The 72,089-nt window shown below is 31.4% G+C and overlaps 1 protein-coding gene across 3 annotated transcripts; it reads left to right on the top strand.

Annotated features, from left to right (window-relative positions):
* Nucleotides 1–16,531: 16,531 nt before the first annotated feature.
* LOC119605111 (ichor) lies at nucleotides 16,532–49,289 on the top strand. 3 transcript variants are annotated; one of them, XM_037958074.1, is made up of 3 exons: nucleotides 16,532–17,698; nucleotides 18,096–18,261; nucleotides 43,959–49,289. In XM_037958074.1, exon 3 carries the CDS (start codon nucleotides 44,282–44,284, stop codon nucleotides 45,959–45,961), a length of 1,680 nt encoding a protein of 559 aa, XP_037814002.1. In that variant the 5' UTR covers nucleotides 16,532–17,698; nucleotides 18,096–18,261; nucleotides 43,959–44,281; the 3' UTR covers nucleotides 45,962–49,289. The 3 variants fall into 3 exon arrangements, with proteins under 3 accessions (XP_037814002.1, XP_037814011.1, XP_037813995.1); XM_037958083.1 differs by having other exon boundaries at nucleotides 16,532–18,261; nucleotides 43,959–44,044; nucleotides 44,200–49,289; XM_037958067.1 differs by having other exon boundaries at nucleotides 16,532–18,261.
* The last annotated feature ends 22,800 nt before the right edge of the window (nucleotides 49,290–72,089 follow it).

Raw genomic sequence — 72,089 nt, 5'->3', positions numbered from 1 at the left:
TAGCTAGTCTATAGTCTAGTCTTAGTCTAGTTATAGTCTAGTCTATAGTCTAGTCTATAGTCTAGTCTATAGTCTAGTCTATAGTCTAGTCTATAGTCTAGTCTATAGTCTAGTCTATAGTCTAGTCTATAGTCTAGTCTATAGTCTAGTCTATAGTCTAGTCTATAGTCTAGTCTATAGTCTAGTCTATAGTCTAGTCTATAGTCTAGTCTATAGTCTAGTCTATAGTCTAGTCTATAGTCTAGTCTATAGTCTAGTCTATAGTCTAGTCTATAGTCTAGTCTATAGTCTAGTCTAGTCTAGTCTATAGTCTAGTCTATAGTCTAGTCTATAGTCTAGTCTATAGTCTAGTCTATAGTCTAGTCTATAGTCTAGTCTATAGTCTAGTCTATAGTCTAGTCTATAGTCTAGTCTATAGTCTAGTCTATAGTCTAGTCTATAGTCTAGTCTATAGTCTAGTCTATAGTCTAGTCTATAGTCTAGTCTATAATCTAGTCTATAATCTAGTCTATAGTCTAGTCTATAATCTAGTCTATAGTCTACGTTGATTGAGTGCATCACATCGTTTCGATTTATCGCTCTCTCCCTCTTTGTAGACATAATGTACTCGATCACAGTTCAAGGCGGTTACTGAGGACTTGATCGTAACTGTGTCATCCTTTTTTATTTCGTGTTATAGCAGGATACCATCTAAATATATGAATTTTGATATTTAATTTATATGAGATGCCAATTCCACTATTGATAGTTTGCCCATTTTACTCCTGACTGTTCAAATTAATATTATTACACAAAATTTTGATTTGAGTACCTTCCAGACTATAGCAGAATACTGTGAAAATTTCAGGAAAATCGGTTTAGATTTTTATAGACTTTAAACAAAAATACAAGCAAACACACACACACATTGAAATGCAGTTGTATTTTTTTGGCTCCTGAGGTTTACTAAAGTTTACCTTCAAATGAGTTTTTTAGTTTTGCTGGGAAAACTAATTTTATTTCCTGTTCAATTTACCCACTCTCGACAATACAGCTTTTCTTCAAGCCCTACAACTCTGTATAGACAATTTTGAACGCACACAACAACAATAAGAAGCCAACTACGAAAGAAAAATTTACCGACTATAATGAAAAAAACGAAGTCACCCAAAAATTTTTTGGTGGCTGCACCGTTATAATGCGTTTGCTTCGTTGATTTTTGGATTTTTGTTGTAGTAACCTGGTAGACAATCAGTAAAAAAAACAACAACAAACTCAAATGAAGAAGAAGAGAAATAACCAACAACAACGAACAGTCGTATTTAATAGTTTCGAGAAGTCTTGTTTTTGGTCTTCACCGTGATATTAGTAGTGGGGATGGTTTTTGTTTATATTTTTGTTTAATATTTGTTAAATAGTATGTGTGTTGATATCACTTAAAGTCGGGGATTCAAAATTAATATCATAATCTACACTGTAGAACTCTTAGTATATGGTATTAGAGCCTTTTTCCAGTACTAAGACAAGTTTTGTTGTTTGAAATTTTTCCCAAAATAAAAGTAAATTTCCACCAACTTGTTCAACCCTAATACTAGTAGTTTGTAGTTGTTGTTTTATATTGAACCGAGCTTTAGTTTGTTTTGATGGGACACAGCATAAAATTGCGTTCACATACCGTTACTTCTTTGCCTTTAACTGACTGAGTGCCTTAGTGCCTGATGTGTCTGTCTATAAAATGTTTTACGCTGTAATAGCCTCAGTAAATCAGTGTGCGAGTCAGTATGTATCGTAAGTAAGTAATGTTTGTAAGTTACTACATGTCTGTATGTGTTACATATATTATTAAGTTTTTTTATTATTACTTTACATCCACCACACTTGGCTGAATTTTGAAGAAAAAAATTATAAAAACTAAAATTCTTCTTTTTTTCTGGCTTGCGGTTATGTTTACTTTAATTTAGTTTTTTGGTTTTTGAAATTTACAACGCACGCAGCTCGGCACTAGTCAGGAACAATTTTCGTTGGAACAGAAAAAAGTACCAAAAATTACAAGTCAAAAAAATTAAAGTTCATTGTAAAATTTTCAGTTAATTATAAATGTTGTTATTTTATTTTGTTGCTTGTTCTTTTTCTGTATATTTAATAACATAAAAACTATATAAAAATTGATTTCAATTAAAGTTTTTGGCAAAAATAATTCTGGCAGCCATTAATTTTAATGTTGCTCAAAATGAAGCAACGAAATTATTTCAATTTAAATCATAAATCAAAAGACTGAAGCAACAAACCCGCAAACAAAAATAATTGTTAGTTAGTTAGTTAGCTAGTTAGTTAGTTAGTTAGTTAGTTAGTTAGTTAGTTAGTTAGTTAGTTAGTAGTTAGTTAGTTAGTTAGTTAGCTAGTTAGTAGTTAGTTAGTTAGTTAGTTAGTAGTTAGTTAGTTAGTTAGTTAGTTAGTTAGTTAGTTAGTTAGTTAGTTAGTTAGTTAGTTAGTTAGTGGTAGTTAGTTAGTTAGTTAGTTAGTTAGTTAGGTTAGTTAGTTAGTTAGTTAGTTAGTAGTTAGTAGTTAGTTAGTTAGTTAGTTAGTTAGTTAGTTAGTAGTTAGTAGTTAGTTAGTTAGTTAGTTAGTTAGTTAGTTAGTTAGTTTAGTTAGTTAGTTAGTTAGTTAGTTAGTTAGTTAGTTAGTTAGTTAGTAGTTAGTTAGTTAGTTAGTAGTAGTTAGTTAGTAGTTAGTTAGTTAGTTAGTTAGTTAGTTAGTTAGTTAGTTAGTTTAGTTAGTAGTTAGTTAGTTAGTTAGTTAGTTAGTAGTAGTTAGTTAGTTAGTTAGTTAGTAGTTAGTTAGTAGTTAGTAGTTAGTTAGTTAGTTAGTTAGGTTAGTAGTTAGTTAGTTAGTTAGTTAGTTAGTAGTTAGTTAGTAGTAGTTAGTTAGTTAGTAGTTAGTTAGTGTTAGTTAGTTAGTTAGTTAGTTAGTTAGTTAGTTAGTTAGTTAGTTAGTTAGTTAGTTAGTTAGTAGTTAGTTAGTAGTTAGTTAGTTAGTTAGTTAGTTAGTTAGTTAGTTAGTTAGTTAGTTAGTTAGTTAGTTAGTTAGTTAGTTAGTTAGTTAGTTAGTTAGTTAGTTAGTAGTTAGTTAGTTAGTTAGTTAGTTAGTTAGTTAGTTAGTTAGTTAGTTAGTTAGTTAGTTAGTTAGTTAGTTAGTTAGTTAGTTAGTTAGTTAGTTAGTTAGTTAGTTAGTAGTTAGTTAGTTAGTAGTTAGTTAGTTAGTTAGTTAGTAGTTAGTTAGTTAGTTAGTTAGTTAGTTAGTTAGTTAGTTAGTTAGTAGTTAGTTAGTTAGTTAGTTAGTTAGTTAGTTAGTTAGTTAGTTAGTTAGTTAGTTAGTTAGTTAGTTAGTTAGTTAGTTAGTTAGTTAGTTAGTTAGTTAGTTAGTTAGTTAGTTAGTTAGTTAGTTAGTTAGTTAGTTAGTTAGTTAGTTAGTTAGTTAGTTAGTTAGTAGTTAGTTAGTTAGTTAGTTAGTTAGTTAGTTAGTTAGTTAGTTAGTTAGTTAGTTAGTTAGTTAGTTAGTTAGTAGTTAGTTAGTTAGTTAGTTAGTTAGTTAGTTAGTTAGTTAGTTAGTTAGTTAGTTAGTTAGTTCGTTGATACAGCGTCGCAGACTTGAAAATCTTGGGTCAAGTATGACTCGGGTCGTTCCGGAGGAATGGATGCTATTAACATCATATAATGAAGATATACAGCTGAGTAATTAAATAATTCTTTGTTTTTAATTGTATCCAACGGCTAAGATTAACTGCAAAAATTTCTAATAACAAACAAAAACACATTCACTTCTTTAAGTCACTTTAAATAAAAGTAGGTCTAGGTTTATGCTAATATAATTACTTAAGATTCAAGAAAATACAAAAACAAAGTTTTGCATATATTTAAAATATATTTATGCAAAAAGAAAAATTATATCTAAAATAATAATTAGACAACTACAAGTAGTTGTAGCACAGAAATAAGCAGAATAATGATGACTTCAATAAAATTTTATTGAGGATGAGAAAACAAAACATTGTCTGTCTGTCGTTAGCTAGTAAATAAGCCAGTGAGTAATTAAAGTAACAATAATGATGAGTATATCTTTTTAAATAATTTTCTATACTTAACCATAAATCATTATTAAAAGAAATGAAAAAAATTCAAAAAAAAAAAACACATAGCATCAGAAATGTATAAAAAATTTGCAAGGTTTGGCACGGCTGGCCTATAGTTGATGAATCTTTTTGCAAATGTTGTGTTTTTTTTCTACATTTTGCTTGAAAAAGAACAAATAATAAAAAATTGCAAAAAAAAAAACTAAAATTTTACACATAACTTTGATGTTAAGTGTGCGTGTGTATTTTACTATTCTGTGTTTTCGTATCTGTGAGTTTGTGTTAAATAAAATTAACAATTTACACACACATTTAGATTTAAAATTTGTTTGCTAACAATGAAATATTGTTTGGATTATAGACAAGCTTTCATTTTCGCAGCAATACCGTTATAAACAAATCAAATACAGTGGGTCAGTTGCTAGTAAAATGCGAAAAACTGATATTTTAATTCTAAGAATTGAAATAAAGAAATGAGTAATGTTTGTTTGATAGTGATCACATTAACATACATATACGTACTTAGTGACTAATTTAAAAAATGAAAGTGGATTAAAGTTATGAAGTTTGCTTACAATGAAATTAATGGATAGTGTGGATAGATGTAGTCTAGAAGACCGGTTGTAATGGGTTTGATGATGGCCTAGGAGCATTCCTTTATCTTTCTCAAGCTAACTAACTAACTAACTAACAAAATAACTAACTAACTACTAACTAACTAACTAACTAACTAACTAACTACTACTAACTAACTAACTAACTAACTAACTACTACTAACTAACTAACTAACTAACTAACTAACTAACTACTAACTAACTAACTAACTAACTAACTAACTAACTAACTAACTAACTAACTAACTAACTAACTACTAACTAACTAACTAACTAACTACTAACTAACTAACTAACTAACTAACTAACTAACTAACTAACTACTAACTAACTAACTAACTACTAACTAACTAACTACTAACTAACTAACTAACTAACTAACTAACTAACTAACTAACTAACTAATAACTAACTAACTAACTAACTAACTAACTAACTAACTAACTAACTAACTAACTAACTAACTAACTAACTAACTAACTAACTAACTAACTAACTAACTAACTAACTAACTAACTAACTAACTAACTAACTAACTAACTAACTAACTAACTAACTACTAACTAACTAACTAACTAACTAACTACTAACTAACTAACTAACTAACTAACTAACTAACTAACTAACTAACTAACTAACTAACTAACTAACTAACTAACTAACTACTAACTAACTACTAACTAACTAACTAACTAACTAACTAACTAACTAACTAACTAACTAACTAACTAACTACTAACTACTAACTAACTAACTAACTAACTAACTAACTAACTAACTAACTAACTAACTAACTAACTAACTAACTAACTACTAACTAACTACTAACTAACTAACTAACTAACTAACTAACTAACTACTAACTAACTAACTAACTACTAACTAACTAACTAACTAACTAACTAACTAACTAACTAACTAACTAACTACTAACTAACTAACTAACTAACTAACTAACTACTAACTACTAACTAACTAACTAACTACTAACTAACTAACTAACTAACTAACTAACTAACTAACTAACTAACTAACTAACTAACTAACTAACTAACTAACTAACTAACTAACTAACTAACTAACTAACTAACTAACTAACTAACTAACTACTAACTAACTAACTAACTAACTAACTAACTAACTAACTACTAACTAACTAACTAACTAACTAACTAACTAACTAACTAACTAACTACTAACTAACTAACTAACTAACTAACTAACTAACTAACTAACTAACTAACTAACTAACTAACTAACTAACTAACTAACTAACTAACTAACTAACTAACTAACTAACTAACTAACTAACTAACTAACTAACTAACTACTAACTAACTAACTAACTAACTAACTAACTAACTAACTAACTAACTAACTAACTAACTAACTAACTAACTAACTAACTAACTACTAACTAACTAACTAACTAAACTAACTAACTACTAACTAACTACTAACTAACTAACTAACTAACTAACTAACTAACTAACTACAACTAACTAACTAACTAACTAACTAACTACACTAACTAACTAACTAACTAACTAACTAAACTAACACTAACTACTAACTAACTAACTAACTAACTAACTACTAACTAACTAACTAACTAACTAACTAACTAACTAACTACTACAACTAACTAACTAACTAACTAACTACAACTAACTAACTAACTAACTAACTAACTAACTAACTAACTAACTAACTAACTAACTACTAACTAACTAACTAACTAACGAACTAACTAACTACTAACTAACTAACTAACTAACTAACTAACTAACTAACTAACTAACTACTAACTAACTAACTAACAACTAACTAACTACTAACTAACTAACTACTAACTAACTAACGAACGAACGAACGAACGAACGAACGAACGAAGAACTAACTAACTAACGAACTAACGAACTAACTAACTAACTAACAACTAACTAACTAACTAACTAACTAACTAACTAACTAACTAACAACTAACTAACTAACTAACTAACTAACTAACTAACACTAACTAACTAACTAACTAACTAACTAAACTAACTAACTACCTAACTAACTAACAACGAACTAACTAACTAACTAACTAACTAACTAACTAACTACTAACTAAACTAAAACTAACTAACAACTAACTAGCTAACTAACTAACTAACTAACTAACTAACCTAACTAACTAACTAACTAACTAAATAATCAAGTAATCCGTATTTATTACAATGTCGAACGGCGTCAACTGTGCGTTTTGTACTGTTTTACTAAAATCAAGTACGGATCCGTTAAATTCGAAAACCAAAATTTAGTCCTTTTTAGAGCCAAAGATATGTAATAATTTTGAGAACTGTTGAAAATAAGATTGATAAGATTTACTTAAGAATTCCTATTTTATCAAATTAACTTAACGAAAATTTTGCTTTTAAAATTATGACAAAATTGTGGTGTTTTAACTTTAACACTATATGTTGAAAACGTGTATATAATTCGGTCTCTGGCTTTCGACTTTTCTTAATTTGCAATTATAACCAGTGCGTCATTAACCACTGTGCATAACAAAGTTGAAGAATCTATACGAATAAAAGAAGATTAGAAAAAAACTCCATTTTATAGAAAACATCAACAACAAAAATATAAATTTAAAATTAAACGCAAATAAAAAAATAAGTTAAAAAAATAGCAACAACTATAATAATAACAATAGCAACGCTAACATCAACAGTAGAGTAACACTAACAACAGCAACAACAATGCAATTAATGTTTGAATATATTTATTTTATAAATAAATTTGTATTAAAATTCTTCTTTAATTTTATTATTTTTTTTTTTTTTTATTAAAATCGTATAAATAAAACTTTTTTCCAACATAAAGCATGCATCGCGTGTTTAAAATGCATACAAAACTTATCCACTTGCAACAAAAAACACCAAAATAAAAACCACAACAACAAGTGCAGTCAGTCATTTATAAAAAAAGAGGAGTATAAACAAAAATTTTTTTATAATAAAATCTAAATTTACAAAAACAAAATCCAATGCAATGCAACAGTAGACTTATTGAAATTTCAACAATTTATTCATCACATATTTTTACATTTTTCTTCTGATTTTCATTTATTTTTTTTTTTTTTTTTCAACACCATGAAAAAAACATTGATCATGATTAATGTCAGGCAACATTGTTTATGTTTTGAATACTATAATTATCAATTGTTGCTGTTGTTATACTCGAAATGTTGCTGCAACATAGCTACAACGGTAAATTTATGTTTACAAGGCGAAATAACAGGAAAAATGTTTTTTAGGTCAAGTTGCTAAGAAAAATAAATGAGCGAATCTATAAAAATTTATTCACTTACAGATACACACATACACAAACACACTTTTAAACATGTATCCAAATAACAACAACATAACCATGAATAAAAGAGTTAAAGCCAACAACGAAAAACAAGTCAAGTGATTTGATGTTGTTATTATTATTGTTGTTGGGGTTTGTATGCGTGTTTAAGTATTGAAAGAGTTTGTCAGAGTGAGTGCTTTAAGAGCAACATGTTGTTGCTGCATTAGTGGGTATCTCTGTATGTATGTGTTTGAGAACGTAAGTATTTGTGCTTTAAGGTGTGCGTGTTTTAACAATATTTGTATTGTATTATTCATGCTGTATTTTTATAAAAAAAATATATATAATTTTTGTTGTTGTTTTTTCTTTTATTTAATTATTTTAACATGATTTTTTTTCTTCTTCTTTTTCTTGTTTGATTTTCTTGCAAATTATTAGTTTTTTATGGAAAATATTGTAAAATTTATAAGCAAATTATTCAATTAGTTGTTTGAATATATTTTAACTAAATTAGACTCTGTGATTTATTTTTGAATGCCAAGATAGGAGATTTTAGTTTTTCAAAGTTAATAGTTTGCTGGAGGGCCTAGAGCCAGCAGATCTATTAGTTTAGTTTATCTAAATACTAAGATATTTGTAATTCATTACATATTTTTCTTAAAAAAAGCATATGATGGTTTAACCTCAAAATGCTTTAAAGAAAAATTTATAATTTAATTGATTAGAATTGAGAATAGCCCGGTCAGTGCAGGGCTAGCGGAATACTCTGTTCTATTTGGACCTCATTTCAGAATTGTTCTTTTATTTAACGGTACCAAAGTAACATTTCAACACTTATTTATCATTATACCTTACTGCACGAAAACAAACAAGTGGAGTCGAATAGTCACCGTTTTGGTGTCCAAGCTGAATTAAATTGTGAATAAGCATCCAATATAGACATTTCAGTACAACTAACATGCCGTCGCTCTTACGGATCCTTGGTTATCTTGGTAGTTTACTGCTCGAAAAGATACAGTACCTTTGACACGACATGCTGATCTAGCATCCGATGTCCAGTTATTACTGCAAGCAGCTTCAACATATCCCTTCTATTACGTATTTATAACGCCATCTATTGTCAGCCTTTCGGAGAAAAAATTCTAAATATATAATTATAATTATTTATATAGACTTGACTATAGCCTAGACTATAGACTAGACTATAGAGGTAGGGCCGTGGCTCTGGCTACTATCGGGGTCAGCAGGTGGCGGATAGCTGAACGACCTACAAATATGTAGGCCAGCTGCGATATATAAGCAGTCCCCGACCATGAGCGGCAGAATTCGAGGGCGTGCTAGAAAAAGGTTACATGAGCCTAATGACGATTCTGTGACATGGCGATTAGATGCCGCCAGTAAGTAAGCATCCCCCACAAGAGGTACCCTCTAGAGAGGTGTAATTAGAAGAGTGACGTCTTCGTGGTTCCTCTAGTCATATTTAAACCCAGAAGCGTCTGTTTCATATTGAACGGCTCTCTGGTCAGCGTCTGTTTCCCAAGAAAGGGGCGGCTGCGAATCAATATCCTGGCGGTTAGGTCAAAAACGCTACGGGTAGGATCCCGGAATAACAAAACAAACATGGAAAAGTTTAATAAGGAAAATTCAATTACGGTGCAGGGAGTAATGACCCCAGTACCGGCGGCTTTGGGTAGTGCGCGAGCAGGCTACCAGTCGTCGAAATCCAGCGCCTGCAATGTTACCCCGGTAAGCTTGGCTAAGGTAACAGATAATTCTACAAGCAACAATCACCAGAAGGAGTGCAATAAAGGGGGAGAAAATAGCGACCAACCTATTGGTGGACAGGAACACTATTTTACTCCAGTAAGCAGTTTTTCTCGCAGTGGTACTACAAATCCAGGTGGGAAAAATCAAATAAACCCTTTCCAAAGAAGTGCGGCTACAAAAAGAACGCCACCGCAAACTACTAGCAGCAAAGAACACACGACTCAAGAAAAAGCAATTAGTGATAATGCGCAGCCTTTAGAGTCATTCTGCCTTTTAGGGAACTTAATTGTTGATTTGATGGACTTTGTAAAACCCAAAAACAACGTACACAATGCCATTAAAAATCAATTGACCGCAATCCGAGCTATGTATAATAAAACAAGAGAAGAACTACGTAATGGTATAAATATGACATACCGACAAGAAGTAGAACAGTCCACGCAGACATCACCACGACAAGAAGTGGAACAGTCCATGCAGACATCACCAATAGCATGGCCGTCCAAAAGGGAATCGAAAAGAAATTTAGAAGACAAAACAGCTCCAAAAATGCCGACGCCGAAAAGACTGAAGCAAAGCCTTCCACAAAATAGGACAACACTAACTCCACTAGAAGAACTCCCTAGTAGAAAGCCAGAGTCGGATAACCTAGAAGCCGGATGGGCTATAGTTAAGAAGAAAAAGAATACGAGATCCCGCAAGCCTCGGCCAGATACTATGATAATATCTGCCAAAAACTATATCTCTTACGCTGATATTTTAAAGAAAATTAGGGCAGACCCTGAACTAAAAGAACTAGGTGATGAGGTAAACAAAATTCGAAGAACCCAGAAAGGCGACCTTCTTTTAGAACTTAAGTCTGGAAGCGAAAACCTAGCAGAAAGATTTAATGAAAAAATTAAAACATCTTTGGATGGATCAGTGGATGTAAAAACACGAATAGATGAGATTGTTATTGAATGTAAAGATATGGATGATATCACTACAAAGTTAGAAATATGTCAATCCTTTTCCAAAGCGCTAGGTATACCAGATCTAAGAGAAAATATTGTTAAGTCCCTCCGAAAGACCTATGGAGGAACTCAATCAGCTAAAATTAGCCTCCCAACAGAAGCTGCAATGAAAGCACTCAAGCTAAAAAAGATCAAAATTGGTTGGTCTTTGTGTCGCATAAGAGAAACCATTACACTCACTAAGTATTTTAGGTGTCTAGAATTTGGCCATATTTCAAGATTCTGTAAATCTGACGTAGATAGATCGAATCGGTGTCTAAGGTGTGGACTTGATGGGCATTTAGTGAGGGATTGTCAGACCGAGCCGAACTGCATGCTGTGTAAAGCTGGAGGGAATACGGATCTAAAGTACAATGCTGGTAGCTATAGATGTCCTATATTTAGAAAGGCGTTAAGTTCCAGACACAAATGAAGTTTATTCAGCTTAATATAAACCATTGTAGTGCAGCGCAGGAGTTATTTGCGAGCAGTACAAAAACCTTGAGAGAAATGTTTGGGAAAGTGATTCAACAGGTAAAGCAGCAGTGTGGGCCTGCGGCAACAAAGCAATAGAGAAAGGTATGCACCATTTACAAGAAGGCTTCGTAAGAATTAAGATCGGTGGAATATTCGTATATAGCTGCTATATATCACCTAATATACCACAACATGAATTCGAGCAAATAATAGACAACCTAGTGAACGACGCAACTAGGCATAATCCAATTGTCATAGGAGGTGATTTTAATGCATGGGCAATAGAACAAACAAAAGAGGCAAAATACTTCTGGACGCGTTTTCTAGACTTGACGTGATTCTAGCAAACAAAGGACAGGCACACACTTTTCGGAGAGCTGGTTATGGGTCAGTAGTCGACATGTGAGCTCTAGTTTATCAAAAGAAATGGATTGGTATATTAGTGAACACTATACTCACAGTGACCATCAGGCTGTAATTTTCACAATTAATCCCAATACATCATTGCGTATAGTATCAGACAAATTTAAATTTCAAGGATGGGCGAAAGATAAGATCGATGAAGAAGCCTTTACCGAAACCTTTTCATACCAGCAAATTGAAAATGGCCCGGTATCCGATATGGCAGAAAAAGTCTAAGCAGCACTAAAGATGGCTTGTGATGCGTCCATGCCAAGAAAGAGATCAAACCATAGGAGGAAAGAAAACTACTGGTGGAATGATAATATATCAGCCCTTAGAAGCGAATGCTTGAGAAGTAGAAGAAAATACCAAAGAAGCAGAGGCAGACCAGACTTCATAGCTAAAAGGGAAATATATCACGAAGCCAGGAAAGGCCTACAAGAAGCCATTAGACGTAGTCAGAGGTCAGCCCAAATAACATGCCCTAACCTTATTAGAGAAATAGTATCAGTTCTATTCCCGGAAGGAGAACCGTACTCAGAGCCGTATTCAATCGTGCAACAAGGCGAGATAGAAGTGACAGAGGAGGAAATAATAAACCTCTGTGCAAGGATTGGCGATAACAAAGCACCAGGCCTTGACTTCATTCCGAATAGGGCTTTAAAGATCGCTCTAAAATCAAGACCAGAGATTTTTACCAGACTGTTCAGCAGAAGTCTCAGAGAGGGGAAATTCCCCGAGATCTGGAAGAAACAAAAACTAATTCTGATACCAAAACCAGGAAAAACATTAGGTGAACCACAATCATATCGGATAGGCAATATGGATTTAGAAAGGCTAGATCAACAATTGATGCAGTGAATTTCGTAACTGAAACAGCTAAGAATGCAATCAATGGAAAAGGCAAGAATAGATATTACTGTGCCATAATTACACTAGACGTTAAAAATGCTTTTAACTCTGCGGGATGGAAACACATTATTTCCTCGTTAAGATCTCTTAATGTCCCCGAATACCTTATTGCAATAATAAAGGATTACTTCTCAAACAGAACACTGTGGTTCGAAACTGACAATGGTACGGAATCGTATAATATTACATCAGGTGTCCCACAAGGATCAGTCCTAGGACGACTCCTGTGGAATATTATGTACAATGGCATATTTGACTTAAGAATCCCAGAAGAAGCGACCGTTGTAGGATTCGCAGACGACGTCGCAATTCTTGTCAGAGCACGTCACCTGGATGAAGTCCAGTTATATGCGAACGAATCAATTGCAATTATTAGAAATTGGATGAAAGATATGAATCTGAAACTTGCAGAGCATAAAACGGAGGCAGTGCTTATAAGCGGAAAGAGGAAGAGAGAGACTCTTTCATTTACTGTGGGGACAACTGAAATCAAACCGTCTGAAACTATTAAATACTTAGGTATAATGGTTGACGATCGCCTAAACTTTAAGAAACACATAGAATATACATGTGAGAAAGCAACAGCTGTATCAAATGCCTTAGCAAGAATGATGCCAAACATCGGTGGCCCAAGACAGAGTAGAAGAATTTTAATTTCAAGGGTAACGAACTCAGTTATTCTTTATGGAGCACCAATTTGGGAATGCGCAATATATGAAGCATCTAGAAAAAACATTTCTGCAATACATAGAAGAAGCTGCCTAAGAGTATGTAGTGGTTACAGGACAATTTCTGCAGAAGCAGCAAATGTAGTAGCGGGCATAATACCTGTGGACTTAGCAGCCAAAGAACTATCGGCTGTCTACGAAGAGAAACTTACAAACCCACATATCCCAAAGGTGGAAATAAGCCGGATAGAAAGGGAGAAAACTATGAGGGAATGGCAGAGGAGATGGGAAAGTACAAGTAAGGGCCGATGGACCTTTCACCTAATCCCAGACATCAATATATGGATAAATAGACCCCATTGTGAGCTGAACTACCATTTGACGCAATTCCTTACAGGACATGGTATCTATAGGAGCTATTTATACCAGTTTGGCCATGACAACTCACCAAGATGCCCGAAATGCCCAGATCTAGATGAAACAGTAGAACATGTCGTTTTTAATTGCCCACAATTCTCTGGACTACGAAGCAGGTTGGAATCGTGCATTGGCGAACAAATAAGGACAGACAATATAATAGAAGCAATTCTAAAATCAGAACATAACTGGTCATTGGTGAACATGTACATAACTTCAATAAATATAGCTCTGCGAGATGCAGAGATTATTCGCAAGGCCCAGAACGTGGCCTAGGCGACGAACTCTGAGAGTTAAGGAAGTTCAGCGTCAAAGCTGACCACCCCGCGAAGTAGTACCTGGTGGCGATTCCGCGGAGTGTGGTGTTGACGATGGAGGTGGTTTTAGTCGGTAGGAATCCGACTAGACTATAGACTAGACTATAGACAAGACTATAGACTAGACTATAGACTAGACTATAGACTAGACTATAGACTAGACTATAAACTAGACTATAGACTAGACTATAAACTAGACTATAGACTAGACTATAGACTAGACTATAGACTAGACTATAGACTAGACTATAGACTAGACTATAGACTAGACTATAGACTAGACTATAGACTAGACTATAGACTAGACTATAGACTAGACTATAGACTAGACTATAGACTAGACTATAGACTAGACTATAGACTAGACTATAGACTAGACTATAGACTAGACTATAGACTAGACTATAGACTAGACTATAGACTAGACTATAGACTAGACTATAGACTAGACTATAGACTAGACTATAGACTAGACTATAGACTAGACTATAGACTAGACTATAGACTAGACTATAGACTAGACTATAGACTAGACTATAGACTAGACTAGACTATAGACTAGACTATAGACTAGACTATAGACTAGACTATAGACTAGACTATAGACTAGACTATAGACTAGACTAGACTATAGACTAGACTATAGACTAGACTAACTATAGACTAGACTTACTAGACTAGACTACTTAGACTAGACTATAGACTAGACTATAGACTAGACTATAGACTAGACTATAGACTAGACTATAGACTAGACTATAGACTAGACTATAGACTAGACTATAGACTAGACTATAGACTAGACTATAGACTAGACTATAGACTAGACTATAGACTAGACTATAGACTAGACTATAGACTAGACTATAGACTAGACTATAGACTAGACTATAGAAGACTATAGACTAATAGACTAGACTATAGACTAGACTATAGACTAGACTATAGACTATACTAAAAAAGACTAAGACTATAGGCTAAAGATTATACTATATGCTTGACAATAAACTAGACTGTAAAATAGACTATACACTAGACTACAAACTAAACTATAGATTTTATACCGTAAACTAGACTTTAGACTAGACTTAAAACTATACTATAAACTAGGCTATAGACTAGACTTGATTTTAGACTAAAGTGTAGACTATACTACAGATCAGACTATATAGTATTAGTCCATAAACTACACTTTAGAATTAACTATAGACTAGACTAGTTTATAGTCTAAACTAAACTATAGACTACTCTATAGATTAGACTATAAACTAAGCTGGTGTATTAAATGCTTGTGGACTACTTATCAGAAGTTTATAAGTTAGAAAAAGTTCCGAAAATGTCGTGGGGGTATCGCGGAATTTTTCGATATCAAAAAGTGATAAAGCACTAAATTTCCCATGCCTGCTTCAGTTCTCAATCCGGAGCGTTAAATGCTTCGGCCCTCTGCCGATTAACATCTGGTTTCGGCTACAGTGTTTATATGAAGTAAAAATGTCAGATTCGTAGTACGGATTTGAAATTAAAAACAGCATTTGCCGCCAAGCTTAAAAACTTGAAAGAAATATTTCTTAAATTTCAAAAATTCAGTTTCATTCCATATCCAAAACTTTTCCTTAAAAAAAATCTTTAAATATTCTTCTTATCCAATAACGATAATAAAATGTTTTTCTAAACAATTCCTACATGATTTAGTAAAAGCCATTAATTTATAGTCAATCATCTAGTAATACAGTTTATCTTCGAATAATAAAAACAAAAGACTTAAGAAACAAACGCCATCATTAATACAAACAAGTTTGTTTGTCGTTTCTCAAAAAAAATTTTCCTCAATATTTTTCAACAAAAAAATCTTCCCAACTATTCACACTCCGAAATGAAAAAAGAAACAGTAAAGGGGTTTGGGAGGAAAATCTACAATGTACAACAAAACAAAAAAAAATAAATCTATGCCACATTGATCACGTCTTAAAATACAATGCAACATATTGCAGACGTTGTAATAAACGGCCAAACGAATTCAGCGACAGACAACCTATAATTTTTTAATGAAATAAATACTTCTGCTCCTAAAACTAGTATGAGTGTGACTCTATTAAAAGAGCTAACTGAATGAAAGATCAGAGAGAGAGAGAGAGGGAGAGAAGAAAATAATAAGAAGAAGAAAATGCTAAGTGAGGTATTAAAAAAATCAAAACAAACTTGTCCCTGACTTTGACCAAATTGAAGGTAAAATTTCTGTGTATATTTTGTATAAAAACTTTAAGCAACTTGTTGCTGAAACATGTGGCTGAAACACAGAGAGCGTTAAACAGAGGCTTGTTATGATTTTTAACATTTAGCATATATGTATGTAAGTATGGGTGTGTGTTTGCCTGTGTTTAATGACTGGTTTTCAAATTCTTCATTTAACCATTCTTGAGCAGCAGAGAGCAGCATACAATATTACGGTCTTGCTAAAGTTGTATGGCTTTCCGTTATACAGTAAATAAGTTGTTGGTTTGAATGTATGAATATGATGTTGTTTTGTTTATTTGTTAGTGGGTACGTTCGTTCGTTTGTTCGTTAGTTGGTTGGTTGCTAGTGGCAGGCAACAGCAAGCAGCAGCATCGTTTGAATTTCTTTTTCATAACCGAGCGCCTGCGCACAGTTGGCTTTCTACCGTTGGCGTATACGGATTTGTTCAAATTTTCAAACGCGTCGCTAATGAACACAGAAACGAAATATAAAAAAAAACAAAAGAAAATTTACAATAACAACAACAACTACTACAAATATTATGCGTATATTATATCAAAACCCACAAAGAAAAATTTATATACTCGAAAAATTCACTCAATATAACGGTTTAATTTTCAAAATTAAGAAAAACAAAATATTAAAATAAAAGTGGAACACACAAATAAATAAAATTATGAAAATTTGAAATTGTTAAAAAGTACTTAAAATAATTTCAAAAATAAAATTGAAAATTAAATAAAAAATAATAAAAAGTGTAAACAAGTGCAATTTAAATTAACAACAAAACACACAAAAATTTGTTTAAAAAAATTATAGAAAAAAGGAAATACAAAAGTTGCAATATTATTTTGAAAAAAAAGGAATACTTTTTCAATATATAATCTACATATTTCTTAAAAAAATACAAAACAAAACCAAGACCTACAAAAAAATTTTTCAAATCATTTAAACAAAAACCAAAAAAAAACTGTTGTAAATATTTTCATTCAACAAAAAAACAAACCAAATTACCAAAACATTAATTAATAAATTTTTTTCAAATTTATTAACCGTCTACACCCTCAATCCAACATAAACAAACCAAACACTTACTTGGAACCCTTTAAGAAAAACAACAACAAAAATTACAAAAAATTTAAATTTATTTCTATTAAATAAAGTTTTGTAAATAAATAAAAATCTCATCTTTTTTACCCCCTCCAAAAACAAAAACAAACAATTTGGCTTAAAATCAAAATTTATAAACAATTCCCTAAACTCCATTACTGTTTATCCCTCTTACTCATATATAAACTGTCGTTCAAAACAACAACAACAACAAAAACAATCATTTATATTTTATTAATATTTTTATGATTTTGTTTTGTTTTTTTTAATAATAATTCTAAATAATTAACTCCCCAAATATAAACTATTTTTATGTGTGTGTGTGCTATTTTTGTGAGTACCTTCCCTGGCTTTAAAAATCCAAAAAAAAAATTTAAAAAGTTTCTTAGTGCTTTTTAGCCTGCATGCTTTTGTTTTATTTATTACTAACATTTTTCATTTGGTGTAAATATTGGTTTTGTAGTCTAATTAATTTGCTGGCTTTAAATTAGCTTTATACATATTTTCTTCTTTTCTTCTATGCCTTTAGTTTAGTTTTTCATCTATTTCCTTTTGTTTTAAGCTTAAACATTTATGGAAGTGTTTTTTTTCTATTTTTTCTCATTTCATTTTAATTAATATATGAACCAAATAAAAAAAAAACTAAAAAAATGCATATTTTGAAATTTAATGCAAAAATAACTATATAAACCCCAAACCCCTCCTACCAAATAATCGAACTGTGCTAAAGGATTAAATACACTCGCAAAAAAAAAACAAACAAACAAATTTAACCAAAATCATCTTTACAACGGATTACAAACTGTGGATTACTTTGAATTATCACTATAATTACACAGCTTTAAAAATGGATTACCTATATCAATGATGTTTAACATTGTTTTAACAAATAAAGTGTAAGTATTAACAAGAAAATATAAAAAATTTAAATCAAACTACACTACAAGAAAAAGTAAGGCTAGTTCTTTAAGCATATGTTAGCTTTCTTATAAACAAGGCAAAAAGCTTCGCAGCTTTTAAGAAAATAACTATAAATGTACTTAGAATTTCCTTAAATTATCAGAATTAAATGCCAATAAAAAGCTTAAATTTAGCTTGAAAGCTTTTTAGTAGTTCTAAAATAGTTCATAAAAAGCTTTTTTAAGTTTAAGTTATCACTTAACTAAATTTTTTAAATAATATTTGTTCCCACTTTTAAACAAAACAAAATAAATTGCAAAAAGCTTAAATTAAGCTACTTATAAAAGCTTGTATGCTTAAGCTTTTTTAAGCTTAAAGCTATCTTTTCACTTAAATTTGTTTCTTAATATTACATTTAATAATATTAAGAGCTTGTAAGCTTTGCATTATAAATTAAAGCTTTCTAGTTATTGCTCTTAATAAATATCCTAAAGTTGGCTAATTATAAAGAATTGCAAACTTTGCAATATATATAAATGCTCACTTTATAGATTCTCTTAGTTTGGAATTCAAAATGAAAGCTTTTTATTTATTTTTTGTAAAAATTAAAGCTTAAATTTATCACTTAACAAAATTTCTTTAATAATATTCGTTCAAACTTTTAAGTTGTTAGTAAAAAGCTTAAATTTAGCTACTTATTAAAGCTTGTAAGTTTTAAGTTATAAGAAAGCTTTATACATAAAAAACTTTTTAAGCTTAAAGTTATCTTTTCATTTAAATTTGATTCTTAATATTGCATTTAAGCTTAATAATTTATATTCTTAATTATGTAAATGTTTAAGCTTTTAATTCTACAAAAATTCATATTTGCTAAAAAGCTTTATTCAAATATACATATATCAAATTTAGCATCAAATTATACTATTAAACATTTTCAAAGCCTTTTACTATTAGATAAGAATATTAAAAGATTTCAAATTTGAAGTCAAGTTTTTTTTAAATATAAAAATAAGTAAACGTTTTTTTCTATTTTGATAATTCTCAAAAAAGCCATTTGCTATTAAAGTTTTTGGATAAGTTTCAAAAGCTAGAAAAACAATTAAAGCTTTGTATTCCCTTTGTATGATTATGATCTTGGAAGGCTTAGACGTAAACCTTTAATTAGAATTTAGTATGATAAATACATAACAAAATTAAATGAATTCCTCAAAATATTAAAAATAATCCAAATATTATCGAATAAAATTTCAATTTCTTATTGATTTGTGATCGACTATTCTTTTTAAATCCGTGTAAGAATAATCTCTTCTCTTCAATCCACTGGCCTTAAAAACGAGCTATTCCTATGATTGTCAACAAACCCTTCAAAAGATGCCCACAAAAAATTAAATTTTTATATGAAAATTGTGAAAAAGAACCTCAGAAAAAGAGAACTTAACACAGGCTTGTCATAGAAGTAACGATTACTTACTTCTGAATAACTTTCATTCCAATTTTCTATTTAAAAATAACAATATTTATAAAATAGTTTTTTTCGAGAATATTCCACGAATTTGTTTTCTTATTGTTTTTAACAGTAGAATACTGAACACAAATAACCAAAAATTCTAAGTTTTGTAATAAAATTAGTTGGAAGGTATAAAAACTCTCCTTAATTAAATTAAATTCTAATTTATCGCGAATATTCCAAGAACTTGTTCTCTTATTGTTTATAGTAGCAGTAAACTTTTAGGGATGTTTGTAATTTTTATACGGCGATATATGATAAAACAAGGAAGTTTATATATATCAGACAAATTAATTAAGATTATTATTAAAAATTATTTATAAAGATACTGGGTCTGTTCCTCTAAATGCGAATAAACAAGTTCTTTTATAAAAGAAGAAATATTCCTTGGCATTTAGGGAAACACGTTCTCTATAAGAAATCACTTTAATCATATAAAATTAAAATTTTTCGAGAATATTCCATGAATTTATTTTCTTATGAGTTTTAACAGTAGCATACAGAACACGAATGAAAAATTCTAAGATTTATAATGAAATTAGTTGGATTGTATAAAAAATTTCATTAATAAAATGAAATTCTAATTTATCGCGAATATTCCAAGAATTTGTTTTCTTATTGTAACTGAAATAAAAAATACAAAAATTTTAAGGAAATTATTTGATGTTTGAATTTAATTTGTAAAGATTCTGGGTCTGTTCCTCTAAATACTAACGAACAAGTTCTTTCTTATTTTATAGAAAAAGGAACTATTAAATTTTAATTTTTCATAAAACTAGCATTAAGGTACCTACTCAATAAGAAATCAGTTTAATCATATAAAATCGAAATTTTTCGAGAATATTCAACGAATTTGTTTTCTTATTGTTATATAATAGTAGCAAACTTTCAGTATTTGCCTACTTTAAGGGATTTCTGTAATTTTATTTCGTTGATATTGTAAATTAAATAATTTTGCTTTTATCAGGCGAAGTGATTAAGTTTGTTGATTATATTTGATCGCGAGTTCTTAAGAACAAGAATAAATCAAAATTCTACAATTTTTGATTTAATTGAATCTAAAATGTTTAAAACAAGACTTAAATTAATAAATTTCTAATTTTTCGAGAATATTCCATGAATTTGTTTTCTTATTGTTATATGATAGTAGCATTCTTTTAGGGATTTCTGCAATTTTATTTCGTTGATTGTGTAAATTAAATAATTTTGCTGTTATCATATGATTTAAAACTTTTCGAGAATAATTTTAAAATAAAATTACTAAAAAGATAAAATCTTTATTTTATGAAATGAAATTCTGATTATGAGATTTGTTACAAAATTTTCAGTAATTTTATAAAACAAAAACCTCTCAAAAAATATACAAATTTTTCAACTACAATTTTATTCGGGAATATTCCAAAAATTTCATCACTTATAGTTTATTTTACAACAGCAAAATCTGGCATACTTTAAGGCATTTGTGAAAAGAATAAAACAATTTTAATTGTATAAAATACATTAATTGAAAATCTATCATTTGGCAAAATTCACTAAAATTTACATAATTTATAAATAGTTTCAACATTTCCAAATTTAAAAGATCTTTGTATAAGATAAATAAACATCCGAAAAACTATTTAATTTACATACCCCTACCACATGAACTCACTGAATATATTTAATTTCATTATAATTATAATCATAACATAACAGCTTTTCTAGCCTAGATAACTTAAAAATTCATATTATTAACATTATTATTGTTATGAAAAAAAAGAACTACAAACATTAAAAACTATTAAAAAAAAAACAAAAACAACTGTATTTAATTGTTTTTTTTTTTAATTTCTTAAGAAATTCTTAAATGAACAAAAAGAAGCTACAAAAAGAATAAACTTTAAATTTTAATCTCTACTTCCTTAGCCGAATATGAAAATAAATACAAAAATCTTTTTTTGGAAAAGAACCGTTAGAGCCAAGATGACGTAAATTTTACGTCAAGTCATGAAATTCAAAAATTGTTTAAAAAAGTGACTCAAATAAAAAATTGTACAAAAAAAAAAAATAAAACAAAAACTCATCATCAACACATGGCAACAGCAGCAAGAATCATAATCAGAACTAGAAGAGACAAACTATAATTGTTGTATTATCAAAAAAAAAAAAAAAAAATATATATATATATATATATATATATATATATATATAATATATATATATATATATATATATATATATAAATATATATATATATATATATATATATATATATATATATATATTTGCAACAACTATTTATTTAAATTTCATAAGAGTAATAATATAAAACAACATTTAACCGAAGACAAAATCTATTAACAATAGTTGGTCAAAAAGATGTGTAAATAGCGATTATTTATATAGCATTTTTAAAAGACAATTAAACAATACAGTGGGCTTATATAAAGAGGGATTTGTAAAAAATAAAATTTATGAAGTTAACTATACGTTTTACATTAATTGAATAAAAATTTAAATTTAATTAAAATCTAAGCGCAATATAAAGTTTTTTAAAACGAAGTGAATATAAAGATATTTAAAGGATTAAACAAATAATAAGCTTTTTAAAATTAAAATAATATTAATTAAGAGTAAAGCTTTCAAAAAAGCTTTTTAAAATCATTTTAATATTAAGCATATTAAAGCTCCTCTTAAAACATATTGAAAACTGGGATATTTAAGCTTTAAAAAAAGCTTTTTAAAATCATTTTAATATTAAACACATTAAGCTCCTTTTAAAACATAATGAAAACTGGGATATTTCAGCTTTAAAAAAGGCTTTTTAAAATAATTTTAATATTAAGCACATTTAAGCTCTTTTTAAAACATATTTAAAACTGGAATATTTAAGCTCGTAAAAAAGCTTTTTAAAATAATTTTAATATTAAGCATATTAAAGCTCCTTTTAAAACATATTGAAAACTTGGATATTTAAGCCTTAAAAGAAGCTTTATAAAATCATTTCAATATTAAGCACATTAAGCTCCATTTAAAACATATTGAAAACTGGGATAGTGAAGCTCTTAAAACAGCTTTTTAAAATTATTTTAATATTAAGCACATTAAAGCTCCTTTTAAAACATATTGAAAACTGGGATATTTAAGCTTTAAAAAAAGCTTTTTAAATTTTTTCAATATTAAGCACATTAAAGCTCATTTTAAACATTTTAAAAACTGGAATATTTAAGCTTTTAAAAAAGCTTTTTAAAATCATTTTAATATTAAGCACATAAAAGCTCCGTTTAAAACATATTGAAAACTGGGATATTGAAGCTTTTAAAAAAGCTTTTTAAAATCATTTTAATATTAAGCACATTAAAGCCCTTTTTGAAATATGCTGAAAACTGGGATATTTAATTTTTAAAAAAGCTTTTTTAATCATTCTAATAATAAGCACTTTATAGCGCCCTTATACAAGTTTCCAAAAAAGAAAAAAAACTTTTTAAAACCAATCTAAAGCTATCGACTTTTAAAACAAATTCCAAACTAAAATAATTTAAGGAAACATTTGGAAATATTACCCCCCAAATATATTCCCTCACTTTTGCCCTTCACTGTTCACTTTAAAGAAACTATTTTTAATAACATCACCTTTTTTTTGTTGCTTCCATTAAATCGCCTTAAATCTCATGTACGATAAAAGACACCAAAAAAAAATACTGTTAAATTTATGAATACAAATCACATAAACATTTAAATTTATGTCGAACATCATCCTCCAATCCCTCCTCAAAGCTAAAATCAAATAAATTACAAATAATTTTTTTAGCAGACAAACCGTATGCATGTTCATCACTATTTATTTATTTTATATAAATTAAACAAATCAAAACAGTTTTTTTTCTAGTTTTTTTCTGTTATTGCCTTTTTTTGGATCCAGCCAAAAAGTTCGCTGACCTAACGTCGTATATTACTATTAAAGCTCTGAGATAGAAATAGACGCCGTAGACGCTGCTTTTTTTTAAACACACATTCAAACTGTGTGTACACAAATATCTGCTCAGTTAAAAACTGAACGGGGTAGTCAGCAGTATGAATGACCAAAAAAACAACACACAACAAAAATTATAAATTTAAACATGCCAAAATTATGCGCACAAAAAAACAGAGAAGAGCGAGCCATGGGATACATTTGCTGGTATCTATTTCATATGTTTTAGTATGAGTGAGTGTTTTTTTTTTCAAAGACAACGAGGTGTTTCAAACATCAAAGTTTAATATTAAAAGTTTTGTTTTGGGAAATTTTTATAGTACAAAATAGCTAAATTATGGTTATAAAAATCTATAAATTAAAGTATTAAAAGAAATTGAAGAAAAAAACTTAATAACGTTTCTTTTAATTAAGGAAATGTAGAACCAATAATAGGTTTCTTCTTCGGTATTAGCAGAGTTATTAGCTTAATATACATATGTAGGTGCTGTTTAAAAATATGTATTTAACTCCAACATCTTGAAATAATGAAACCTGGTCTAGAAGATGTAGTAAGCCTTCACACCGAAGTCATATAAGTAGAAAACAAGTTGGAGAAGTTTACAGTTTTATGGAAAGATATGAAATACTCATCTTTTAAACCATCAATTTCAAAAAAAACGTAAGCAATCTGCAGTTCGGAACTGGTAATTCAACCAACAATTTAAGGCTATCATTATAGAGTTAGCTAGGTGACTAATTATTTTAACAAAAGCCTTTCCTCGAAGGAAGACAATTAACTCTTTGCAGACAATATGACTTTGTCTTTAAAAAACTAGTTCCAAATTTATTCTCTGCAAACGTTCTTGACTGACATTTAGAATTGCGAAGTTAACTGTACTTCTATCCGAGAAATGTCGAAATGTTAGATCCCTAATCTTGTTTTTGTCTATAAAGTCTAGTCAATTGTCTAATCTATAGTCTAGTCTATTGTCTAATCTATAGTCTAGTCTATAGTCTAGTCTATAGTCTAGTCTATATTCTAGTCTATAGTCTAGTCTATAGTCTAGTCTATAGTCTAGTCTACAGTCGAGTCTATAGTCTAGTCTATAGTCTAGTCTATAGTCTAGTATATAGTCGAGTCTATAGTCTAGTCTATAGTCTAGTCTATAGTCTAGTCTATAGTCTAGTCTATAGTCTAGTCTATAGTCTAGTCTATAGTCTAGTATAGTCAGTCTATATCTTAGTCTAGTTAGTCTAGTCTATAGTCTAGTCTAGTATAGTCTAGTCTATAGTCTAGTCTATAGTCTAGTCTATAGTCTAGTCTATAGTCTAGTCTATAGTCTAGTCTATAGTCTAGTCTATAGTCTAGTCTATAGTCTAGTCTATAGTCTAGTCTATAGTCTAGTCTATAGTCTAGTCTATAGTCTAGTCTATAGTCTAGTCTATAGTCTAGTCTATAGTCTAGTCTATAGTCTAGTCTATAGTCTAGTCTATAGTCTAGTCTATAGTCTAGTCTATAGTCTAGTCTATAGTCTAGTCTATAGTCTAGTCTATAGTCTAGTCTATAGTCTAGTCTATAGTCTAGTCTATAGTCTAGTCTATAGTCTAGTCTAGTCTAGTCTATAGTCTAGTCTATAGTCTAGTCTATAGTCTAGTCTATAGTCTAGTCTATAGTCTAGTCTATAGTCTAGTCTATAGTCTAGTCTATAGTCTAGTCTATAGTCTAGTCTATAGTCTAGTCTATAGTCTAGCTATAGTCTAGTCTATAGTCTAGTCTATAGTCTAGTCTATAGTCTAGTCTATAGTCTAGTCTATAGTCTAGTCTATAGTCTAGTCTATAGTCTAGTCTATAGTCTAGTCTATAGTCTAGTCTATAGTCTAGTCTATAGTCTAGTCTATAGTCTAGTCTATAGTCTAGTCTATAGTCTCGTCTATAGTCTAGTCTATAGTCTAGTCTATAGTCTAGTCTATAGTCTAGTCTAGTCTAGTCTATAGTCTAGTCTATAGTCTAGTCTATAGTCTAGTCTATAGTCTAGTCTATAGTCTAGTCTATAGTCTAGTCTATAGTCTAGTCTATAGTCTAGTCTATAGTCTAGTCTATAGTCTAGTCTATAGTCTAGTCTATAGTCTAGTCTATAGTCTAGTCTATAGTCTAGTCTATAGTCTAGTCTATAGTCTAGTCTATAGTCTAGTCTATAGTCTAGTCTATAGTCTAGTCTATAGTCTAGTCTATAGTCTAGTCTATAGTCTAGTCTATAGTCTAGTCTATAGTCTAGTCTATAGTCTAGTCTATAGTCTAGTCTATAGTCTAGTCTATAGTCTAGTCTATAGTCTAGTCTATAGTCTAGTCTATAGTCTAGTCTATAGTCTAGTCTATAGTCTAGTCTATAGTCTAGTCTATAGTCTAGTCTATAGTCTAGTCTATAGTCTAGTCTTATAGTCTAGTATATAGTCTGCTCCTTATAGTCTATAGTCGAATCTAGTCTAGTCCAGTTAATCGCCTTGAAGTAAAAGATCCAAAAACGAGTTTTGTTCTCTTTTCTCTGATGATGTTAACGGCAGTTCAGATTTTAGTAACAATCATTCTGATTGAAATGGAGAAAATGGTTACACATGATTTGTAAAGTTTTCATCCAAATCCGTTGGAGGCAGTTTCCTTAACACATTTCAAAGTTATAAAGTCTTCTATTGGGAATAAACATTTCAAAATAAAGTTGACCCAAGTTCTGAGCTTTAAAAACTATATTATTCAATTTATTTAGAGGAAATCAGGCAACCACTAATTCCAAAGCTTCCGGAGAAATTTTTGTATATTTCCGTTTTAAAATACTAAATAAAAGCTTTTAACTTCCACTTGTGTTTTAATAAAAAAGAAAGCGAAATAATTTCTAAGTAAAAAAATACTTGTTCATATTCTTCCAAATTTTAAACAAGTATTTTTTTCTTTAGTAAGCTTTCCAAAACAAAAAATTTATGGATCTTTGTTGTTGTCGTTTTCTATTTACAAAAACATTAAACTTTTAATGAGACCATTAGCCAGATTTCATAACGAACAAAGTATTGTTGTTTTTGCTAGAGTTGAAACTGTTTTCTCCTGGCATGTCGCCGAAAGAGTCATCCCAACTTTAACATCACACCAAGGTATGCCAGGAAGGACATATGTATATACGAGGAGAACTTACGCAGGTACTCGTATACAGCTTTTGCTGCTGCTCTGAGATGCCATCAATTCTGCAGGTCAAGCCAACCGCGATACCCACCGCATATTCAACTACTCAGAAAACCCTTCAACTTCACTTTGTTCAATGGATTTATGGGCACATCCAGTTGAAGTAGTACAATTTTAAGGCCTGGACATTGATCCCCTAAGTAGATTATTGTATAGTTTTAGCTGTTACAGCAAAAACAACAATGGTGTACAACTTAGTAAATGCTGAGCAATCAGAATACTTTAGTAATTCTTTAAAGTTGTCAAAAATCGTTATAAGAAGCCCTTCAGATTTGATGCTTTAATCATAAATCTATTTAAGTCAAAATTAATATTCATTGAAAATTCATTTACAACTTTAACAGTTAACCAAGTTGGCAGAAAAAGCTATATATTACAAGGTTGAGTTTTTGCTTACAACAGCAGCATCATCATAATTTACAGTAAAAACCAAAAATATTATATTTGCTAAAAACACAAAAAACAATAAAACTTTAAAAAAACCTTAAAAATTATAAAAAATAGTAAAAACCAAAAACAGCCAAACAATAAACAAAACCAAAAAACATATAAAACTTGACCAAGACCGAGAATTTTTCAAAGAGAGATTCCTTTGTAAACAAAGAACAAAATTTAGTTTTTTTTTTCAATTGTTACTTCTAATATCCAAAGACTTGGCTGTAGCTTGTGGCAAAAATACACACAAGTCTGGCTGGCCATTATGTTTAGTTGGCACATTGATGCCACATAATGTTATTGCCAATGCTGCCACTGCTGCTGTAGTTGCAACCAACACATTGCTACATTGAGGTCACCATATGAAGGCTAATGTTGTTGTGTAGTTTTTTTTTTCCTCAATGCAGAGGCTGAGGATAAATAACAAAAGAAAAACAGAAAAAACTTCGCACATTAAACAGAATAGGAAAAAAATTAGTAGTTGTATAATAAAAGAAAAATACTGCCACATAAAATGAAAAACGAGAAGAAAAAAAACTGAGGCAAGTGATCGCACGTGCCACTTGTGCGGACCAAGCAATACCAAACGGCAGCAGCAAACAGACAAAAAAGTGCTTATTGCCAGAAATGGCAATGAAAAATGAAATAAAAAAAGCAAAAACAAAACCAAAAAAAAAGAAAAACTTGGTCATCAATTTGTTGCAACCAACAGCAACATTAATTTTTCTTGTTGTTGCTGTTTAATATGTGTTTTTCTTTTTTTTCTTCTATTCAGCCACCAACAATCAACCAAAGATTCCTACAAACGACCAGCTGTTAACGTTTTTTATTGCTTCTTGTTTTACGTTTTCCAGCCAAATGTGGTTTAAAAATTTGAAATTAAGTATAAAAAAATAAAATAAAAGCAATACCAATACTCCGTGGAACATTAACATTAAAAATTGTACTCCACTCTATGCAATCTTTCTTCGATGCCATTCATATCTTTGAAACACGTACATCTTAAATTCGTGGTATTTTATATCCGTAGTTTGATGTTGTTGGGTTTTTGCTGCTGCTACTTTTAGTACTATTTTATTTTCTAAAAGCAGCATCCGTTATGTACCTTAATACTAAAAGGCTGTGGTCAACTTAATGAGCAGTTTTTGAATAAAATTTTTGTATTTCGAAATACTTTCTTTGAAGACTATATAATAGACTAGACTATAGACTAGACTATATACTAGACTATAGACTAGACTATAGACTAGACTATAGACTAGACTATAGACTAGACTATAGACTAGACTATAGACTAGACTATAGACTACTATAGACTAGACTATAGACTAGACTATAGACTAGACTATAGACTAGACTTAGACTAGACTATAGACTAGACTATAGACTAGACTATAGACTAGACTATAGACTACTATAGACTATAGACTAGACTATAGACTAGACTATAGACTAGACTATAGACTAGACTATAGAAGACTATAGACTAGACTATAGACTAGACTAGACTAGACTATAGACTAGACTATAGACTAGACTATAGACTAGACTATAGACTAGACTATACTAGACTATAGACTGACTATAGACTAGACTATAGACTAGACTATAGACTAGACTATAGGCTAGACTATAGACTAGACTATAGACTATAGACTAGACTATAGACTAGACTATAGACTAGACTATAGACTAGACTATAGACTAGACTATAGACTAGACTATAGACTAGACTATAGACTAGACTATAGACTAGACTATAGACTAGACTATAGACTAGACTATAGACTAGACTATAGACTAGACTATAGACTAGACTATAGACTAGACTATAGACTAGACTATAGACTAGACTATAGACTAGACTATAGACTAGACTATAGACTAGACTATAGACTAGACTATAGACTAGACTATAGACAGACTATAGACTAGACTATAGACTAGACTATAGACTAGACTATAGACTATAGACTAGACTAGACTATAGACTAGACTAGACATATAGACTAGACTAGACTAGACTATAGACTAGACTATAGACTAGACTATAGACTAGACTATAGACTAGACTATAGACTAGACTATAGACTAGACTATAGACTAGACTATAGACTAGACTATAGAACTAGACTATAGACCTAGACTATAGACTAGACTATAGACTAGACTAGACTAGACTAGACTATAGACTAGACTATAGACTAGACTATAGACTAGACTATAGACTAGACTATAGACTAGACTATAGACTAGACTATAGACTAGACTATAGACTAGACTATATACTAGACTATAGACTAGACTAGGACTAGACTATAGACTAGAACTATAGACTAGACTATAGACTAGACTATAGACTAGACTATAGACTAGACTATAGACTAGACTATAGACTAGACTATAGACTAGACTATAGACCTAGACTATAGACTAGACTATAGACTAGACTATAGACTAGACTATAGACTAGACTATAGACTAGACTATAGACTAGACTATAGACTAGACTATAGACTAGACTATAGACTAGACTATAGACTAGACTATAACTAGACTATAGAACTAGACTATAGACTAGACTATAGACTAGACTATAGACTAGACTATAGACTAGACTATAGACTAGACTAGACTAGACTATAGACTAGACTAGACTAAGACTAGACTAGACTATAGACTAGACTAGACTATAGACTAGACTAGACTATAGACTAGACTATAGACTAGACTATAGACTAGACTACTATCGACTAGACTATAGACTAGACTATAGACTAGAAATTAAACAATCCCGAATATAATGAAAACCACATTCAGAAAATGCGCCATCTGTATATTACCCAAAGTAAACATTGTTTTATCTGTTAAAGTTTTCTATGTGGAATTCGAATTCTTGGAATATTCTTGAATTATGTTTTTTGTTGTTTAGTTTTAACTTTGTATTTGTACAAACTTATTTTCCTTATCCCCACTTCTATGGCCACTCACTGTTTAACTCCTGAACGTACTATGTATTGTAGTATATGACAATTTGTTAACTCTCTTGTTAAATACATTATTTTCAGTTTATGTTTTTGTGTTTATTACTTTTAAGATTATTTTTCTCGCTTTGTAAGAAACAACAAGATTTTTCTTTAAAGATTAATGTTAAAATGTAATAAATGAATTTCTTTTTAATAATGATAAATCTCTAATAAATGTTGTTACACTTTGTTTATTTTATAGTTTCAAAACTCTTACTATATTGCGGCTGATATTAATCTATTTTGAAATTTTATTTGTATTTTACATGGTTTATTTGTTTGACGTGTGCCAGCAGCAGCCGCCACTAGTGTTGACATGTAATTTTACATGAGTTTTTGTGGTATTTAAGAAGATCTTTTTGCTAGATAGAGTATGGTTAAGAAAAGTCGAGAAAAACACGTAAATGTGGTGTAATTTTAATGGAACAGTATGTGTGTTAATGATGACAATTTTTGGAGAAAAGTTTTGAAAGATGAAGGATAGAAATCTTTAAAGAAGGTTAGTTAGTAGTTAGTTCGTTAGTTAGTTAGTTAGTTAGTGTTAGTTAGTTAGTTCGTTATTAGTAGTTAGTTAGTTAGTTAGTTTCGTTCGTTAGTTAGTTCGTTCGTTAGTTCGTTAGTTAGTTAGTTAGTTAGTTAGTTCAGTTAGTTAGTTTCGTTAGTTCGTTCGTTAGTTCGTTAGTTAGTTCGTTCGTTATTCGTTCGTTCGTTCGTTCGTTCGTTTTTAGTTCGTTCGTTTTCGTTCGTTCTTCGTTTTGTTCGTTCGTTCGTTTTCGTTCGTTCGTTCGTTCGTTCGTTCGTTCGTTCGTTTTTAGTTAGTTCGTTCGTTCGTTCGTTTTCGTTCGTTCGTTAGTTCGTTCGTTCGTTCGTTAGTTCGTTAGTTCGTTCGTTCGTTAGTTCGTTTTTTGTTCGTTCGTTCGTTCGTGTTGTTCGTTCGTTTTCGTTCGTTCGTTTTTTTCGTTTTGTTTATTCGTTCGTTGTTCGTTCGTTCGTTCGTTCGTTCGTTGTTTTCGTTCGTTTCGTTCGTTCGTTCGTTCGTTCGTTCGTTCGTTCGTTGTTCGTTCGTTTTCGTTCGTTCGTTCGTTCGTTCGTTCGTTTTCGTTGTTCGTTCGTTCGTTCGTTCGTTGTTCGTTCGTTTCGTTCGTTCGTTCGTTCGTTCGTTCGTTCGTTCGTTCGTTCGTTCGTTCGTTCGTTCGTTCTTCGTTCGTTCGTTCGTTCGTTCGTTCGTTCGTTCGTTCGTTCGTTCGTTCGTTCGTTCGTTCGTTCGTTCGTTCGTTCGTTCGTTCGTTTCGTTCGTTCGTTCGTTCGTTCTTCGTTCGTTCGTTCGTTCGTTCGTTCGTTCGTTCGTTCGTTCGTTCGTTCGTTCGTTCGTTCGTTCGTTCGTTCGTTCGTTCGTTCGTTCTTCGTTTCGTTCGTTTTCGTTCTTTCGTTCGTTCGTTCGTTCGTTCGTTTCGTTCGTTCGTTCGTTCGTTGTTCGTTCGTTCGTTCGTTCGTTCGTTCGTTCGTTCGTTCGCTTCGTTCGTTTCGTTCGTTCGTTTCGTTCGTTCGTTCGTTCGTTCGTCGTTCGTTCGTTTCGTTCGTTCGTTCGTTCGTTCGTTCTGTTCGTTCGTTCGTTTCCGTTCGTTCGTTCGTTCGTTCGTTCGTTCGGTCGTTCGTTCGTTCGTTCGTTCGTTCGTTCGTTCGTCGTTCGTTCGTTCGTTCGTTCGTTTCGTTCTTCGTTCGTTCGTTCGTTCGTTCGTCTTCGTTCGTTCGTTCGTTCGTTCGTTCGTTCGTTCGTTCGTTCGTTCGTTCGTTCGTTCGTTCGTTCGTTAGTTGTTCTTTTCGTTCGTTCGTTCGTTTCGTTCGTTAGTTCGTTGTTTTCGTTCGTTCGTTCGTCGTTCGTTCGTTCGTTGTTCGTTTCTTCGTTCGTATCTTCGTTCGTTCGTTTCGTTCGTTCGTTGTTCCTTGGTTCTTCGGCTCTCTCGCGTCTCTTCTCTCCTCCTCGTCTCGTCTTTCTCCGTCTCTCTACAGTCTTCCCTTATGTCTTACTCTATGTTTTTAGGTTTAGTATATAGTCTAGCCTATATTCTACTCTATAGTCTAGTCTATGGTTATAGTCTATAGTCTAGTAATAGTTTGTTGTTTATTTGAAAAGAGGATGTATGTACATCAAAAGTTAAGAAATACATCTAGGCCATCATCGTGTATGTTGTCCGCTGCCTCACTAGTGCCTTAAGTGGGAGGCCACACTATTCAATATTGTTTATGTTTTATTACATAGCTTTTTATTGAACAATTTAATTTGAAACAGTTTGATTGAAATTGATTGAATTATTTGAAAATAAGTCTAAAATTAAAGAAAGAATATACCAATGCCCTAAAATCTATAACCATAAAAATACAAACATTATAATCATCACAAAAATTTACATTATTTTAAATATTCATGGTTTAACAAACCCAACAACTTTTATTAGAGCATTTAAAAAAGTTAGTACTGTAAAAATTTTACAAAAAACAAAAACAATAAACTAACACCTCTAACACCTTCAAAACCATAAAATATAAAAATATAAAAAAACATTGAACTTGATATTCATTCAGAGTAATAAAAAGTTCAAACAATCAAACATTTTTTTCCAACCTCTAACATTGGTTCAAGCATAATTTCAAACACCAAAATTTAACTGTTACCAAAAACCGAAAAAATAAAAACACCGTTAAATTCACACTAAAAAAACTTTACAACAAAAGCTAACAAAAACAAATTGTTAACACTTCCCCTACAAAATTTAACAATAAAAAATAAACAATTGTTTTGTAAAAAAAGTTCCCCCCACCCAAAAAACTTGTGGAGAATAAAACTATGAAAATATTTTAAATGAACACAAAAAAAATTAAATGTATGACAATTGACTACATAGAAAAAAATGAATAATAATAGACAACAACAGTACATATAATGGCAAATAACGCCCACAAAACACCCAAAAAATAATATGAAATACAAACAACGAAACAGACCCAAAACCAAAAAAAAACATAAAAGTGTTTAAAATAAACAATGGCAAGTCAAACCAACAATAAAGTTAGTAAAAACTGAATTATTCCAAACCCTACCTTAGTCCTATATGGCTTTACACCAAAAAGAATCACTTCTAGTATAAGATTATTTCTAACATTGCGACATGCACTTTTAGCTTATAAACCCTTAAATTATTTTCTAAACTTTTCTATAACTAAAATATTTATACCAAAACCGGCATTAATTTATAAAAACATATTTAGTTTCTTCTGTTACCACAAAAAAAGAGCTTGTTAACTTATTTTTTTCAAAAAACCATCATCTCACTACAAAAATATCATCCATCTCTCCCTCTCATTTATTTTTAACAACCAACAAATCGCTCAGATACTTCTCTCTCATAGTTATACTCTAACAATTTTTTATTTTTCTTAACTCTTTTCAACCAAAATACTCGTTTTTATTATTTTTCATTTCTTTTCGTTAGTTGGTTGTTATTGTTGTTTTTCACGAAGATCACGGAAGTATGTCAGCAGGTCTTTTCGTATAACGGTACATTTGTTATGTAGTAGTAGGAAAAATATTGTTGTTTTTGTTATTGCCTCTCTATACGTGGTAATATCTGAAAATGATCATTATTGGTATTGGTAGTTGTAGTTGGTAGCAGTCATCGTCTTTATCTTTAAACATGCATGCTTTTAATAAGTTTCGAACACGAATGTATTGAAACGAATACGAGTAACGAATACAAACAAAATACGAACTTATAATAATAATGTTGAATTGTTGTAAAAGAAATGCAGAGAAAGAATTTAGCTTTTGAAAAAAGGGTTGCCAGTAGTTTGAGAACTTGAGGGAATTTTAAGTTTTTAGTCTAGTCTATAGTCTAGTCTATAGTCTAGTCTATAGTCTAGTCTATAGTCTAGTCTATAGTCTAGTCTATAGTCTAGTCTATAGTCTAGTCTATAGTCTAGTCTATAGTCTAGTCTATAGTCTAGTCTATAGTCTAGTCTATAGTCTAGTCTATAGTCTAGTCTATAGTCTAGTCTATAGTCTAGTCTATAGTCTAGTCTATAGTCTAGTCTATAGTCTAGTCTATAGTCTAGTCTAGTCTATAGTCTAGTCTATAGTCTAGTCTATAGTCTAGTCTATAGTCTAGTCTATAGTCTAGTCTATAGTCTAGTCTATAGTCTAGTCTATAGTCTAGTCTATAGTCTAGTCTATAGTCTATAGTCTAGTCTATAGTCTAGTCTATAGTCTAGTCTATAGTCTAGTCTATAGTCTAGTCTATAGTCTAGTCTATAGTCTAGTCTATAGTCTAGTCTATAGTCTAGTCTATAGTCTAGTCTATAGTCTAGTCTATAGTCTAGTCTATAGTCTAGTCTATAGTCTAGTCTATAGTCTAGTCTATAGTCTAGTCTATAGTCTAGTCTATAGTTAGTCTATAGTCTAGTCTATAGTCTAGTCTATAGTCTAGTCTATAGTCTAGTCTATAGTCTAGTCTATAGTCTAGTCTATAGTCTAGTCTATAGTCTAGTCTATAGTCTAGTCTATAGTCTAGTCTATAGTCTAGTCTATAGTCTAGTCTATAGTCTAGTCTATAGTCTAGTCTATAGTCTAGTCTATAGTCTAGTCTATAGTCTAGTCTATAGTCTAGTCTATAGTCTAGTCTATAGTCTAGTCTATAGTCTAGTCTATAGTCTAGTCTATAAGTCTAGTCTATAGTCTAGTCTATAGTCTAGTCTATAGTCTAGTCTATAGTCTAGTCTAAGTCTAGTCTATAGTCTAGTCTATAGTCTAGTCTATAGTCTAGTCTATAGTCTAGTCTATAGTCTAGTCTATAGTCTAGTCTATAGTCTAGTCTATAGTCTAGTCTATAGTCTAGTCTATAGTCTAGTCTATAGTCTAGTCTATAGTCTAGTCTATAGTCTAGTCTATAGTCTAGTCTATAGTCTAGTCTATAGTCTAGTCTATAGTCTAGTCTATAGTCTAGTCTATAGTCTAGTCTATAGTCTAGTCTATAGTCTAGTCTATAGTCTAGTCTATAGTCTAGTCTATAGTCTAGTCTATAGTCTAGTCTATAGTCTAGTCTATAGTCTAGTCTATAGTCTAGTCTATAGTCTAGTCCTAATAGTCTAGTCTATAGTCTAGTCTATAGTCTAGTCTATAGTCTAGTCTATAGTCTAGTCTATAGTCTAGTCTATAGTCTAGTCTATAGTCTAGTCTATAGTCTAGTCTATAGTCTAGTCTATAGTCTAGTCTATAGTCTAGTCTATAGTCTAGTCTATAGTCTAGTCTATAGTCTAGTCTATAGTCTAGTCTATAGTCTAGTCTATAGTCTAGTCTATAGTCTAGTCTATAGTCTAGTCTATAGTCTAGTCTATAGTCTAGTCTATAGTCTAGTCTATAGTCTAGTCTATAGTCTAGTCTATAGTAGTCTAGTAGTCTATAGTCTAGTCTATAGTCTAGTCTATAGTCTAGTCTATAGTCTAGTCTATAGTCTAGTCTATAGTCTAGTCTATAGTCTAGTCTATAGTCTAGTCTATAGTCTAGTCTATAGTCTAGTCTATAGTCTAGTCTATAGTCTAGTCTATAGTCTAGTCTATAGTCTAGTCTATAGTCTAGTCTATAGTTTAGTCTATAGTCTAGTCTATAGTCTAGTCTATAGTCTTGTCTATAGTCTAGTCTATAGTCTAGTCTATAGTTTAGTCTATAGTCTAGTCTATAGTCTAGTCTATAGTCTAGTCTATAGTCTAGTCTATAGTCTAGTCTATAGTCTAGTCTATAGTCTAGTCTATAGTCTAGTCTATAGTTTAATATGTAGTGTATTCTATAGTCTAGTCTAGTCTATAGTATAATCAAAAGTTAAGTTAAATTGTTTGAAGGGTAGCAGCCATATTTGTTTACTTTTTAGAAGACTTAAGACCTAAACTTGTAATTTAATGTATCTAAACAAAAACAAAGTTTGTATCTTAAGTCTTTCTTTTTAATCTGTATTTAATATGTAGTGTATTCTATAGTCTAGTCTAGTCTATAGTATAATCAAAAGTTAAGTTAAATTGTTTGAAGGGTAGCAGCCATATTTGTTTACTTTTTAGAAGACTTAAGACCTAAACTTGTAATTTAATGTATCTAAACAAAAACAAGGTTTGTATCTTAAGTCTTTCTTTTTAATCTGTATTTACAAAGGAATAAGAAACGCAAATCGCAATTTCTGTTAATTTTGTAAATAAAATCGATAATTAGAGAGTTTTTATTACAATTTGATCCCTTTTAAGCTAAATCTCTTTTTTTATACAACACAATGGCAACTCTGTAATCTTCAAAATAACAAAAAAAAGAGTTACAAATATGGGAAACCGGCAACAAAAACATGGTTTATGATCATTTTTGTTATTGTACCTTATACATACCATTTTTTCCAAACTTCTTTAACACACATACAAATGCATCAGTTAACTAGTGGGTTGCTAGAGTACTTTTATCAAGCTTGGTTGAACATAATTATAATATTGCCTTTATTTTGTTTTTAACTTTTGTTTAGAGTTTCCCATCACAACTGAATACAAAATTCTCTTTTTTAACTTGGGAGAACGAGAGAACAAATATATATTTAACTCTTTTTAGGAAAATGTTTAGCAACATGTTTCGTAGCTGCTAAAGAAAAAAAGCTAAATGTTTAGCTTCTTTAGTGCAAAATACAAACTTTTAATTATGTTGTCTCTTTTCATTTCTTTAACATTTCTTTTTAGACGCGTTTTTTAGCGTTTTTTTATATATCGTTTCGTATGACGTCGTTTTGGCTCGTTTGGTTGTTAGTGTGTGTTTTGTGTCCGCAAACCTGTTGAAAGCGAAATTTATATAGGTTTTCTTTAGTATTATTGCCGTTGTTGTTTTTGTGTCTATAATTGCGGTTATATTTATTTTGTTGTATGGTTTTTGGTAACCTCAATTCTGTGAGTTTTTTTCTGCTTCTACTACTTTAACCTGTACAATAGCTTTCTTTCTTGTCTTAGTTTTTGTTATTATTTTGTCATTGTTGTTGCTGTCATTTGTTTTTTCTACATTTAAGTGCGTGAGTGTTTTTTCTAAATAAGTTTTTTTTGGTTTTTTAATTTCAAATCAAACTCCATAAATAGATTTTTATTTTTAAGCTTTTTTCCAATTGCCCTCAACTGCTAACTGTTCTGTGTTATTTGATCGATATAAATGTCTATTTAATATTGTATATTGTAAAGTATTAGACAGTTGTGATACCTGTTTAAAACAAAAATCCCATTTTTTAAAATGATTTTAAATCATTGATAAGAATTAAATTTTTGGGAGTGTAGCTTCAAGATTCCCTTTAAAGTTTTTTTTTCTTCTTGACTAAAGGTTTTTGTTGTTTTATTTGGCATTTTTTAAGCTTTACACCTGTATTTTGGATAAAGTGTGTGTCTGACTGTCTGTCCCTTTGACTGTCTTTATGGCTGCCTTGCTACGGTGTGGCTCTATCATTATGATTCTATTGGTAACCAATCAAACACGACATTTTACAGCAACACCACTGAGACACCTTAGCAATAACAACAACAGAAAGCCATAATAAGAATACAAAAACAACAACAACAATAATAAAAATAATAATTTATATGCTAATTTTTTATGTTCATTTTAAATTCTTCTTCGTTTTTTTGTAGTGAGCTGTTGTTGTTTTTGTTGTTCTTTATAGATTATTAATGTTTTTGACCTAAATACCGTTTGATTTTTTAAGTTTTGTGTGTGTGAGAGTATAAATGCGTATTGTATTTGTTATTATTGTTATGGGGGGAATTATTGATCGGTCATACATTTGATATCATGTGGTGCTGGGTCCGTGTTGTATTCTTTATTAATCTTTTTTGGAATTTTTTTTTCTTGTTTTATTTTTTGATCTTTAATTAAATATTTATTAAACTTAAAATGCGCTTTTTTTCTCCTAGATTTTAACTAAGTAACAGGTATTTTTTAATAATTTTCTTGTGCATGACATTAGATTAGACTAGATTATAACCATAAATACTATCAACACCCTAAAATCATAAATATTATTTTTTTATAAATTTTTGTTATAATTTTCGGTTTTTTAATTTATTTTTAATTTATGAATAAAATTAAAAATGTTTTAAAGTTTATAAGGGGAACATTTGTTTTTAATTTTCTTAACGGTTTCATAATTGGCTTAAACTAAAAAGGTTCTTCTGTTGACATTTAGCCTTAGTTAACAACAAAACTTAATCTTAATGCTTGCTTGCGGGAATTAAAATTGAAAAAATCAAATTTAATTTAAATAACATTTTATTTATAAAATTCCCTATTATGTGTAAACTTATTTAATTAAAAAATTACTTTCAAAATATTTTTTTAAATATTCTAAAATTTTTTTAAATTTATGTTTAAATTCCATAAAAACTTGTTGCCAGGCTGAAATATAATAAATTACAAGTATGCACCTGTTTCATGATCTTTTTTAAATGTATACAAAAATATTCGCTACTCACTTTTACTTTCACTCTTCTAAATTTAACGGTGGTTTTATTATTTATTTTCTTCTTTGTTGAAAAACTTAAGAACCAAACTGTGTTTAGTTCCATGGTAAGTAAAAGACTTAAGAAACATACTTGTTGAGGAAGTAATGACAGTGAGAGAGAGAGAGAGTAAAATATTATCTTATTAAATTGCCACTTCCTGTAAGTATGTTTCTTAAGACTTTTAATTAATTTTATTTGTAATGAAAGGCTTAAGAACAAAACATTGTTTTAAATTTATGGCTTATAAAAACAAGAGACTTAAGACACATACTATATTCAATTGTTTTACTTTTTTTCTTGATTATACACTAATCAAAAGTATAACATATAGTCTAAAGTCTACTTCACATTCTAGTTTATAGTATATAGTCTACATATATTCCAATCCAGTATAGTCTTTGGTCTAGTCTATAATATATTATATACTTAAATCTATATTCTAGTCTATGGACCAGGCTATAGCCTATGCTATAGTCTAGTCTGTACTCTATTCTATAGTATATAGTCTCGGCTATAGTCTAGTCTAAAGTCAAGTCTATAGTCAAGTCTACAGTCTAGTCTATAGTCTAGTCTATAGTCTAGTCTATAGCCTAGTCTATAGTCTAGTCTATAGCCTAGTCTATAGTCTAGTCTTTAGTCTAGTCTTTAGTCTAGTCTAGTCTAGTCTATAGTCTATAGTCTAGTTCTATAGTCTAGTCTATAGTCTAGTCTATAGTCTAGTCTATAGTCTAGTCTATAGTCTAGTCTATAGTCTAGTCTATAGTCTAGTCTATAGTCTAGTCTATAGTCTAGTCTATAGTCTAGTCTATAGTCTAGTCTATAATCTAGTCTATAGTCTAGTCTAGTCTATAGTCTAGTCTATAGTCTAGTCTATAGTCTAGTCTATAGTCTAGTCTATAGTCTAGTCTATAGTCTAGTCTATAGTCTAGTCTATAGTCTAGTCTATAGTCTAGTCTATAGTCTAGTCTATAGTCTAGTCTATAGTCTAGTCTATAGTCTAGTCTATAGTCTAGTCTATAGTCTAGTCTATAGTCTAGTCTATAGTCTAGTCTATAGTCTAGTCTATAGTCTAGTCTATAGTCTAGTCTATAGTCTAGTCTATAGTCTAGTCTATAGTCTAGTCTATAGTCTAGTCTATAGTCTAGTCTATAGTCTAGTCTATAGTCTAGTCTATAGTCTAGTCTATAGTCTAGTCTATACTCTAGTCTAGTCTATAGTCTAGTCTATAGTGTAGTCTAGTCTATAGTCTAGTCTAGTCTATAGTCTAGTCTAGTCTAGTCTAGTCTAGTCTATAGTCTAGTCTAGTCTAGTCTAGTCTAGTCTATAGTCTAGTCTAGTCTAGTCATAGTCTAGTCTAGTCTATAGTCTAGTCTAGTCTATAGTCTAGTCTATAGTCTAGCCTATAGTCTAGTCTATAGTCTAGTCTATAGTCTAGTCTATAGTCTAGTCTATAGTCTAGTCTATAGTATAGTCTATAGTCTAGTCTATAGTCTAGTCTATAGTCTAGTCTATAGTCTAGACTATAGTCTAGTCTATAGTCTAGTCTATAGTCTAGTCTATAGTCTAGTCTATAGTCTAGTCTATAGTCTAGTCTATAGTCTAGTCTATAATCTAGTCTATAGTCTAGTCTATAGTCTAGTCTATAGTCTAGTCTATAGTCTAGTCTATAGTCTAGTCTATAGTCTACTATTGTCTAGTCTATAGTCTAGTCTATAGTCTAGTCTAGTCTATAGTCTAGTCTAGTCTATAGTCTAGTCTAGTCTATAGTCTAGTCTAGTCTATAGTCTAGTCTATAGTCTAGTCTAGTCTATAGTCTAGTCTATAGTCTAGTCTATAGTCTAGTCTATAGTCTAGTCTATAGTCTAGTCTATAGTCTAGTCTATAGTCTAGTCTATAGTCTAGTCTATAGTCTAGTCTATAGTCTAGTCTATAGTCTAGTCTATAATCTAGTCTATAGTCTAGTCTATAGTCTAGTCTATAGTCTAGTCTATAGTCTAGTCTATAGTCTAGTCTATAGTCTAGTCTATAGTCTAGTCTATAGTCTAGTCTATAGTCTAGTCTATAGTCTAGTCTATAGTCTAGTCTAGTCTAGTCTATAGTCTAGTCTATAGTCTAGTCTATAGTCTAGTCTATAGTCTAGTCTATAGTCTAGTCTATAGTCTAGTCTATAGTCTAGTCTATAGTCTAGTCTATAGTCTAGTCTATAGTCTAGTCTATATTCTAGTCTTTAGTCGAGTCAATAGTCTAGTCAATAGTCTAGTCTACAGTCTAGTCTATAGTCTAGTCTATAGTCTAGTCTATAGTCTAGTCTATAGTCTAGTCTATAGTCTAGTCTATAGTCTAGTCTATAGTCTAGTCTATAGTCTAGTCTATAGTCTAGTCTATAGTCTAGTCTATAGTCTAGTCTATAGTCTAGTCTATAGTCTAGTCTATAGTCTAGTCTATAGTCTAGTCTATAGTCTAGTCTATAGTCTAGTCTAGTCTAGTATAGTATAGTCTATAGTCTAGTCTATAGTCTAGTCTATAGTCTAGTCTATAGTCTAGTCTATAGTCTAGTCTATAGTCTAGTCTATAGTCTAGTCTATAGTCTAGTCTATAGTCTAGTCTATAGTATAGTCTATAGTCTAGTCTATAGTCTAGTCTATAGTCTAGTCTATAGTCTAGTCTATAGTCTAGTCTATAGTCTAGTCTATAGTCTAGTCTATAGTCTAGTCTATAGTCTAGTCTATAGTCTAGTCTATAGTCTAGTCTATAGTCTAGTCTATAGTCTAGTCTATAGTCTAGTCTATAGTCTATCTAGTCTAGTCTATAGTCTAGTCTATAGTCTAGTCTATAGTCTAGTCTATAGTCTAGTCTATAGTCTAGTCTATAGTCTAGTCTATAGTCTAGTCTATAGTCTAGTCTATAGTCTAGTCTATAGTCTAGTCTATAGTCTAGTCTATAGTCTAGTCTATAGTCTAGTCTATAGTCTAGTCTATAGTCTAGTCTATAGTCTAGTCTATAGTCTAGTCTATAGTCTAGTCTATAGTCTAGTCTATAGTCTAGTCTATAGTCTAGTCTATAGTCTAGTCTATAGTCTAGTCTATAGTCTAGTCTATAGTCTAGTCTATAGTCTAGTCTATAGTCTAGTCTATAGTCTAGTCTATAGTCTAGTCTATAGTCTAGTCTATAGTCTAGTCTATAGTCTAGTCTATAGTCTAGTCTATAGTCTAGTCTTAGTCTAGTCTATAGTCTAGTCTATAGTCTAGTCTATAGTCTAGACTATAGTCTAGTCTATAGTCTAGTCTATAGTCTAGTCTATAGTCTAGTCTATAGTCTAGTCTATAGTCTAGTCTATAGTCTAGTCTATAATCTAGTCTATAGTCTAGTCTATAGTCTAGTCTATAGTCTAGTCTATAGTCTAGTCTATAGTCTAGTCTATAGTCTAGTCTATTGTCTAGTCTATAGTCTAGTCTATAGTCTAGTCTAGTCTATAGTCTAGTCTAGTCTATAGTCTAGTCTAGTCTAGTCTATAGTCTAGTCTATAGTCTAGTCTAGTCTATAGTCTAGTCTATAGTCTAGTCTATAGTCTAGTCTATAGTCTAGTCTATAGTCTAGTCTATAGTCTAGTCTATAGTCTAGTCTATAGTCTAGTCTATAGTCTAGTCTATAGTCTAGTCTATAGTCTAGTCTATAGTCTAGTCTATAGTCTAGTCTATAGTCTAGTCTATAGTCTAGTCTATAGTCTAGTCTATAGTCTAGTCTAGTTATAGTCTAGTCTTATAGTCAGTCTATAGTTCTGTCTATAGTTCTAGTCTATAGTCTAGTCTTATAGTTCTAGTCTATAGTCTAGTCTTATGTCTAGTCTATAGTCTAGTCTATAGTCTAGTCTATAGTTATAGTCTATAGTCTAGTCTATTAGTCTTAGTCTATAGTCTAGTCTAGTCTAGTCTATAGTCTATCTAGTCTAGTCTATCGTCTAGTCTATAGTCTAGTCTATAGTCTAGTCTATTAGTCTAGTCTATAGTTGTCTCAGTCTAGTCTATAGTTAGTCTATAGTCTTAGTCTATAGCTAGTATAGTCTAGTCTAGTGAGTCTAGTCTATAGTCTAGTCTAGTCTAGCCTATAGTCTAGTCTATATTCTAGTCTATAGTCTATTCATATTTTAGTCTAGTCGATGTCAATAGTCTAGTCTACTAGTCTAGTCTAAGTTCTAGTCTATAGTTCGTCTATAGTCTAGTCTATAGTCTAGTCTATAGTCTAGTCTATAGTCTAGTCCTATAGTCTAGTCTCATAGTCTAGTATATTTAGTTCTAGTCTAGTATAGTCTAGTCTATTAGTTCTAGTCTATAGTCTAGTCTATAGTCTAGTCTATAGTCTAGTCTAGTCTATAGTCTAGTCTATAGTCTTCAGTCTATAGTCCCTTTTAGTCTATAGTCTAGTCTTTAGTCGAGTCAATAGTCTAGTCAATAGTCTAGTCTACAGTCTAGTCTATAGTCTAGTCTATAGTCTAGTCTATAGTCTAGTCGAAAGTCTAATCTATGTTCTAGTGTATAACTATCAAAAATTGTAGAATAGATTCCCATACTATACATATAAACAAATTTAAATTCAGTTGATTCTTAAATTTGAATTTCTTTTAAAATATTGCCGTTACAATATTAAAATCACCGTTTCATACTTTCGCTTTATTTTATAAAACAGCACGATTTTGTTTTTTGAATTTGAAACAAATAAATTAATTTTAAACAATAAAAAATGTATAAAACAACAACAACCTACAACTCTGTTTGAAAGTGAATGTAGAAGTTTAGTTTAGCAAAATATAGAAATTTGCTGGACTTTTCTTTGTCCATGTAAAAATATTGTTTTATTTAGCTGTAAATTTTAATAAATAAAAACCATAAATATAAATAATTTTAATATTCTAAAGGAATTTTTATTTAGGTTATCATTTCACTCATACATACATATGTATGTATTTATAAACAAATGAATTCTAATTCTAATTTTTTTCTCTTTACTTGCAGGTTAAAATGCATTTACGACATTTAAAACGTTTTTTATTTATAAAAACCTGTAATAATATATAAAACTTCAAACAACAACAACAAAAGTGAGCTAAATAAAACCACAACACCCTCCCAACCCATTGGAAAAGTGTTAATACCAACCAAACTTATACCCCGCCCCGCCAAACATAAATCCCTTAAATATTAATTTTCTTCCCTCACACCCAAAAATAAAATTAATATTTTCAACTCTTACCAGCAACAACAAAAAAGCGGTTATTGGGTTTTCTTCAATATACCGCTAATAAAAACTGAATTAAATAAAAACTTCACAAAATACCATGAAGTTTTGCAGTATGAACGGACCAACAGAATCAGAAGTTGAAAGCCTTTTAATGAGTCCTTGCTGGGGCCCTGCACAAAACGGCAGTCAAGATCAATATTTACTAGACGGCCATAAATTATTGTTAGAACATGATCTTGACTCACTGCCCAGTGATACAGAACAAAAGAATTCCCTAGATGTTTTGGATAATTTGTTAATGAACTCTTCGTCTTTGAATGCGCTGTCAGATTTAAAGCCACTACCACCCTTTACCGGTTATACGGGACATTTATCAATAAATGGCATATCGGGTCATCATTATCATGCCATAGCCCAGAGGCTGCCGGATGAAAGCAATAATAATTATATACAATCGGCCTATCATACGGGAGCGACGACAAATCCTTCGTCAACGGGTATATTGGGAGCCACAACTATACAGCTGGCCGCCTCCTCAACGGGTAACTCACCGAATGGCGGTGGTGGTGGCGGCGGTGGAGGTGGCATGAGTTTGTCCAGTAGTCATAATTCATCAGCCGATCATAATATTGTTTCCTCCTCCACCTGCCTGCCTGAAAGTGTCTTAAGTTCGGATGCCGATGCCTGCCTAAATGATGTTAAACTCTTTGCCGATAGTCAATTAGATAGTAAGCTTTATTCTTTGGCCGACAGCTGTGTTATGTCCCATCCCTCGAACAATAGTACAACATCTGCAATTTTAAATGGTGGTCAGGATCCCGATTCGGGTGGTGTTAGAATATATGCAGATGCTAAGGATTTAACCGAATATGTGGATATGAATTCCATCGATGATATAGCGGCAATAATTGGCAGTGCAATAGCTGATACTACGGTACCTAATCAAATGGACAAAGATGATGGCAATGATACTCGCGATTCCTGGATCGATTTGGATGCTTGGATTGAGGGCAATTGTATACAGCAGGAGGGCAAATTGGTGGTGTCACAGCAGGATTCCTTAAGTGAGTTTATACTACCCCAGTCGCCCGTACATCCTAGTAGTTCTACGCTACAGAGTCTGCTGACACATGGCTATATGCCCTTGTTGCAAAATCGCCTACAAAACGGTCCACCCTCGGGCAATATTAAGGGTGAAGCGCCTAGTTCTACCTCATTTTGTAATGAATTAACGACGGCGACCTCCACATCGGCCAGTCCACCTGGTTCGGTGGTCTCCACCACAGATAATCTCATGATCAATCCCCGCTATCTTACCAATCCTGCTCAATATCAGATTTCCATGAAATCTGAAGGCATCTGCAGTCCGGACATGATGGGCAATTATCCGCATACGACCACCATTACACCCACCGGCACACCAAAAACCAAAAGATCTAGATCACAGAAGAAATCATCAGCGTCCACATTAGCCTCATCCTCGCTCGGCAATGGCCCACAAAACGGTTCACAGCCGCAACAAATGAACTCCATAACATCACCCTCCTCGGTCAACTTTAATGCCAACGACCTGACGGGTCTTCTGGGTAAGGAGAAGCCTGTACATCGTTGCAGTATTTGTAATCGGGGCTTTCTCAATAAAAGTAACATTAAGGTACATTTGCGAACGCATACGGGAGAGAAACCGTTTCGTTGTGAAGTGTGTGCTAAAGCCTTTCGACAAAAGGCTCATTTGCTCAAACATCAACAGATACATAAGAGAATTGGGCGTGACTGACATCAGAATCAAGCCTCGGCGAAAACTTCTAATTACCACTCCATACGAATGGATAATGAAGAATTTCGTTTCAAACCGATCATACTACAAAAACCCAAAGTATTCTTACATCCTTAACCCTTCTTAAGACCCCTACCCCCAGCACTTTTGTAGTATGTTTCTGGTTTGAACCTAAAACAAACAAAGAACTTGTCGAAAATTTTTGCAAATAATTATTAAAATAAAAATTCAATTTTTGTTTTAATACAATTTATTTCCAAATATTTTCCCACTGTGTGTGATTTGGTTTTATTCCTAACGATTCATTCGTTCCAAGGCGGCTCAAAGTATACCAACATATTGAACGGATGCAGCACTTTAACAAAATGGAAATAAGTTTTTCTATTCTTTTGTTTTTTTTTTTTTTTTTATAAAAATAAAATTTATTTTAAATAGATTTTGTTTATTTAGAGAAACTGAAAAACTTTTCTTATTTTGTTGTATAATTTTTTTTTTTAATTTTGCTAGAGCTTTTTTGCTCTAAGCAAAATAAAACAAAGTGCTCCATACGATCAATTGGGAAATTTGGTTTAATCTTTGATTGCTACAGGTATTGGTTATAAAGCCTGAATAAAACCATTTTACATGCTACATGAAAATGATACAAAGAAAAACAAATATCAATTGTTATTCGTTGTTGTTGATTGCTTTTGATCTCTTAGTTATTCTTATAAACAAAAAATAGTAGAATTATTACAAAATTTAGTTTTTAAAGAAATTTTTTTTTAACAAAATTTCATTTTAGTTTAGTTAAACATTTAGGTAGAACAAACTCTAGTTTACTTAAAAGAGTAAGAGGCAAATAGCTTCCAGAGTCCTCCTCTCACATAACTCCTGCTCTCTCTCTCTCGCTTAAAACAATAACTCCTTGCTATATATGTAATACTTTTTTGTTGATCAAAAAAAGTTGTTTGATAAGAGGCGTCTAAGCTTATGACATCATCTCGAAGAGGACTTCGTTATGGAAAGGACATTTCTCTCTTAATCATAATAAGGATTTAGAAAGAAGTAAAAGAGATTAAATTGGTCCGATAAACTTTTATTTTGTTCTGCAGACAAGTTATAGACCAATGACACTCTCAAAGGTGATGAGAAGTGAATACAATATTCTAAACCAGTCATCAGCAAAGAGCTCCTTTATGAACACTCTGATGGTGTTAGCTTTCTTTCATACATGGAAGCAAGAGAGACGAAGAATGAAATGAGAGAGATTCAATTGTTTCTCTCAATATATATTTATCCTTTTTATCCTATTCGGCTATTCAAGCCACAAATCGACAAACGGCTCTCTCATTAGTACTTATTATCTCTTATTTTTACTTGTACGTAAGCTCTCAAAAAGCTCATGTAATACTCTATGCCGATACCTGATTCAAACTACCAAAAGTTGAATAGATGAGAACATATTCGACTATTCAAGCCCCAAATCGACAGAAAGCTCTCTCTTACTTTTACTCTTAAAGCTCTCAAACGTATAAAAATCAACAAAACCCAGCTAAAAGCTCATTTAATACTCTATGCCGATACCTGATTTAAACTACCAAAAGTTGAAGAGATGAGAACTGAACACAATATTTTAAATCAGGCATTAGCAAAGAGCTTCATTATTAACTCTTGATTGGGTTTGCTTGTTTTCATACATGAATGAATATGCGTGTGAATGGAAGTAAGAAAGAGAAGAATTAATTGAGAGAGATATTTATGCTCTCTTGCTTTAACATACTCTGACACTCTATTCCGATGAGAACTGAATACAATATTTTAAACCAGGCATCAGCAAAGAGCTCCTTTATGAACTCCCTGATGCCGTTTGCTAGATTTTATACATAGACGAGCCTGCTATTGGAAGCAAATTAAAAGTGAAATGAAATGACAGAGATTTAATTGGTTCTCTCAATAAATATATATATATATATATATATATATATATATATAATCTATTCGGCTACTCAAGCCACAAATCGACAAAATGCTCTCTTATTAGTAATTATTATCTCTTACTTTTACATGTTCATAAGCTCTCAAATGTATAAAAAAAGCCACAAAACCAATATAAAAGTTCATTTAATACTCTATGCCGATACCTGATTCAAACTATAAAAAATTGAAGAGATGAGAACTGAATACAATATTTTAAAACTTAGCTTTGCCTGTTTTTATACATGGATACATTGAGAGAGATGTTTATGCTCTCTTGCTTTAAAATGAATGCAACAAATCCTATCTTAAATCTCATTTGGTTCTCTATGCCGATACCTGATTTAATCTCTCAAATTTTATGAGAATGGGGGGTAATGATTACACAAAATAATTAATTACAAGGTCAATTACAATTGTGTAATAGAACAATAACCAATTACAATTACTTGTAATTGAAGTTTTTCCAATTGCAATCACTTGTAATGTGTAATTAACCAATAACCAATTACAATTATTTGTAATTGTAATTCAAATTTTCCATTAAAATTACTTGTAATTGTTATATATTACTAATTACAAATTTTATGGTAATGCTTCAATTATAATTACTTCAAATGTAATTGTAATTGAAAATGTAGTCATTACCCCCCAAGCCTGCTGAATACAATATTTTAAAACAGGCAAAGAGCTTCGGTATAAATTCTCTGAATTGGTTAAATTGTTTTTATACATGGATGAGTCTAAGTGGAAATGGAAGCAAGAGAGTGCTCTTTGCCGATACCAGCTTTAAACAAATTTTGTGATATTTTGTTAAGTTTAGCAATAACACGCTTTTCGTTTCCTTGAGAAACAATTTACTTAAAACTTATTCGTTAAAACCGATAAATAACTATTTTTTGTCCATTATTACGCCTATTAAGAAACATTTTAGAATCAAAACAGTTCCAAATTATTGAAACTACAGACTATTAACCTCAAAACTAGTTAACATTTAGAATCATTTATAAAACACACAGTCAATCCAATAGAATTCCAAAGAGAGCACAAGCAATGTAAGAACAACGGAGCGTCCAATTGTCTTTTTGCAACTGTTGTTCCGTTTTGATGCAACTCTGTGAGTCTCTATCGAAACGGCGAAAAAGCACACACTCACACACAATACAACTCAATGGCAACTCTAAAAATACACTGTAAAAATTTCAAAAATAAAATACAAAAACACTCTCAAGTATGCCTAAGTAAATTTTTGTAAATTAAATTAAAAAAAAAACTTAAAATGCGTAGAAAAGTACCTCAAATATTATTAAAAAAATAAATAAAAACAACAAATTGTTTATTGTCAAATTAATAATAATTTATAAAAATTAAATTTTAAATAGTTTTTAATACTTATAATTTACTTATTTAAAACTATGTACAAATAATATTGAAAAAGGTTTTGGCAACAGTTTTTCTTAATTTTAATTTAAACAAACATTATTATTATTATTAATTTTTTAATTTAAAATTAAAATTTATAAAAAAAATACCTTAATTGTTATTTTATTTTAATTTATTGTAAGTTTATTAAATTTTTTTGTTTAAAATGTTTTAATTATTTATAAAAAGAAATGAAAATAAATCAAACAGGTTAATATATATAAAACAAAATTTTCTTTAATAAAATATATAAACAAATTTTCATAAAATTTTGTTTTTCTTAATAATGTTTTTTTTTTTAAATAATGATATTTCTTTTATAAATAATTTAATTAATTATTATGTATTTATTTGTTTAAATTTAAGTTATTTTTATTTTAAATTAATAACAAAAATAAATAGTTTAACTGCTAAATTTTGCAACAGTTTTTTCTATTTTATTTTCTTTATTTGTAAAATTCCATTTGTAATTTAATTATTGTGCAATTATTTATGTAAAATTATTTCTTCTATTTATAATTTTCTTTATCTTTGACACTTTCTGTCTGTTTTATTTTTTTATTTCTTCTGCAATTAGTTTTCTTTTCAAAAATCTAATTTGTGTAAATATTTATTTTTAAAAATCAAAAACAAAAACATTTTTATTTTTTAAGTTAAATTGTTCGTATATTTTTACAAAGAAATTATAAAAAAGGAATCTTAATAAAAAAAATTGTTTATAATTTTATTTCTTAAAGAAAGTTTAAAAAAAATTGTTGGGTTGTTTTTTTAATGAAGAAAAGAGCCAGCGTACACTTTAACCTAAAGAGCACTGCTGGAGATTCCACGAATCGAAACGCGTGTAAGATGAGAGGCGTTACTAATGCCGAGTGGATCTTATCTTTTGCCGAATTAACCAAAATCGCTATCACCAATGAACACCGGTTATATTGGATGGTTCTACATAAACACCAGATTATCTGATTACGTAACGGTAAAAGTAATGTAATGCGAATTTTGATACATTAGTTTCAGATAGAAATGCGCGAATCTTTTTTATACGAATGACTCCAAACAAGCAGACAAAAGTTGCTATGCTTTTAGTTCAGTTCTAGTTCAGTACTAGTTCAGTTCTAGTTCAGTTCTAGTTCAGTTCTAGTTCAGTTCTAGTTCAGTTCTAGTTCAGTTCTAGTTCAGTTCTAGTTCAGTTCTAGTTCAGTTCTAGTTCAGTTCTAGTTCAGTTCTAGTTCAGTTCTAGTCCAGCTCTAGTTCAGTTCTAGTTCAGTTCTAGTTCAGTTCTAGTTCAGTTCTAGTTCAGTTCTAGTTCAGTTCTAGTTCAGTTCTAGTTCAGTTCTAGTTCAGTTCTAGTTCAGTTCTAGTTCAGTTCTAGTTCAGTTCTAGTTCAGTTCTAGTTCAGTTCTAGTTCAGTTCTAGTTCAGTTTTAGTTCAGTTCTAGTTTAGTTCTAGTTCAGTTCTAGTTCAGTTCTAGTTCAGTTCTAGTTCAGATCTAGTTCAGTTCTAGTTCAGTTCTAGTTCAGTTCTAGTTCAGTTCTAGTTCAGTTCTAGTTCAGTTCTAGTTCTAGTTCAGTTCTAGTTCAGTTCTAGTTCAGTTCTAGTTCAGTTCTAGTTCAGTTCTAGTTCAGTTCTAGTTCAGTTCTAGTTCAGTTCTAGTTCAGTTCTAGTTCAGTTCTAGTTCAGTTCTAGTTCAGTTTCTAGTTCAGTTCTAGTTCAGTTCTAGTTCAGTTCTAGTTCAGTTCTAGTTCAGTTCTAGTTCAGTTCTAGTTCAGTTCTAGTTCAGTTCTAGTTCAGTTCTAGTTCAGTTCTAGTTCAGTTCTAGTTCAGTTCTAGTTCAGTTCTAGTTCAGTTCTAGTTCAGTTCTAGTTCAGTTCTAGTTCAGTTCTAGTTCAGTTCTAGTTCAGTTCTAGTTCAGTTCTAGTTCAGTTCTAGTTCAGTTCTAGTTCAGTTCTAGTTCAGTTCTAGTTCAGTTCTAGTTCAGTTCTAGTTCAGTTCTAGTTCAGTTCTAGTTCAGTTCTAGTTCAGTTCTAGTTCAGTTCTAGTTCAGTTCTAGTTCAGTTCTAGTTCAGTTCTAGTTCAGTTCTAGTTCAGTTCTAGTTCAGTTCTAGTTCAGTTCTAGTTCAGTTCTAGTTCAGTTCTAGTTCAGTTCTAGTTCAGTTCTAGTTCAGTTCTAGTTCAGTTCTAGTTCAGTTTTGGTTCAGTTCTAGTTCAGTTCTAGTTCAGTTCTACTTCAGTTCTAGTTCAGTTCTAGTTCAGTTCTAGTTCAGTTCTAGTTCAGTTCTAGTTCAGTTTTAGTTCAGTTCTAGTTCAGTTCTAGTTCAGTTCTAGTTCAGTTCTAGTTCAGTTTTAGTTCAGTTTTAGTTCAGTTCTAGTTCAGTTCTAGTTCAGTTCTAGTTCAGTTCTAGTTCAGTTCTAGTTCAGTTCTAGTTTAGTTCTAGTTTAGTTCTAGTTCAGTCCTAGTTCAGTTCTAGTTCAATTCTAGATAGTATGATTATCTAATTCTTATTTCGTCGTTTTTTTAACCCATCTTTGCAAAATTTATATAATAACTTTAACCAAGATAAGGTTCCTAGAATTTATTTAATTTAAACCCAACTAAAACGAGCATCGCAACTTCCTTTATATTACAAAAATTGCTGGAAAAAAGTTCAACAGTTCCACTCCTAAATATTTAAAATTTTTCATTGCAACTAAAAATCTAACCTATAGAATTAATAAAAGAAAAATAATGACATTGCAAAAAAACGAAACACTAGAGTAACTAAATAAAAGATTAAAAAAATGTCTTTGAGACCAACAAAAGTACAAAGCCTTTTAACAGCAACGATAAAAATAGTTTTAAGAAAACAGCAACTAAAACCTCAATAGGAAAGTTGGAATATCTAAGAGTTTATTTGAAAAGTTTATTTGAAAAGAATATTTTATAAATATACCTTCAGAATTGCAAATACAGACTAAGTGCTGACATGTCCTTCAGATCTTTTACATGGTTACAGATTCACTACTACCCTCAAAACTTAATTTCCTATTGGGTATATTTGAAAAGAAAGAAATGAAAAAACAACAGCGAAACAAGAATTATTATTGACCACGTTTACGACAAAGAAAGCAACAACTTAAGCGCGGTAGAAGTATGGAGGTTGTAGAAATAGCAGAAAAGAAAGATAAATAGATACATACCAATGAAGCAACAGCAACAACAACCATCCACACACTCACTCAGTCAGCAACTCATACTTACAAACAATCATTAGTAATGTCCCACTGACCTACATTCTCATACCAAGTCATTTATAATTCCACAAACAGACAAACTCCGGCTTAAAAAAAAGCATACTCGATCGTATTCAGATACTTACACTCACACAAATACCACTGAATAACTAAAAAATACATATTGTGGCAAAGTCATGGCTTTGGCATACAATGCCAGCAGTATTTTTTGCAGATACTTTTTTTTTGTACAACAATAACAACAGCGACTATTATAAGAAAAGCTTACGAACAAAAATAAAAATAACTACAATATTCATACCCATGTACAACATACCAACAATAACATCGGCAAAACAACAACAACGAGGAGAAAAATATAAGTATTCGTTGGAACGTATCTTACAGATACAGAAACATTATAAATCACTTCAACTTCTACCGCTGCTGTGTTGTGCTTTCTTTGTCAAACCCACAAACTGTTGAGTAAATGATGTTGGAAATGAAATACAAGAATTTGCGGTTGTTGTTTTCTTCTTCTCCTCTATATTTTTTCTCTCTGATTTCTTATGAATAAATCTTGTTATTGTAGTCAATATATTTACAAAGTAAATATAAAATTAGCAACAACAACTACATTATACGCTCCCTAAATCCATAACTAAGCTTTAAATATCTATCATTTACATACATACTTCAGTAGAATAGTTACTCTTCAACTTGACGAAGAATATTGTGGAGTTTTATGAATCTTTAATCCGTATCAAAGATCATTGCCATAAGTTCCGAAAAGAAACCTTTCCAATATTTAAGGAACTGCGGCAGATTTGAGAGAACTCCTATATAATTCCAAATTAATACATTCCGAATTAATATTTTCTAAAGAAAATCTAGAATAAATCTTGTCTCATAACTGGACAGGATTAATTTTTTATTATACGTAATTGTCATCAAAATGGGCATTATGAAAAAAGTAGGAGTGGCACCTCCTACAAAAACAAATAGCTATTGTCGATAAATATCGAGCGAATGAGCAATTTTGGAAGTTTCACAATACTAATCCTGAAAGCATAACAAATACCACAACAACCAAGTTGCTTGGGTGTAAGAAATGTCGAAGTGCTTTACGTGAACACCTGCCATGTTGGCCTATTTCACGGTGGTGTTTTTCAACCGACGACTCACCACCGCCCCATTGTGCTTCATACGCTCAGGTGGCAATTTATGTATATGGAAGTTCCGGTTCAGTATACATGCACTTTGCTCAAGTACTTGAGTTATCTAATATCTGACCATTGCTGCCCCGTTGATCAACTTCCGAGATGCAAAAACATCGGCAACAGCACCTAGAGACGTAACCAGTAGACCGAAGTACGAATCCATCAAATAAGCCTAGACTTTGTTCTTACTCACAGTGACACACTATGGTAATTCTGGTATAAACAGATTTTACTATGAACATGCCTGGACAAGGAAGGAAAATGCAATGGTATAACCCAGCACACTTCTCATTTATCCGACACACTCTTAAGAGAACAACATACGACACACTTATTCTAGGTATACGGGTTAGCAAGGCTCGTATACCCCTACATTTATCCTGTATCATTTACAATTAACATCAACTCATTTTCAACGTGCTTGGGTGTAAATGGGCAATGAGCACAACTTTGTCAAAAAATTGGAGGACATTCCACTATTCGAAACTTGTTCTTATCATTTGGCGAATTGAACAAAGTCGATTACAAGACACATCACCAATGTATACTGGATATATTGGAAGGTTATACCCATTCTCGAGAGGTACCTTAACACGTACCGGTAATAAAATTTCAGGGGAATTTTAAGACATTAGCCTTAAATTGAAACATTAGAGAAAACTTCTAGTTCAGTTCTAGTTCAGTTCAGTTCTAGTTCAGTTCTAGTTGAGTTCTAGTTCAGTTCTAGTTCAGTTCTAGTTCAGTTCCAGTTCAGTTCTAGTTCAGTTCTAGTTCAGTTCTAGTTCAGTTCTAGTTCAGTTCTAGTTCAGTTCTAGTTCAGTTCTAGTTCAGTTCTAGTTCAGTTCTAGTTCAGTTCTAGTTCAGTTCTAGTTCAGTTCTAGTTCAGTTCTAGTTCAGTTCTAGTTCAGTTCTAGTTCAGTTCTAGTTCAGTTCTAGTTCAGTTCTAGTTCAGTTCTAGTTCAGTTCTAGTTCAGTTCTAGTTCAGTTCTAGTTCAGTTCTAGTTCAGTTCTAGTTCAGTTCTAGTTCAGTTCTAGTTCAGTTCTAGTTCAGTTCTAGTTCAGTTCTAGTTCAGTTCTAGTTCAGTTCTAGTTCAGTTCTAGTTCAGTTCTAGTTCAGTTCTAGTTCAGTTCAAGTTCTGTTCTAGTTTAGTTCTACTTTAATTCTATATATTTAGTACAATGTCCAGAGCCCTATTTGGAAGTTCGCGTCATATGGAGGTTACGGGTAATAATGTGCTCATATAAACCAATGATCGACTCAGTAATAAGAAATTATATATCGATTGGTATGCTTTAAGATGGAAATAGTGCCAATAGTTTGTACCGTTAGAAACATCAACACAAATCCATTACACCCTCCCTACTACAGATCTGTAGGGGATAAATAATAATAATCAATATGGAATAAAGTTAATACAACAAGCTGTGATGTAAAAATCTAAATTACAACATTTTTTCAATGTTTAACCGAAACAGTTTTTATTTTTATTTAATTACAAGTTTTCTCTATTTCTACTCATAAATCATTTTAACGTCTTTTTTTACACGAATAAAAAAGTATGTACTTCCTAAACTTTTAAAATACAATTAAAGTAAATCCGGAACAGATTCTTTCTTATTGTGTCGTAAAATAAAACAAAATATTTAATTGATAAAAATCCCCACAAGAAATTTAAACAAAACTCTCACACTGGCCACCGTCATTCACTAAAACTTTAAAACAATTTTTACTTACTATTATTAAGCTCATAGAGTTTAATTGTAATAGTTTTAAATCACCTAAAAAAAAGATCAACAATGAGAATGAGAATCACCCAAAAAATTATGATGATGATGATGAACAAAGTAAAAAACGGTTAATTTTAATGAGGGTCTTTAACATACAACTACAAAAAATACACAGAAAAGTCATTTATACCCCCCGAAAAATACACTCTAACAACAACAGTAAATAGTAGTAAAAAATGAGCAAATAAAAAAATGACAGACGAAGTGACTTGTCTAAAAAAAAGCCACCACATGAATTTTAAAGAAAAGATGGATGATTTTGGATGGTTGGTTGAATGATTGTTTAAATCGGAAACTGTAACTAATTAAGAAAGAAAAAAAATCGTCATATAATTAAAGTAGAAAGAAAAAAATACACACATACACACTCACTCATTCACTTTATCATTAAAATCATGGTAAAGTGGGTCTAAGTTATTAAAATTAATGCTAGAAGCTTTACTTAAAAAACGCGCGCGAAAATTTTTTTAAAAATTAGTTTCATAAAGAGGTTAAATTATGATAAGATATAATATAATGCAAATATGGGATTAAAGTGTGATTAAATTAGCTGTTTTAAGTCCTTAATCTACATGAAATATGAAAGCTTTAGAAACACTGCCGAGCAGCTCTCATCTCATTAATGTATCCAAGACTTATTTGACTGTTATACACATACCTCAGATCTGCCCGATCTCAAACTGGAAACAGAAATTGTTGGGAACGTTGAGACATTGGTCACATATATTGCAACTATTTCATTTGTATACCTGAGGGTAAAACACTGATTTTGGGCGACACTTTCTATAGACCAAATAATGCTCAAATCTAACTTTAGGAAATTTCTAAAAATGTATGATATCACAAGGTTATGTTACGTGGGTTGCTCGCTTATTAGCGAGTTCACTCCGAGGCCTTCTGGCCCATTGTGACACCCTAAGAATTTCCATTACCTTATGTTGAGAGTTGGTACATAAAGGAGAATGATTTCCCTCTCTAACATCGTTGGCTAATTGATCCCCGTGAAAACCAGCCGGTATTTATAATAAAACTGATCATGTTTACTAGTGACGCATCTTGAGACAGTCCATATCATAGAAGTTCTTGTACCGATTCCCAGTAATTATACCCGTGAGAAGCCTAATCGAGTTCTTACTAAAAGGCAACAGAGTCCTATCATTTGTCAGAGTGGGGAGAATAGTCTCGATATTCTACAAGTGATGATATTTGACCACCTCCGTTCCGTCTCACTCAAAGCCCAGTCATCTATCAATTTTGATAGGGTCACCCGGAGAGAGCGCAAGAGTTAAGTCTAGGGACGAATGTATGCCCTCATGTCCTGAAACCCATATCAACTCAAAGTGATGATATGGGCAATTGAGAAGATATTTCGACTTAATAACATTGGAGTTAAGAGCCTTAATTGATGGAAGGCTGTCCAAGTATAAATGTATAGTCGAATTTTCGAGATTATTCTCGCGGCTGTATCGATGGCATATATCTCTGCCTGAAAGACCGTACAGGTGTTAGGAAGTCGAAGAGACAACAGAAAATTAATTTCTTCGCAGAAGATTCCCGAGCTCGTGCCCCTTTATGTCTTTGAACCATCAGTGTAGATTGAGATCACGACATACCTTAGGGCAGTGTTTGAGGCCCTATCATTCCATATCGTTATTCTGGCTTTGAATGGCCTATTAAAATTCAGTGTAGTCCATTCCCTGCCCCATGATTGGCCCGTAGGATGGTGCCGTGACCAATGCGATCATGCTTCAGTCCGTTCGACTGTTTCAGTTGTAGAGCAAATTTAGCAGAAATGCATTTGATTTATATAGGGGAGTTATATTTAGACTATCCTGAGAGGTGGAGCTCATAGAACCAGTGATTGCTAGACATACTAATCTTTGTACCTTATTTAGAATAAATAGGTGAGTCTTGGTATCCATCGCTTTCCACTTAACAAGAGCCCCGTAGGTCAAAATAGGTCTTATGACCGAACTGTGTACAATGTATGGTTTAAGACCCCATCTTTTCCCAAAGGTTTTCTTACAAATATAGAAGACACATAGTGTCTTCTTCATTCGACTCCCAACATTACGTTTCTACGTATGCTTAGAGTCTAAAATTACGACAAAATATTTGGCTTAAGGTATTCAGAATGGTGCCATCCAAACGTGGAGGTCTGAATTTTGGGATTTTGTACATCCAGTTGAAAAGGACCAGCTCGGTTATGGCAGGGTTGATACTCAGACCATTTTCCAGGGCCTATTATAGCAGAACGCTTAGGACTGATTCTATGAGTTCATTTATTGTGGGAAAAAATGTCCTTTGTATAAGAAACACAACGTTTTCAGCATATGCGACTTCTTTGAAGCCCCATTCTACTGAGTCTGAAGAGGATTTTATTTACGACAAGATTATACAGAAGTGGGGAGACACCACCTTGTGGTGCGCTCCATGAAACATACATACCTTGTCTTGACAATACTCATATTAGTATTAATGGCCCTCCTCTTGAGCATGTCTCCTGTCAAATTTTTTATCCACTTTTCAACACTTAGGTCACCCTCTATGTCCAAAAAAGGTGCCATAATATACTCTTTTATGTCAAGTATCCTCTCTATAGTTCTGACAATGTCATACAAGGCTGTCTGCACCGACCTCCCTTTAAGGTATGCGTGTTGTGCCCTACAGAACTTTCAAGGAGAGATGATATTCCTGACATGGATGTCGGTCTATAGTGTTTGGCGGTACTACACAGAGGGAAAAAGAAATATACACGCCTGGTACCAAATTGACACCAAACTGTTCATAATTTTTCAATACCATCCGTTGTCAAAGTATATACATACGTACGACAACACTATGTAATGTTGACAACATTGCAACAATTCGTTGTCGAAATCTAAATTTTATACACATCCGTTGTCTAAATGTTAACAAATGTGGTAAGCTCACTATTAACACACAATCCGTTTCCCTATGTGTATGGTTCACTTTTTCCACTTTGGGGATAAATACCACTGTAACCACTCCCCATACTTTAGGAATGTATAGTGTTTGCAGGCTGCTCTTAAATATCATAATTAAGCATGGAATGATGGTGGTAATCGATGTCTGGAGTAGCGCTGGAGCTTTAGTAACAATGAAGCTGACTTATGTGGATTTGAAAAACTGCGATTTACTCTAAAGTGGAGTCTTCATTGTCATCATCTCTGCATCCCGGAAAGTATGTCTCCATAAGCAGTTCCATATCATAAAATCGGGAAACGAAGTATATAGATGGTTTGATGTAAATGTCAAATTCAATGAAATCAATCCTTTATGAAAAAGTTCTAATGATTTCAGACTAAAAAGATCCCAAATTTCGCGATCTCTTTTTATACATCTAAAACTACAATAAACCATTAATAAACCTGGGATTGCATTCATATGTTTAGATCCTTAATTAATTGGTGTTCTAAAGAAATTAAACAAAAATTTAAGCTTTTAGTACAACTATAAAACATATTTATTATGATAGTCTGAAATAAATAATAAAAAAATTTTATTTTATTTATGTCTGCGAAACTCTTTTTGTAACTGAGTAAATGGTGATGAATCCCAAACATGTACAAACACACTATTAATATGGTGTAAGTGAGTATTTATTTATTATATTTTATTATTTTTATTATTATTGCTATTATTGTTACAACAACAAAAAATTATGGTAAAGTAATAAAAAATATAAATTACTAGGAAAACTATTGTACTGAAAATGAAATGATAATAAAGACTACTTGCTAAACAACAACAAAAGAAACAAAGCAACAACAACTATGTTTGGCAATAATAGTGGCAGCCAACAAATAATACAGCAATAGCAACAACAGCAACAAATAACAAAAATATTAGCAACAACAGCAGCACCAACAAACAAATAGAAAAAATCACAACTAAATAAAAATGGAGAACAACTTTCACCCAAGGTCATTGTGTCTTTAACTGCGCCATGTTTAGTTGTTGTTGTTTACTGCTAATGTTGTTGGTTGGCGTTTTTTTTTTTTCAACTCTAGCCGATTTGGCGATCACGACTACAGCAGCAGCAACAATAGCAGTAAGTAGTATGCAGTCTTTTTTTCGGAGTATGAATAATACAAAAAACATTCAACCAACAAAAATATTGTCTAAATAAACATGTTCATCTACCTACTAACCCATCATCATGATCATCACCAGTTGGTTAGTACTACCAGCAGCTAAACTGTAGTCAAACAACAGATAGATGGACTAACAGACAGACGGACACTGAAACCATGTAGACATCAATTTGATAGTGCCTGCTTAAAGCCCCTGATGATTGTGGTAATGATCATGCTGTCGAGGTGTTTCTGTTGGGAGGAGAGAATCTCAGGTGTAACAGTCAGCCACAAAAACTAAAAACAATCATGTTTTTTCTGCTGGCAAACAGTAGTTCCATCAATAGAGTTTTGGTTTTTTTCTACTAATTTTTTAGGAGTTTATGACATTGTTTGTAAATTCATACACTTCGCAGTACGTTAAACTTTTTTTTATTTTTTTATTTTTTTCTATTCGAAAAATAAAAACAATGTGTTCGTGTTTTGGTTGCAAGTGGCGTTTATTATGTTGGTCATCACGTTCATTGGCACATAATTTTGCACTTGGCGCAATTTTTTTTTTAGTTTTTCTGATTTTGTGTCTATCGAAAACGAATAGTCGAAAGTTTGTCGTTTTGTTTATTTCTCATATTGATTTATTTTTAAAACAAATTGTCTGTTGTAAATAGTAAGGGCATTCATTGCAATACTTTCAATATTTAGACGAGAATTTCTGAGACCACATTCCGGTTAGTAGTCTTTCGTAATACTTAGTTCACTGTTTCTCTACTTAACGAAAACTATCAATATGTTAAATAAATAGTAAGTGAAAGTGATATTTTAGTATTGTATAGAATAAAGGAAGACAGAAAGAGGAAGAGAAAAGAATTTGAAAATCCAAGAGACTAACCCAGCAAAAACTTGGTAATGGGTTATACTTACAAAACAACTTACTTTTGAATATATAGTATATATCGTCTTAATAACTTTTATGCACGCTTATAATGACTTCCATCAGATATGTAATCTATCTATCTATCTATCTATCTATCTATCTATCTATCTATCTATCTATCTATCTATCTATCTATCTATCTATCTATCTATCTATCTATCTATCTATCTATCTATCTATCTATCTATCTATCTATCTATCTATCTATCTATCTATCTATCTATCTATCTATCTATCTATCTATCTATCTATCTATCTATCTATCTATCTATCTATCTATCTATCTATCTATCTATCTATCTATCTATCTATCTATCTATCTATCTATCTATCTATCTATCTATCTATCTATCTATCTATCTATCTATCTATCTATCTATCTATCTATCTATCTATCTATCTATCTATCTATCTATCTATCTATCTATCTATCTATCTATCTATCTATCTATCTATCTATCTATCTATCTATCTATCTATCTATCTATCTATCTATCTATCTATCTATCTATCTATCTATCTATCTATCTATCTATCTATCTATCTATCTATCTATCTATCTATCTATCTATCTATCTATCTATCTATCTATCTATCTATCTATCTATCTATCTATCTATCTATCTATCTATCTATCTATCTATCTATCTATCTATCTATCTATCTATCTATCTATCTATCTATCTATCTATCTATCTATCTATCTATCTATCTATCTATCTATCTATCTATCTATCTATCTATCTATCTATCTATCTATCTATGTTCTATAATATGAAGCCAAAGCACAAGATTATTGAACAAATACTGAATGAGTTTTTTATAGAGAACATTTCAGTACTTTTTCGTCCCTCCAATGGTACTATAATATTAAATATGCAGGGTCCTGATTGAATAAGAATCTATAAGAGGGCACTCTTTGGTACTTTTTCATTCTTCAAATGGTATCTTTCAAATTTCCCATAGTGGGGAATCGAAACACATGAAACAAGATTATTATTAAATGATAATTTATAAAAAAGATGTTTTTTGTACTTTACCATTAAAATAATCAACATTTTTATTTGATATTTTCTTTCCAAAACTTGTAATGTAAATCAATCCACAGCAACTTAGATGTATAGCTTCGAAACGAAAAAGTTTATAACTTTTGTAGAGTCACACTTGTTTGACCTTAAATCTTGAAATGAATCAATAGTTCTTTCTGCCTTTTATGACCCTCTTACAAATAGAGCTTAACAAAGTCAAATACAACATCTAAGCCCATAGTAGGTATTGTATGAATTTAAATTAAATTTTATTTTAATTAAGTTTCACTCAAATGTTCTTGGCCATAAAAATTATTAAAAAATATTTAACGCAATAACGGAAATATTAATTTGCCTAAAAATAAACAAAACAAAAAACGAACAACTCATTTAGATACTTACCGCCAATATGTCGCAATATCTTGTAGTTTAAATGCTCGTAACCCAGAACTTCAAAGCCAATATAAATTTTGATGTTTAAATTAGCAACAGCAACCAACAAAAGCAGCAAGGTGCAAGAAGTTTTATTAACTACACTTAATAAATAAATGGTTGAATACAACAACAATTTTATTTATTAATTTTCACACTTGGTTAATTAGCCAAAATAACAAAAATAATATTCAATTTACTAAGAGCAGAAAACAAGAAAGAATATAAATAACAAACTTGACTGATTCACCAGCTAACATGTCCGACTATTTGTCTGTCTGTCTGTCCCACCGTTGCACAGTGGGGCAGAATGGAAATTTTTTGGAAATAAATCTGGCATTTCTAAACGGCTGATCCGATCGGGATAAAATTTAGCGTGAGCGTAGCCAAGGAGTATTCGAGTTTAAGTTTTGAAGATGAACCCTGCAGATGCCCCAGGGACGGCGCTGTGGCGGCTCAAAGTAGGGTACCTACGACATGTAAAATTTTTAAACTCGTGCCATTTTTTTGTTTTTCACTTAAATACAAAGATTTTTATATTTTGTGAAAGCGCTCGACGAGATCTTGAAAAAACATGCTTGGACATACTACTTATCTCTTATAATATCCGAGTTATAGGCATTTAAAAATTTAGTGATACAAAATTTACCATACCTTGGTCCGCCTTTTTTTGAATACCGGGCGTAATTTTGGATTAAATGGACTCAATTTTTTCTTGTTAGTTAGACAACAAAATTTCCAATAATAATTTCAGATCAATATCATTTACAGATCCAAAAATATACGTTTTTTAATTTAAAAATTCAAAAAATTTTAGATTTTTGGCGTTTTTTTTTCCAAAAATGTGACTTAACTCTTTTATTAATAAAATAAAATTTTTATTAAGAACACATAACAATTTTATAGTTTTCTAAAAGGTATCTTTACGCAAAACGCTTTGGCGTAAAAAACTTGTCCTATTTTTTGAAAATGTTGCCACTGCGTCCTTCCGAATATGACCTATTTTTTATCAAAACTTCAACTTTGGGCGACATGTTCTAAAATCCCAAAGCTGGGATCAGAAAACTGAAAGCAGTTTTGGAAACCTCAATATGTTTTCTATTTACTCCAAAAGTATTTTCCCAGCCCTGAAAGAAATGTGGACCCTATGGGCAAAAAAGTAAAAAATCCCATTTTTGGGATTTTCATTCCTATTTTTGGGAATTGCGGGATGCCCTTTGACCTTTTCAATTTTTTTTTTACATATTCTTATTTGAAATGACAAATTTAACAAGCATTGAAAATTTCATTGAGTTTTGTTCATAAATAAAGATTTTGTCATATATTACATATTTGTTTAATTTCTAAAACTATGATTTATATCAAAATTTTAATAGGATCGCAGATAGCTACAACAATTTAGTCCATATTTATCCCTTAATATAATTTTTTAGTTAGATATGGAAATTCTCGACCCTTTACAAAAAATTTCAAGCCAATATCTCAATTACATTCAAAAATATGTTCATTTAAACCTGTGTCCTTTAATTTCATCTTTTTCATATTTTAGTATTAAGTATGACAGAACATACATTTGGTGTTGAATAAAATATTTGGACAATTTTTAAAAATTATTTAGTTAATTATTTTATTATAATATTGTATATAAAATAAAAAAAATTATAATTTTATTATGAGCCACGCACAACAACACCTAAATCACCCCACACAAATTACCTTTCCCGCCCACCGAAATATAAAACACAATTTAATACAATATCATCAGTTAGTATAATAGCTTTTTTTATTTGAACTGTTTATCTTAAACATAATACAATTAATTCTTACAACCTACTTATATAGTTAATTCCTAACACTACTTATTTTCTATAAAATAATCTGTCATATCGGTATACATATCCAGAAGGTAATATAAGTCCTTTAAATCTTCCTTGTTTTGAGATGATAGAGTTTCATAACAAATCCATCTTTTTCGAATAGTTGAAAGAACAGGATCAGAAGATAGAAGTAAACTATTAAAAATATCTTCATTCTGGAGCATTTTCTTGAGCTGAATAGTTGAACATGCTTAAAATCTCGATTCCTCCTCGCTTTCTGGGCTTCTTCTGTTAACTCTCCAAGTGGAAGAATATTCGATTCAATTATTATTTGACCATGACACAATACTTTGTGTACTGTTGGTGTTAGTTCCCTCCATGGATACAGAGATACAAGTAATTTAGAAATTTCAGATGTATATTCCCCAAATCGATTTCCATTAATTTTATGTTTACTATTCAGTGCCATTAAAATAGTGTTAACTCTTCGAAGCAACTCCTTGTCGATTCCAGTTATTTTTGAAGTAATTTCAAAATCACGAAAAAACCTTCTCGACGTATTACCGTCATTTGTACTACCGCAACTTGAAAGTGGTTTGTCGATGTTTAATCCCATCTGAACTTTAAATTCTTCTTGGATTCTGCTTTTTGTTGTAAGTTGAGATTTCCGTAGTAGTTTCCATCCAACTACAAAATTTTAATCGAAATTTCTTTTGATTTCCATCCACAGACTTACTTTTTACATCAAAAAGTTTTAAAAAGTTTTCAATTTTTGATATGCCTGTTTTGTCTACTTTTCTACTATATGTAGTTTTTATATAATTTGAAATGTCTTCAATTCTTTCTGGCCCTTTTGAAGACACACTCCATAAAACGGAACACAACTCTTCGTACTTTAATGTAATCTTCATTGTAGATTTATTAAATATGGTACTTAAAATCTGAGAAGTTTACTTATATACCAATTCTTGTCATTTCCGATACAGGTATTCCAAAGTAAAAAATTACGAATTGTCTACCTATTAACATTTAGGACTATATTACTATAACCTGTAATTCAGTCATTGATATTTCTTATTAGTGAATGAATCGAAATTATCATTACCTGTATATTTTTACCTACATGATCATAAACGAAACAGAACGAAATGATCGTCGAAAAAATTTAGGTAAAAAATAGTTATACATTTTTGAAAATTTAAGCATAATAGGACCTTTCAATTATAAGGATAAGCAAACAAATAGAAAATAGGTAAATATAAGATTTAAATATGTGCTGTCATACTTAATACTAAAATATGAAAAAGATGAAATTAAAGGACACAGGTTTAAATGAATATATTTTTGAATGTAATTGAGATATTGGCTTGAAATTTTTTGTAAAGTGTCGAGAATTTCCATATCTAACTAAAAAATGATATTAAGGGATAAATATGGACTAAATTGTTGTAGCTATCTGCGATCCTATTAAAATTTTGATATAAATCATAGTTTTAGAAATTAAACAAATATGTAATATATGACAAAATCTTTATTTATGAACAAAACTCAATGAAATTTTCAACGCTTGTTAAATTTGTCATTTCAAATAAGAATATGCAAAAAAAATTGAAAAGGTCAAAGGGCATCCCGCAATTCCCAAAAATAGGAATGAAAATCCCAAAAATGGGATTTTTTACTTTTTTGCCCATAGGGTCCACATTTCTTTCAGGGCTGGGAAAATACTTTTGGAGTAAATAGAAACCATATTGAGGTTTCCAAAACTGCTTTCAGTTTTCTGATCCCAGCTTTGGGATTTTAGAACATGTCGCCCAAAGTTGAAGTTTTGATAAAAAATAGGTCATATTCGGAAGGACGCAGTGGCAACATTTTCAAAAAATAGGACAAGTTTTTTACGCCAAAGCGTTCTGCGTAAAGATACCTTTTAGAAAACTATAAAATTGTTATATGTTCTTAATAAAAATTTTATTTTATTAATAAAAGAGTTAAGACACATTTTTGGCAAAAAAACGCCAAAAATCTAAAATTTTTTGAATTTTTAAATTAAAAAACGTATATTTTTGGATCTGTAAATGATATTGATCTGAAATTTTTTGTATATTATTGGAAATTTTGTTGTCTAACTAACAAGAAAAAATTGAGTCCATTTGGTCCAAAATTACGCCCGGTATTCAAAAAAAGGCGGACCAAGGTATGGTAAATTTTGTATCACTAAATTTTTAAATGCCTATAACTCGGATATTATAAGAGATAAGTAGTATGTCCAAGCATGTTTTTTCAAGATCTCGTCGAGCGCTTTCACAAAATATAAAAATCTTTGTATTTGGGTGAAAAACAAAAAAATGGCACGAGTTTAAAAATTTTACATGTCGTAGGTACCCTACTTTGAGCCGCCACAGCGCCGTCCCTGGGGCATCTGCAGGGTTCATCTTCAAAACTTAAACTCGAATACTCCTTGGCTACGCTCACGCTAAATTTTATCCCGATCGGATCAGCCGTTTAGAAATGCCAGATTTATTTCCAAAAAATTTCCATTCTGCCCCACTGTGGCGTTGAATGTTATAAAAATTAACTGCAAAAGAAAAACACTTGTTTATTAAATTTATTTATCAGTGTGTTTGCGTATATTATTTCTTTTAATAATGATGTTATTAAATCCATCCGTTTATTTTAAACAAAATTTTCATTTATTGCAAAATCTTGAGTATAATTTTTTTTCATAAAAAACTGTGTTTTTACAGTGGAAACTAACTTTAACAGACTAGAATATAGACTAGACTATAGACTAGACTATAGACTATACTGTAGACTAGACTATGGACTAGAATATATACTAGACTATAGACTAGACTATAGACTAGACTATAGACTAGACTATAGACTAGACTATAGACTAGACTATAGATAGACTATAGACTAGACTATAGACTAGACTATAGACTAGACTATAGATAGACTATAGACTAGACTATAGACTAGACTGTAGACTATACTATAGACTAGACTATAGACTAGACTATAGACTAGACTATAGACTAGAGTCTAGACTAGACTATAGACTAGACTATAGACTAGACTATAGACTAGACTATAGACTAGACTAGAGACTATACTATAGACTATAGACTAGACTACAGACTATACTAGACTATAGACTATAGACTAGACTATAGACTAGACTATAGACTAGACTATAGACTAGACTATAGACTAGACTATAGACTAGACTATAGACTAGACTATAGACTAGACTATAGACTAGACTATAGACTAGACTATAGACTAGACTATAGACTAGACTATAGACTAGACTATAGACTAGACTATAGACTAGACTATAGACTAGACTATAGACTAGACTATAGACTAGACTATAGACTAGACTATAGACTAGACTATAGACTAGACTATAGACTAGACTATAGACTAGACTATAGACTAGACTATAGACTAGACTATAGACTAGACTATAGACTAGACTATAGACTAGACTATAGACTAGACTATAGACTAGACTATAGACTAGACTATAGACTAGACTATAGACTAGACTATAGACTAGACTATAGACTAGACTATAGACTAGACTATAGACTAGACTATAGCCTAGACTATAGACTAGACTATAGACTAGACTATAGACTAGACTATAGACTAGACTATAGACTAGACTATAGACTAGACTATAGACTAGACTATAGACTAGACCGTAATACTTCCCCAGTAGCAAACTTGGCTGGAGAAGTAGATAATGCTACAAGCTCTCATGAAGCAAATCCTTTCGGAAATAGTACAAAAACTATACTAACTCCACCACCGGCTGCTTCAACTGAATCCACGACAGCGGACGCAGATGATATTGATGAAGATACGTACCGATTGAAGATGCTACAATCTGAAGAAGAAAGAGCGTTTGTTGATATGGGAAAAAGTTTGAGTATAATTAACTCAGTTGCCGGACCCGCAAATAATATTCACAACCCAATTAAAGAACATATAGTATATGTTATGTTGAATCTTTATCAACAGCAAAGAGAACTTAGAGAAGTTATTGCAAAGAATCCAAGCAAAACATATATGATTGATAAAAATGTGCCAAGTAGTAAGCAATACTCACATATTGACTGTCAAACCCAAATGAATGAGGTAGTGGGCCAAATCAGTGGGGAAAAAGTGTCAACTAGTACACAATACTCACAAACTGACTTTCAAACCCCAATTAATGAGTCAGTGCGCCAACCCAGTGGTGAAAATGTGTCAACTAGTACAAAGTACACACAAACTGAGCCCTAACCCAAGGAAATGTGTCAACTCCAGGGCAGGCGACCAATACCATGGAATGTGACAAAAAATACTGTGGAATCCAGATGCAAACGGTTGCCCTCAACATTACCTAAAAATGAGAACCTACCAAAGAGGCAGAAAACAACAAATACACCCACTGTTGTAAGTACACAAGATCAGCAAAATGCAGCAAATTTAAAGAAGTGGACGAAAGTTAGAACTTACAAGTCCAAAAAAAAGGTAAAAAATAAAGAAATACATCCAAAAGATACTGGAGAAGTCCTTACTATCAAAACAAATGATGCTAATACATATGCGGAAATGCTTAAACAAATGAAGACAAATATAAATCCCATGAAAAATACTCTTGGAAAAGATGTAATGATTCGATCGGCTACTAGGTCTATTAACGTAGATATCAGAGACATGGACGAATTAACTGAAGAACATGAAATCATTGATGCCCTTAAAAAAACTCTTGATTTACAACACGAAGCACCATTCAAAGTTTTGAATATAAGAGAATCATATGGAAAAACTAAACAGGCGCTTGTCCAAATGCCATTAAACATCGCTTCAAAATTAATATCGGAACGAAAAATAAAAATTGGATGGATTCGATGTAGAGTCAGACAAAAGGAGAAAATTATAAAATGTTTTAGATGTCTAGATCAAGGACATCTAGCTAGTAAATGTACTGGTAGTGATCGTACAGATGTATGCAGAAGATTCAGCAAAGTTGGACATAAATCTAAGGATTGTAGTGAAAATCCCAGATGTGAACTATGCCAAAAAGTAGGAGTCACTGATTATGCACACTTCATAGGAAGTGCAATATGTGTATCTAGAAGAAAATTACAAAAACAATAATGATTAAAATTATACAAATTATTCTTGGAAATGGGCGACAGGCACAAGACTTACTATTACATAATCTTTCAGAAAATAATATTGACATAGCTCTTATAAGCGAACAATATAGAAAATCTGACTCACAAATATGGTTTGAGGACTCAACGAAACATGCTGCAATATTAATAATGAACAATGGATTTAACATAAACGAAGTCTGTGAGGAAAATGCGTGTTTTGTATATGCAACTATAAATGGCATACGAATATACAGCTGTTACTTTCCGGTGTGGATTTTAATAGTAAATCGCCCGAATGGAACTCAAAAACATTGGACAGAAGAGGAAATCAAGTAAGTGAACTTATTGCATCATTAGGACTTATAGTATATAACAACGGCAATTCTTCAACATTCAGAGGAGGAAGAGGAAGTAGTATCATTGACATTAATTTTGGAAGTCCTGATCTCTATAACCATATGGAATGTGGAAAGGAAAGTACTAGACTAAGTGATCATCAGTATATATCATTTAATATTGATAGAAATAGCATATTTCAAAATGTTGAACTGAGTCTTCCAAAATGGAACGTGAGAAAAATGAATAAAAACAATTTCAATAATAAGATGGACTCTGAAGATTAAACAACTTAGAATAAAATGTTTACACGCACGGAGAATGGCAACACGAAAAAAATATATATACGAGAAAACCTATACCCGGCATTACAGAACCAATGTGGGCAGCTAAAATTGTAGCGACACTATTTCCGACAGATATACAGGGACAAACATGTAGTCCTAAACTGCAAACTCAAAATGATTTTTTGCCTTTTGATATTGAAGAGATAACACTTGCATGTAGAAAATTAAAAACTGGGAAATCCCCGGGTTCCGACGGCATACCAAACGAAGCAATTATACTAACAGGACAACTTTGGCCTGAATTGCTGCTAGATGTTTACAATAAATGTTTCAGAATAGGTGTTTTTCCAAAATGTTGGAAAAAGCAGAACCTAGTTTTGCTGCGTACAGGGAATAAACCATTAAATGAGCCAAGTTCATATAGACCATTGTGCATGATAAACACATTAGGCAAGCTATATGAAACTTTATTATTCTCTAGACTTCAAGAAGAGATAAAACAACACGGTGGGTTTGTCCCCCAACAAATTCGGTTTCCAAAAGGGAAAAAGTACAGTGGAAGCCATAAAAGCACTAACAGATATGGCAATAGTTGCAAAGAAAACAAGAGGATTTTGTACAATCATCACACTGGATACAAAAAATGCGTTCAACACTGTAAAATGGAAAGTAGTACTAGATTCCTGTAAAAAGAGGGGAATAAACAGCTTTATATATAACACTCATGTACAGAACAGATATCGGAATAAAAGAATATAATATCACTGCTGGTGTTCCGCAGGGATCGGTTTTAGAACCTCTCTTATGGAACATAATGTATGATGGTCTACTGAACATTGAGTTACCAAAAGAAGCTTACATCATTGGTTATGCCGATGATGTTGCCCTAGTCATCTCCCATACATTGCCACAAGCACTGGAAATTATAGCAAACGACAGCCTTAACCGATGCGATCGGTGGCTATACAATCACGGACTTAAAATGGCCCCTGAGAAAACAGAGGCAATATTAATCACTGAACGCAGGTTATTCAAAATGCCGGAAATAAGAATTCAAAGTAAAAATATAACTTTTAGCCCAAGTTTGAGATATCTAGGGGTACAACTTGACAGTCGCCTTAACTTTAATGTGCATATACAAAACATCCTAGATAAAGCTTTAAAAACTGCAAACACACTAGCCAGGATTCCACACGGAAATTAATAAACAGCGTAGTTCATTCTCAAATGCTATACGCAGCTCCAATTTTCGCATCGGCAATGAAGAAAAAAAGCTTAATCATTCAACTTCTAAAACCACAACGAATAAGTGCGTTAAGAGTTATCTCTGCATATAGAACAGTCTCCACAAGTGCAGCTCTGGTTCTCTCCGGTATTCCACCCATTGATCTTCTTTTACTAGAGCGAGAAGACATGGTAATTTTAACCTATAACTAACGCGGTTTAAGATCAAAGAAAATTCCTTCTGCGATGACTGCGGGGCAGCTGATGATAATGCCGAGAATGTTCTATTTCGCTGTTCAAAATGGGCTGAAAGAAGACAATCCTTAAATAGATATATTGGAGCTACACTAACACCGGAAAATATTGTGTCGATAATGCTAAAATCCGAAAATGCATGGAAAAGATGTCACGATTTCATTGTCCGCATAATGAAAAATAGATACCAACGAAACTCTGAACCCCTAATCTCATGCAAGGATGGGGGAGTAGGAGAATAGTAAACAAATCGTTCGCCCTGATGAAATGCGAGAGTGGTACCGGGGCTGGGCGAAGAAACAATCGTGGGGCCACTAGCTGATGGCGCGCTATCACTACATCCTATAAAATAAAAAAAATAAAAAAAAAATTATAGACTAGACTCTAGACTAGACTATAGACTAGACTATAGACTAGACTATAGACTAGACTATAGACTAGACTATAGACTAGACTATAGACTAGACTATAGACTAGACTATAGACTAGACTATAGACTAGACTATAGACTAGACTATAGACTACACTATAGACTAGACTATAGACTAGACTATAGACTAGACTATAGACTAGACTATAGACTAGACTATACTATAGACTAGACTATAGACTAGACTATAGACTAGACTATAGATTAGACTATAGACTAAGCTATAGACTAGACTATAGACTAGACTGTAGACTAGACTATAGACTAGACTATAGACTAGACTATAGACTACACTATAGACTAGACTATAGACTAGACTATAGACTACACTATAGACTACACTATAGACTAGACTATAGACTAGACTATAGACTACACTATAGACTACACTATAGACTAGACTATAGACTAGACTATAGACTAAGCTATAGACTAGAATATAGACTAGACTGTAGACTAGACTATAGACTAGACTATAGACTAGACTATAGACTAGACTATAGACTAGACAATAGACTAGACTATAGACTAGACTAAAG

The sequence above is a fragment of the Lucilia sericata genome, unplaced genomic scaffold (genome assembly GCF_015586225.1).
Source record: "Lucilia sericata isolate MDLA Ls3-8-SP2 unplaced genomic scaffold, ASM1558622v1 Contig000014F_arrow, whole genome shotgun sequence".
Lineage (NCBI taxonomy): Eukaryota > Metazoa > Arthropoda > Insecta > Diptera > Calliphoridae > Lucilia > Lucilia sericata.
Note: the sequence above shows the minus strand (reverse complement) of the source record. Positions and strands in the feature narration are given on the sequence as shown.

Excerpts from the sequence above, each read along its gene's own strand:
- LOC119605111 (XM_037958074.1), top strand. The coding sequence starts at position 44,282 with ATGAAGTTTTGCAGTATGAACGGACCAACAGAATCAGAAGTTGAAAGC.